This window comes from Quercus lobata, chromosome 5, assembly GCF_001633185.2.
Source record: "Quercus lobata isolate SW786 chromosome 5, ValleyOak3.0 Primary Assembly, whole genome shotgun sequence".
In the NCBI taxonomy this organism is placed as follows: domain Eukaryota; kingdom Viridiplantae; phylum Streptophyta; class Magnoliopsida; order Fagales; family Fagaceae; genus Quercus; species Quercus lobata.
In genome coordinates, this window is record NC_044908.1 from 35628556 (window position 1) to 35700644 (window position 72089).

A 72089-nucleotide genomic window follows, 5' to 3' on the forward strand; every position below is an offset into this window, starting at 1 on the left:
GAGATAATATGAAGAGGTGAGGAAGACAAAGAAAAAAAAAAAGAAACGATTGGTAACCGTTAGGGAAAAATGAAGAGGCGGGAACACTTGGTGTCTAAATTACATGTAGTTTATGCCACCATTAAACTACGTGTAGTTTAGCAAAAAAAAAAAAAATTATATATCCCCATGGAGTCTCTAGAAGGCTAGAAGTGCAAAGGAAAATTCAAGAATACACCCAGAAGTGACAGGAATGCCCCTAGTTTAGCAAAAAATAAAAATCCTCAAAATCTCTAGCGGATTCCCAAAAGGTAGGATGTGCAAAAGAGAAATCCAAGAACACGTTGAAATGACCAAAATACCCTTAGTCAGGTAAGAGACATAACGACCGTACAAGCATCCACAACAGATTGAAAGCATCAAGAGCATCCTTCAATGGACCGTAAGCCACCAATAGAACTCCCTCATGAGTTCAAATTTTCAAACAAATCTCTAGTAAGATACAATATCATGAAAGGACTCCCATATGGGTCCAAGGCATAATGGCAACCCCCTCATGAGTTGTGAAGAAGATAATTCCCATGAAGTTGATGAAACTCCCTCATGGGTAGAGTTAACACTAGTTCCCTAGTGAGCCGTGAAGAAAGAAAGAATATCTTCCCAAGTGGATCACACATCTTCAAAGACTTCCTCGTAGGTTAGAATCACCAAACTTCTCAGCAAGTTCCTCTTCCCCAGTTAGGAGACTCCCCCGAGGATCACCAAAAGTTCAAGAAGATCATACTCCCCAGTGAGATCCCCCTATGGGTCAAAATTGACAGAACTTGTGTACATATCTTGGGGACATTAAACATGTAGGCACAGTGACTCTAGGATAGTGAGCCACTTGCCTTTTGCTTGCAATTGGCAAAACAGGTTTTGGGATAGTGAACATGTCGTTACTCGTTTCACGAGCAACAAAGGTGAGAATTTAGACATAGAAATTCCACGCGACTCTACAGAGTCACACCTACCCCATGCATGTGTGTTGTGTGCTATGTGCATGGGTTGGGCCCGAGTCGTACATCGAAACAAAATGTTTTTTCTCTTATTCTTTTGATTATGTGAAAGAAACTCACAAATTAAAAGAGGGGCATCTGTAGACACCGTATTTTGTACCCCTTATGACTTGGGCCCCCATTCCCCAATGATGTTGAAATTCTAAAACCCAAGGTTGGTTTAGGGTCCAATCAGATTACAAATTAACTTAAGAGACATTAAAATGGAAAATATAAATTTTTAATGAGCTAAAAATCTATTTTTAAAAATAAAGGCCAAAAGAAACCTAAGCTTGCATATGTAGGCATGAACCTGCATACACAGCCTAGAAGGTAGCGTACTGTGCATGCAAGTAGGGTTTCAAGAGCACTAGAAAGGCAAATTTTATGCATTAAAGACTGAGATTTGGAACGAATCCCACATCATCTGGGAGCTGTTTCAAAACCCCATTTTCACAATATAAATAGCCATACATCTGTAGACATCGCATTTTGTACCCCTTATGACTTGGGCCCCCATTCCCCAATGATGTTGAAATTCTAAGACCCAAGGTTGGTTTAGGGTCCAATCAAATTACAAATTAACTTAAGAGACGTTAAAATGGAAAATATAAATTTTTAATGAGCTAAAAATATATTTTTAAAAATAAAGGCCAAAAGAAACCTAAGGTTGCATATGTAGGCATGAACCTGCGTACACAGCCTAGACGGCAGCGTACTGTGCATGCAAGTAGGGTTTTAAGAGCACTAGAAAGGCAAATTTTATGCATTAAAGACTGAGATTTGGAACGAATCCCACATCATCTCGGAGCTGTTTCAAAACCTCATTTTCACAATATAAATAGCCATACATGGTACATTTAAAAAAGACACAGAAATCCCACAGGAAAACACTAAGATTTACAAGAAATTGTGAATCAAAGAGGGAGTTTTTCACAAAACATCCACCAGTCAATTTTATTCGATTAAGGCCTTTTTTGGCCTTGATCCTTGAATTTTAAGATTACTGATCGCATTCTTATTGGTTTGTGATAGATTTGACTTAGGGGGACAATAAAAAATCAAGCCTAGGAGCTTTTTCTTTGAGGTATTCATTTTTAAACTTTTCTTTTATTTCTATCTTTTAGTTTATGTTTTAATCTATTTCTTTGCCTTGTTTATATTTATAATATGCTTGTTTAGACTAGGTTTGCATTTTCCTTATGTTTTAAGCATGTTAGGTTGCTAGAAATTCTGTTTTGAACCTTGCTTTGTTTGTTGTGTTTTTAGGGTTTTTGGGCAGAAACACACGTGTGCATGATTAAGGCTGCGTATGCAGGCTTGATTATGCTTATACAGGGTTGTTCATGCGTACGCATGAACTAGCCCTGAAACCCTAATTTTGTTTTCTTCTGTTTTTACTTTTGCTTTCACATGTATACTTTTGTTTTAGATCATTTTTCTTGTTTTCGTGGTTTTAAGTCTCTGTTTCACATGTTGTTTATGTGTTTTCTTTCACATGCTTATATTAGGGTTTGTTCTCATTTCTTTGTTAAATACTGTGCCATCCATTCACATGTTCATGCATAATGCCATAGGTGCTGAGTTGCTGCAAGGTAAGTAAAGGTAAGTCATGCATTCACAATGTTCATGCATGGTTTGGTTTAGGTTTGATAATACACTTGTGTTATTAAACATTGTGGGTGATAACATGATTTGTTTTTCTTGTTTCTACCTTGATTTAATGTTCACATGCTTTTGCCTTGGACGGGATATGATGATAGTAACATGCTAGGATGATGTTATACCATGTTATGAATGCTAGGTTGGTTTGGCATGTATGCTAGATGTATGTTAGGGTTTGTAATGATATGCCATGATAGACGTATGGTTAGGGATGATTGATACAATATTGAGTATGCCTGTAATAGTTTTAAGACATAAGATACAATGAAGGGAAGCCAACCTTGGGGTTCGGCGGTTTTGGGTGCCTAACACCTACTCATGACCATTCCTTAACTCCGAAACCATATCTTTGGTAGTAAGATTAGAAGGTCCTTCCTCAATAGGACGCTATATATATGGTTCCTAAACCATTGCAAAAACTAGGCTGCGACTCCTCATTGTGTCCATAGCATCATTAAACCTAAACAAGACCATGCATGTACATTATGAATATATGACTTACCTTGTAGCAACTCAACACCAATGGCATCATGCATGAACATGTGGATGAATGGCATAGCATCAAAGCAAGAACTTTTAAGAGAAAACCCTAATCTAGCATACAATGACAAACAAACGTGTGCACAAAGAGATAGAAAACTCAAAAGCATACAAGAAGGTTAAAGCAGAGGTATATGATGTAAAGTAAATGAAAGAATAGAAACAGAAAACTTAAAATTAGGGTTTATAGCCATAAGTATGCATACACAAACATAGGCCTACATATGCAGGCCAGCTGTATGCGTATACGTACTTCAAGCCTACGTACACATGCAAGAAACACGTGCACACAAACAAACCCTAAACCCTAACCTAGAAACAGAAATGTAGAAAAGCACTTGAAAGCTTAAATCTAACAACCTAACATGCTTTTATGACATACAAACATATAAAACAAGTAAAGAAACAAAAAAAAAAAGAAGAGAGAGAGAGAGAGAGAGAGAGAGAATTAAATGAAAGAAAATAAAAGAAATAGTTTGAAATGAATACCTTAATGCAAAAGCTCCTAGGTTTGATTTTTGACCATTCCCCTCAGTCAAATCTATTCACAAATCAGTAAAAATGTGATTAATAATCTTAAACTCAAAGATCTAGGCTAAAAAAGGACTTAATCAAATAAAATGGACCTAAGGATGTTTTGTGAAAAATTCCCCCTTTGATTCACTATTTCTAGTGAATCTTAGTGTTTTCCTGTGGGATTTCTATATGTTTTGAAAAGGTGCCATGTATGGCTATATATATTGTGAAAATGGGGTTCTGGAACTACAGATGCCCCTCTTTTGATTCGTGATCTTCACTAATGGAATCAAAAGAATAAGAGGGAAAACATTTTATTTCGAGGCACAACTCGAGCCCAACCCACGCACACGAAAAATAACTCACAAACATAGGGCGGGATGCAACTCCGTAGAGTCACGTGGGATTCATATGTCTAAATTCCCACCTTTGTTGCTCGAGAAAGGAGCAATGACAGGTTTACTATCCTAGAACCTGTTTTGCCAATTGCAAGCAAAAGGTGAGTGACTCACTATCCTAGAGTAACTCAAAAAAGAAAACTAATAAAGATGCTTTTACGAGCTCAAACAAACAAGGGTTCTCTTATGAGATTAAAAGGATATGAATCTGTGGTATCCATCTGAGGTTCTTGCCTTAAACTTCCCCAGGTGGCTTGCATCTCTTATCTTCTCCATCTCTATCTCTACCTATTCTGGTGAGGCTCTTGCCTCGGGGTGACCTTGGTCTTTATCTTTATCTCTAGCTCTTCTACCGTGCCTACATATTCAATTCCCTCGGGATATATGTATAAGTTTGTATGATGTGCCTACATGTTCAATTCTCGCGGGATATGTGCACAAGTTCGGTTTATCTTGACCCACAAAGGAGTCTTGGGTGAATGATCCACTGGGATGATAATGGGGAACTCACTGGGGAGTGTGATCTTCTTGAAGCTTTAGTGACTTTCGAGGGAGGCATTGGAAAAAAAATTGTTGAGAAGTTCAGTGGTGATTCTAACTGACGGGGAAGTCTTTTAAGATATGTAATCAATTGGGGAAGATTTTCTTTTTCTTCATGGCTCATTGGGGAACTTGTGTTAACTCTACCCATTAGGGGGTTTCATCAACTCCATGGGGATTACCTTCTTCACAACTCACGAAGGGGTTGTCATTATGCCTTGGACCCATGGGGGAATCCCTTCATGACATTGTACTTTACCGAGGATTTGTTTGAAAATTTGAACTCACGAGGGAGTTTTTTTGGTGAGCTATGGTCCACTGAAGGATGCTCTTGATGCTTTTAATCCACTATGGATGCTTGTGTGGTCTTTGTGTCTTTTACCTAACTAGGGGCACTTTGTTCATTTTGACATGCTCTTGAATTTTTTCTTTAGCACTTCCTACCTTCTAGGACCCCTCTGGGGATGTTGAGGGATTTTTTTTTGCTAAACTACACGTAGTTTAGTGGTGTCCTAAACTACTTGTAGTTTAGTCACCAGGTGTGTTCTCGCCCCTTCATTTTCCCTCAATGGTTACCAACCGTTTTGTTTCCTTCTCTTCATCTTCCTCACCTCTTCATATTCTCTCTAACTATTCAACTTATTTTTTTCTCTCTACAAAAGCTTCTGTCCTTTCTCTTTACCTTGCACAATTTGACTTTTCTTCTCTCATTCTCTCTGAAACTCTCTCCCTCCCTAAACTTCCTTATCTCTTCCATGGCACTCGAGTCCAAGAAAACCTCATATGTGCTTTCAAGCGATGCTTTCAACCTCACTAGTTGGAGTGGAGCAGTAAGGCTGATGGAACCGCCTCCACTGACATACTAGTTGGAAGATCTTCGGCAAATGGACAAGCTAGATAAGTGAGTTTTTTTTTTTTTTTTTCTCATTTTTGTGTTTTCCTTTGATCTTTTGTTTTAATCTATTTTTGGACCTGTAAATGCTTAGGTTTTGTTGTGGGATGGGTTTAGATGAAAATCTAACACCTTAGGAAGGGTAAGAACATGTTTAGGATGAGTTTTGGTTGAGATATGCTTCAAAATGTTGAAGAACACTTCTCTATGTGGGTTCATGTGAACAAGGACCCAAGCTTGCGTACACAGCTTTTGTTCATGCATATGGAACCTCTCTTCATGTGTATGCGGGCATGTTCTTGAGAATATGCGTATGTGGGCTTCAACCTGTGTACACGTGCTTTGCGTCTGCATACACAGACTTTGGCTCACGTATGCACACTGCCAGGCAAAAACCCTATCTTGACCGTTTTGGACTTTGTCTTAATCTATTTCTCATTCAATTTCAAATTTAACACTTCCCTTCATTATTTATGCATCTAAATGTGATTCTAACACTACTTGCATCTCATTAGTAATCTAAAACTCTCTTTTCGTTGTTTCTCGATCCAAATTGTGAGTCTACCATCACCATACTCCTTTTTGCAAGCTATGTCCCTGTACTCCAGCAAGGGTAGCACTAACCACGTGGCTGAGTGCTATGGGGACCTCACCGAGGTGACAAAGGCTCATATTCGTGCTGTAGGCTTCAAGCCCATTATTCATCTCTTGCCAGAGAGGTTGGCGAGCACCATCTTGGAACAATATCTTGTCGAGAGATGGTGGGACACTATCCACACCTTCTATATTGTTGAGAGGGAGATGACTGTGACTCCCCATGATTTTCACCACATGACCAGCCTTAGGTGTGACGATGCTGTTATAAACTTGAAGGGTGAGTCAGGCACTCAGTTAGCGATTGACTTGCTCGGGAGGAGGTACTCCACAGACACGATCCGCTACTACAACATTGAGGTGGATTACCGGCCTCTTCCATAGGAGACGATTAAGGTCTATGCCTGGATGGCCAGGGCATTCTTGCCATACATTCTGGGGGTAAATGTCTTTGCCAATGGAGGGAAGACAGTATCCTTAAGGTGGTTGGCCCTCTCCTATGACTTTAAGGATGCTGGGGGAGCTAACTGGGGGTAGGCATGTCTTGTGTATCTGTACTCGTTCCAAGATACACTCAACTGGGAACCCTGCACTAGCTGGTGGGGCCTTAGAAGCTTCCGGAGGTTAGTTTCTTTCTCTTTTCTTTTGTAACTCTTGTACATGCGAAAGAAAAATGTAACTTATGTTCCTGCAAACTGTCTTCATACATTCTTGTCTTGCAAACTATCATCTTGCAAACTGTATTAATTTCATCTTGAAAACTACCATTCTTGTAAATTATGTTTATCTTATACATTGAACTCTTGCAAACTGTATTCACTTGTACACTGTATACTTGCAAACTATATTCATGTCTCCCTTTTCTTTTTAGCGTTGGGTTGTTCGATATAGTCTTATTGTTCAAGGGATGAACCTATGTCTTAGAGACTCTATTGTAGTGAAGGCCCACCTCAAGGGGCTATCTTCTGATGATGTGAGTTTGAAATTCAATGCCTTTTATTTTATTCTCCACATGCTTCTTATGCTTTCCTTCTAACCTCATTCATTTTTACAAATCAACTAGAACCCATAGGCCAACGTTCCTCCTGCTACGACTCTCAACTTTGAGGCATCTGTTGTTGTCGTCTCGGGATCACCCAGCCTTTCGAGGGTGCGGGTTTGAGGGTGCTTTATTTGGCAGAGCAGGTGCACTGCCAATTGGTGGGTGTGGATTCCCCACAGGTATCTATGGATTCGCCAGAGTTCATGCTTGCCCTGCTTTCCTTGACTGATGCCGAGTATGCCTTGTGGAGTCACGGCATGGCCTATGTCAACCAGCTTTGTGAGGAGTTGGACTACGAGGAGTTCAACCGTATAGGTAGAGAGATGGTTCCCTTCCCTTTTATTTTTGATTTTCTCCCATCACTGAAAGTGACATTTCCACCTTTCTTAGACTCAAAAACCTTAAAGAGAGAATAGTCTTTAGTCATGTGTCTCGAGCATCCACTGTCAAGGTACCACAAACATGTGTCCATTACTTTAAATGTTGACATCATCATAAAGCACACTTCACGCTTGCTTGACAAATTAGTAGGAATGGTTTTCTCTCTTAGCTGCCATTTATGGGCAAAACCTTTAATTTTCACCCTTCTTAGATAAACTCCTTTTCACATTTTCATTTTGAGACAATCTAGTCTCTTCTTTGTCACACTAAGACCTTTTTCAACAATCATCAAGATAGCTTTCAAATAACTTTTAGACTTACATTTTCTAAAACACTCAATCAAATAGAGATTAGAAAAGCAAGATGTATTTGAAATAAAAGATCTTTCCATGCCGCTTGTAGCCATGACAACAGGGGTTAATGGATCACACAATAAAAATTAAACCTAATCAGAGTGTGCCTGCTCTAATACCACTTGTTGGGTCAAGATGAATTGACCCCTTGTAGATTAATTAATTACCAAAGTTAATTAATTAGATCAAATTACATGCAATAGTGTGGCAGCACAAACAAATCACCAAATTATCTAAATGCAGCGGAAAATAAATTTGGCACAGCTGATTTGATTACGAATGGGGAAAATCATCGAGGCAAAACCCCACTTGGTGATTCTAAGGTTACCACTACCAAGAATCAACTATTATCAATCACAGGCGGTTACAAGTATAATGAATCTTACCAAACCCTTTGACCTGTCCCGAAATACCAACCTACAGTTGAACCCTCACCCTAATACCCAATTGGACTTGTATTGTAGCAGCAATCTTTCCGTTTAATGCATGAATCCTAGCACGTGACTAACCAATGATGCACGGATCCCAATACGTGACTAACTCACCAACTTGAAAAAGATTGTTAGCTGCAAAGTTCTTCAATTCATCAACAATGAAGATCAGGAAGCTCCTTGGTCACAAAACCCTTAGTGTAAAGATGCAGTACCTTCTTTAGAAAGAATGATGAACTAGGGAACTTTCTGCATGTATTATTTTTGCATCATCTTATAACAGCCCTTAAAATAATCATTATATATATAGGGTTGTAAGAAAATAAACCCTACACAAATACATAGAAATATACATGTAATTAGATTTGAGAAGTCTGATTTCATAATTCTCGACAGATACAGCTTGTGTCGAGCTTCAACATTAAATCTCGATAGAAAGGATTCTGTCAAGACTCCTGTCGAGCTTTAATGAACAACACTTCCTTCACTTGTTTCTTGGTTAGATTTGCATGGTTTCAATACTTAACTTGAACACTTGTTTCTTGAAGTACTAAACATATCCTAGATCTATCCAATTACAAGTAAAGTGCATTTTGTCAAATGATTAGCCAATTTACATAAAATATGTCCCTAACACAGTAGGGTCTTTTCACCTTAACTTTTTCCTAGGCCGCCCTTTCAGGTTTTCAACCTAGCAGGCTTTTTTTCTTTTCTTTTTAAACATTGTATTTCTAGAGTCTATCCATGTTGATTGGGCAAAGCATCTCTTCCCCATCCAAATCTGTAATCCTTGTAGCACCCCTTGACATGATGTTCTTGATAATTAAATGCCTAGACCATCTTGGCTTCATCATTCCTCTTGGATCTAAAGTTTCATCTCTAAGTACTTTTAGGACCAAGTCCCCTTCCTTAAGGCTTCTAGGTTTCACTTTTTTATTGAACACTCTAGCAATCCTCTTTTCGTATCCTTGTGCATGGTATTGTACCCTAACTCTCTTCTTATCTATCAAGACCAATTGTTCATGTCTTGCCTTCACCCAATCTTCTTTTAAAACCTTGGTTTCTATTAGCACTCTCAAAGATTGTATGTCCACCTTAATTGGAAGCACCGCTTCACTACCATACACCAAAGAGTAAGGTGTTGCCATATTTGATGCACAAATAGAAGTTCTGTAACCCCATAAAGAAAATGGAAGTTTCTCAGCCCAATTTTTATATGTCACTACCATTTGGCTTCTTGATGTTTTTATTGGCTATTTCTATGGCCCTATTAGTCTGCAATCAGTATGGTGAAGACTTGTGATGCTCAATGTTGTACGACTCCATAATCCTTCAACCCTCCCCCACAAAGTGGGATCCATTATCTGAGATGATCTCTTGGGGTACACCATATTGATAGATGATGTTATTCTCTATGAACCAAGCCATGTGATTGGCTTTCAACACGAAGTAGGAGGCCGCCTCCACCCTTTGGTGAAGTAGTCAATTGCCACTAGGATGTACTCGTGTCCACTTGAAGTTTAAGAGCTATTCTTCCAATCACATTTATGCCCTAAACTAAGAAAGGTCAAGGATAGGTCATGCTATACAATTCACTAGGTGGCACGTGGTTCAAGTTTGCATGCATTTGGCAGTCATGGCAACTCTTCACAAAGTCCACACAATCGGTTTCCATTGTGCTCCAATAGTACCCTATCCTTAGAATCTTCTTGGCTAACATTCTTCCATTCATATGAGGACCATAAATTCCTTGATGAACTTCCTCCATAATTCTTTCCGCTTCTTCTTTCTTTAGGCAACAGAGGTGTATACCATCATAAAACCTCCTATAGAGCTGTCCTTCACACAGGATGTATTACATTGCCATCATCCTAATCGAACGATGCTCTCTCTTGTCGGCACCATCCGGATATAGCCTCAACTCAAAGAATTTCATGATGTCATAATTCCAAGGAACCCCTTCCTCTTCTATGACTAAGACTAAAGCTTCGGCCTTCTCTTTGTGAACCATCCCGTAACTTTGGTCAATCTCTAAAGGTCATGTCCAAACTACTTTGGGTATTTCAACCAAGGATAACAAAGTAGCTAAGGAGTCTGCAAACTGATTATGAGCTCTAGGGATGATCTTGTATTCAATTTTGTCAAAAGTTTTGGTCAAATCCTCCAGATATTGCTGATAAGGTTTCAAATGTTCTTCCTTTACCTTCCACAACTTCTGGGCTTGAGCTATTACCAAGGTCGAATCTCCAAACACCTTTGCCTCTTTTACCCCTAACTTTCGGAAAGTCTTCATTCTTGTGATACAAGCCTTATATTCTGCCATGTTATTGGTTACCTCAAAGTTCAATTTGACAGCCAAAGGCACATAGGATCCATCAGGGGTGATCAAAAGTACTCCTATCCCATTCCCATATTGGTTTACAGCTCCATAGAAATACATCTTCCATGCCCTTAGCTCGATGTCCAAAATATCTTCATTTGGAAAATCTTCTCTACCATCCCCCGCTTCACAGGGTTCTCAGCACAGAAATCTAATACAATGCTCCCTTTAATGGTTTTCCTTGCCACATACTTCAAATCGAATTCTGTTAGTAGGATCAACCACTTCAATAGTCTTCCACTCAAAGTGGGTTTCTCAAATAGATACTTTAAGGGATCCATCCTTGCTACTACCCATATTTGGAACGGTAGGATGACGTGTCTCAATTTATGCATGGCCCACATAAGTGCGAAGCATGACTTCTCTATAGGGGTGTACCTAGTCTCATCATCATGGAATCTTTTGCTCAAATATTAAACTGCCCTCTCATTCTTATCGTCGTCTTTTTGTGCAAGCATGGTCCTAACCGCATCTCCTATGATGGAGAGGTATAGTAGTAAAGGCTTTCCTCATTATGGAGGTACCGAGGTAGGTGGATGGAGGAGGTATTCCTTGATAAGTTCAAAGGCATTTGGACATTCATCATTCCATGTGTGGAGTTCATTCTTCCTTAGGAGTTTGAAGATGGGCTCACATGTGGAGGCGAGCTTGGCAATGAATTGACTGATATATTATAGTCGACCTAGGAATCCTTTTTTTCCTTGTCATTCTTGGTTGAAGGCATCTCCAATATGGCTTTAATCTTGGATGGATCTACTTCTATCCCTCTATCACTTACTAGGAAGCCTAGCAACTTCCTAGTTGTTACTCCAAAGGAACACTTTAGGGGATTCAACCTCAATCTATACTCCTTGAACCTTTCAAAAAACTTTCTTAAGTTAATGATGTGACCTCCTCTAACATTGGATTTTACAATCATGTCATCGACATACACCTCGACCTCATTATGCATCATGTCATGTAACAAAGCTGTGGCCATCCTTTGATAAGTTGCACCTACATTCTTGAGCTCGAATGGCATTACTATGTAGCAATATATCCCCCATTCCATGGTGAAATTGGTTTTAGTCATGTCCTTAGAAGCCATCTTGATTTGGTTATATCTTGAGAAACCATCCATAAAAGACAACAAGGCATTACCAGCAAGGCACTACCAGCCAAATTATCCACTAGGACATCTATGTAGGGAAGAAGGAAATCATATTTAAGGTAAGCCTTATTCAAATCCCTAAAATCCACACACATCCTTACCTTTCCATCCTTCTTTGGTACGGGTGCAACATTGGCTATCCACTTGGCTTGGTGCACTGGTTTAATGAACCCTACTTTCAACTATTTTGTGACCTCTTCCTTGATATTTAAGAGACATTCGGTTTTCATGTGCCTTAATTTTTGCTTAACGAGTACCGTGTGGGCATGGGTATCAATGTGATGTTGGGCTATCTCGGGATTAATTCTGGGCATATCTTTATAGGACCATGCAAAAACTTCCTAAAATTATGTGAGAAGCTCCTTAAGCTTTTCTTCTTTATTTAGGGTAAAACCAATTTTAATTAAGCGTGGATTCTCATTATTGCCCAAATTAAGAGTTTCAAAAGTTGGTTCCATAGGTTCAATTTTCTTTTCCAATTGCTTATTAATTTCTTTTTCAAGTTCACTTGAATCATTTAAGTGTAGAATTTCAATATTATGGGACACATCTTAATAAGCCAAATCAGAATTTATCTTATTGAAAATGTTGAAAAGTACATCGGGACTTGCATTACAAAATTTCTTTTCCCCACTCTTAGAAAACCCAACCCAAGTCCAATTATTAAGTTGTCCCACAGCAGGCATGATGAAGGTAAAAGGGTCACTTGGCTCCTTGATGGCGATGGTGAGCATGTCCCCCTCCATCTTTAGCATAGTTTCCATTAATTCAGCATCTATGTAGTCCACCCAGTCAACTTCTTCTTAAACCTCCTTAATCACTACAATAGGTTTCTCCTTGAAAGTGAGCTTCTCATTGAAGAACATCTCCCATCCTGGATACACTTTTCCATCCTTGCCTTCCCAAAGCTTGGGAAAGCCATAAAAAGGAAAATCTCCTCCTTCCTTCACAAAGTTTCCATTGAGGGTTCCAAGGTTCTTCTTGATTCCGTCGTAGCCTTCAAAGAATCCTAAACCTTCTTTAGTTAGTTGAGTCTTGAAATCGAGAAATTTAGCCACCCGTTTTCCTTCCTTTCCAAGACCCATACCAAGCATGTACCCCACGTTCTTCATCATTGCAATCACCTTGTGGATGCAATATGGGAGCAAATCCGTAATGTACTTCTAATCCTTCAAACCATAATCAGCCATGTTTACAAACTCGAAACCACTCATTTGAAGCTCGCTTCCTCCCTCCTCTAGTCCACAAATGGGTGCTAAGATTTCACCATCACCAAGTACTGTGGCAATCCCTCATTTCCATGGAATCTTCATTTTTTTGGTGTAAAGAAGAGGGAATAGCCCCAATAGGATGAAGCCATGCTCTTCCTAAGAGAAGGTTGTAGTTAAGAGTGATATCCATGACATGGAACTCCACAATTATTTCCAATGGGCCAATCTTGCAAGGAGCTTTGAAAGTTCCCATAACTTTCCTTAAAGTGTAATCATATGCCCTAACAGTTAAAGGAGAGGGGATGATTGTCTCCAATCTAGGCCAATAGTGACCGCAGTCCTAAGATGGCATACATTCAATGCAAATCCATTATCAATAAGCACCACTAGAACTTTGGCACCCATGCATTCAATGGTTATTTGCAAAGGTCTTGTGTGAGTGGCTTCTTTAGGAGAAAGGTCCTTGTTAGAAAAGGCAAGTAAAGGGTGAGATAGAGCCTCAACTCCCATGAGGGATAGCACTTCTTGTGGTGTAGTTTCGATAGGCACCTCTCTTCCATTCAAAGCATCCAAGAGAGCACTAAGATGCTTGTGAGAAGACATAAGCAAACCCCATACCAATACATGAGATTGAGTCTTTTCCAATTGAGTTAAAACCCTATCTTCTTCCACCTTTTCTTCTTTCCCTTTAGGTTCCATGGGTTTAGACCTTTCTCCAATATCCCTACCAGGATGGCCTTTTTCTAAGAAGGATGGTTTGTAGTGTTTCCCACTCCTCGTAATATTTGCCACATTGTCCTCTATAACCCTTTTCTTTAGCTCGGTTATTCCCTTGGGAAGTATCCTCCAAACAGCCACCGCATTCTTTAAAACCTCATCTTCTTCATCCCATATTCCTTGGACCTCCATAGCATTAACTTCTATAGTCTCTATCAACTTTGAAAAATCCCACTTAATCTCATTAATTTGCACCCAATTCTGATATGGAGGAGGAGCTTAGAGATAATCAGGCAAAGGGTTCTTCCTAATACTAGGTTTAGTGATGATTTGGGGATTTGGGAGAGTTCCATTGTCTATGAGGTCTTGTATTTTGTGTTTGAGTTGGAAATAATTGTTGGTTTTATGGCCTTGTTTTTGGTGGAAGTGGCAATATTCATTGAGGTTCCAAGTAAGAGGTACGGGCTTAGGCATGGGTGTGGGATCTAAAGGCCTGATGAATCCTTTGGAAGACAAACTTTCATATGCTTAGGCGAGGGTCATTCTTAGGTCGGAGAATTCTCAGTGGGCCTTCTTCATGGTGTTGAAGATGAATTGGTCCACAAACAACTCCACTAGCTCATTCTACACCTTAGTCTTGCTTGGGTAGTTACTCCTCCTCCATATGTCTTCTTGATTAGAAGTTTGCTCTCACCCTTCTTGAATTGTCCAATGTTGATGGCATCCTCTATCCTAATTCTGCAATCACATAACTCTCCAAAGGAACTAATGGGCAATGACAAGAGCCTACTATTATATGCTAGAAGTAAGTTCTTGATAATCATGTTGATATGGTTATTCTCATTTGGCCTATTAACCATCCTTGATGCCTTCCCCTTCCATCTAATCATGTACTTGGAAAATGTCTCCCCCACCCCGTGTTTGGTGGTTTCTAAGTTTCTTAGGGTTACGTCAATCATGGTGTTGAAGATGAATTGGTCCACAAACAACTCCACTAGTTCATTCCACACCTTAGTCTAGCTTGGATCTAGACTATAGTACCATCTTGATGCTCCTCCCATGAGTGAGAGGGGAAATGCATGCAAGGTTTTCTTTTCATCCAACCCCTTCATTTCAACGATGCTTAGGTACCTCCTAACATGTTGCTTTGCTTTGGGTCTCCAATTCCATCAAACTTTTTTGCATTGGAAATCTTGAATTTTGGAGGTAGTGCAATGGGAGTTTTAGAGCTTATGCGTCCCATGTTATAGAGGCAATCATCCATCCCTTGGGCCTTGCAAAAGGCTAGTTGTATTTTCTCCATCTTCTCTCTCATGGCTATGGTTTTTGCTGTGAATTTTTCAAATCGCTTGTTTCTTTCATAATCATCTTTGTCCCTTTCATCCCAATTTTCCAATTTTTCATCATCAAGAACCTCTATACGTGGGGTCGTCTTCTTCAATTTGGCTTCTTCTAGCCTAGTGAGGCGACTCCTTATTTTTTTGAGGATGTCACTTTTTTTTGAGAATGTCACTTTGTTCTTCCATCGCCTTGAATATCTTTTGTGCAACCTCATTGCTAATTGGAATGGCCATTGTTGCTTGAGATGATTCTCCTAATTGGAACACTTCTTCTTGATGTGTGTCCTCAATCTTGACCAAACGCCTTCCATGCTTTTCTCGAACCCAAATTGGAGTGGAGACGTGTTTTCTTGACTTTGGTGGTGCAATGGTGCCTGAAAAGAAGTCCCCTTTTCATTAAGTCCATATCCCAATTAAAAGGTTCCTTTTATTTTTAGATGTTCTTAGAATGTCTTTAAGTCCATTTTAATAAAGGCCCAATTACAAAGTCACTCCTTTTCTTTTCATGCACCTTGGCCCTTGTTTCATTAGGCTTTGGTCAATTTACAATAATGCTTTCATCTTACTCTCATGGGCTTTCATTAGAGTGTGCTTTAGAGATTTTCAACCCTTTGTCTCAAACATGGGTTTACAATGCATTCATCACTTTTGGGCTTTTCCTTTTCATTTCATTATCATCATTTTTTTTTAAGTAGCCCTTTAGCTAGAATATATTGTAGCCTTCCTCATAAGGTCCAAGAAATTCTCATCATTTTGGGCCTAGGCATACAACAAAGAGGCCTAAGATTAGGGAAATTTACATTGACTTTGTAGGATTTTGGATGCTAAGTCCATAGCATACTTGTTATGGACTTTGTATGATTTTGGATGCTAAGTCCATAGCATACTTGTTATGCACTTTGTATGATTTTGGATGCTATGGTCTTATGAACCTTTCAAGTTAAGATTTACCTTTGGATTTAGGGATAAGCCTCTTACATGTGAGAACTTCTTTTCTTTTATCCTAATTGTCTTAGAGTATGCCATAACTTTAGGGTCATCCTTCCAATTTTATATCTTTTAGGTGATCACAAGATATATGGTTGAACAAACAAGAGATATATAATGGGTACCCTCTTTTAATAGGATCTAGGATCTCTCTAAGTGCGGGTAAGCTTCCCTAAGGTTAAAAGGATAGATAAGTAGGTCACTCACAACTAGGTGGGCCATGACTCCAACTGAGGGCCTAAGTGTACCTTTACAGATTGGTGGCAAATCTTTAACATACTTAAAGCCCATTATAGGTGATGACACCAATTATGAGTTGGTTGGATGAACTTCGAAAGACTTGGGCCCAAATGGAGCCTTCAATCTTTTCACTCATTACCAACTGAGGTAGAGGGACGATAGAACCAAGTGAATATGTGTGCAAACAAGTATTGAATAAGCCTTTGTTAAGGTTAAGATATAGGACACATAAGAATTAAACTCACAATTCTCGATGGAGTTCCCACTGTGGGCGCAATAGTAATATGGGAGTTACCACCTAGTTTTTGCAATGGTCTAAGAACCATATGTATAGTGTCCTCTCTAGGACGGACCTTTTGATCTTACTACTAGAGATATGGGTTCGAAGTTAAGGTACGGTTTTGGAAAGGAGTTAGGTGCCTAAAACCGCCCCAACCCTAGGGTTGGCTTCCCCTCATTGTGTCTTATGTCTTAACCCTATTAAAAGCACACTCAATATTGTATTTATACTCACACACACACTAGCATACATCTAGCAATCAACATGGCATCAATCATTCTACAAGTCCTAATCATACATCTATCATGGCATTCAACCAAAGCCTAACATTCATCTAATCATGCATATCATCACATCACACCCCTAGCATACATCTAGCATACATGTCAAACCAACCTAGCATTCATTTAGCATGGCATAAACATAAACCCTAGCATTCGTCAAGTATCATATCATCATATCCAAGGCAGAAGCATATGATCATCATAATCAAGGTAGAAATGAAGCAAACAAATCATGTGATCATCCAAAACATTAAGAACATAATTGCATCATCAAACCTAAACAAGACCATGTAATTACATTGTAAATGCATGACTTACCTTTATTTACCTTACAGCAACTTAGCACCTATGGCATCATGTATGAACATAAGGATGAATGGCATAGCATTAAAGCAAGAACTTTTAAGATAAAACCATAATCTAGCATACAATGACAAAAAAATGTGTGCACAGAGAAATAGAAAACTCAAAAGCATACAAGAAGGTTAAAACTAAGGTATATGATGTAGAGCAAAAGAAAGAATAGAAATAGAAAAACTCAAAATTAGGGTTTCTGGGCACGAGTATACATACGCATATGTAGGCCTGCGTTTGCGTATGCATACTTCGAGCCTGCATACACATGCAAGGAGCACATGCACGCAAACACACCCTAAACCCTAACCCAAAAACAGAAATGCACAAAAACACTTGAAAGCTTAAATCTAGCAACCTAACATGCTTTTAAGACATAGAGACACTTAAACCTAGACTAAATAAATGTATTAAAGCATAAAACAAGTAAAGAAACAAAACAAAGTAGAATTAAATGAAAGAAAAAGTTTGAAATGAATACCTTAAAGCAAAAGCTCCTAGGCTTGATTTTTTACCGTTTCCTTTATCAAATCTATTCACAAATCAATAAAAATGTGATTAGTAATCTTAATCTCAAAGATCAAGGCTAGAAAAGACCCTAATAAAATAAAATTAACTTGAAGATGTTTTATGAAAAACTCCATCTTTGATTCACTATTTCTAATGCATCTTAGTGGTTTCCCGTGTGATTTCTGTATGTTTTGAAAATGTGTCATATATGGCTATTTATATTATGAAAATAGGGGTTTGGAACGGCTCCCTGACAATGTGGGATTCGTTCCAAACCTTAATCTTTAATGTAGAAAACTTGCCTTTCATAGGTTTCTAAAACCCTACCTGTGTGCGGAGGCTCATGCCTATGTACATAGGCTTTAACGTTGCGTATGTAAGGTCATGCCTGCGTATGCAGGGTAAGAGTTTCTTTTGGCCTTTTTTTTCCAAAAATAGATTTTTTGCTTATTAAAAAGTTATATTTTCCATTTTAACACCTTTCAAGTCAATTTGGAATTTGATTGGGCTCTAAACTAACCCTAGGTCTTTGAATTTCGGCATCAATGGGGAACGAGAGCCCGAGTTGTATGTGAGAGTGAAAATGAAAAGGAACTAAAGTAAAAGGTGGTGGCTATTTGGCCATTGTGTGACAAAAACACAGAGAGAGATTTAGTGAGGTGCAGTTTAAAGAGATAGAGAGAAAATACATTAAGTATGTGAGAGTGAAAATGAAAAATGAGACAGTTTTCTTTGCTCAAGATACACACGAGAAAAATAAATTGGTGAAGTTCTCTTGGATGTTTTTTGAGTCCAATAATTATAGAGAGTTGATGTGTTCAAAGAGAAGATCTTTGCTACTGGCTTTGTGGTGAGATTATATTTACTCCTTGAAATTTATTTGTTGTATATCCAATTTATTGTGAACTCAAGTTTGACATAAACATAAGAGTTGTAATCTTTATTATCATAGAGGAATTTGTCAGAGTTGCCCTATGTTTTTTCCCTCTACACCGGAAGATTTTCCATGTAAGCTTGGTGTTCCTATGTGGTTGTGTTTCTGTGGTACTTGCTGAAATTCTTGTTTCCATAATATTGGTATTGTTTGGTAGTTACTTATTTTAATTCACACATAGACATTGAGGGGATTTGGGTTTTTCCTCCAACATCAATAACACCTAGAACAAAACCAATGTTTGGTGGCATGCACGCTCAACATGTTGCCAAACTCCTAATATGGAAAAACTCGGAGGAATCCCATCCACCCAAGGGTGAGTCCAAATTTTCAGTCCCATTTTTCCTACTCCACTATATACTCCACCAATAAAAATTTGCTACATGAACACCTATTAAATTCAAAATATAATTTTCAGCATTTTCTTACCTTAGTTTCCTAAAATAATTAAAAAAAATTTAAAAAAAAAAAAAAAAAAAAAAAAAAAAAATCCCAGACACCACCACTAGTCCTCCAACTCTACCCCCGCCAGCCCCTGCCAGTAACCTTCGTCGTTGCCACTAGGAATGGATCATTGATGACATCAATGGCCACCCATGATAGAGGAGACCAAAGGCTCAAATCAAAAAGTTCTTTTCAATCTTTACGTTTCTTCTTGCTTCCTCTTCAATCTTTATGGCACTGACTCTTTTTCTTTTTTCATTCTTTTCTTTTAAATCACAACAGCAAGCATGGTTTCCGACTTTTAATCCAAATCAGCGAATTATTTTTGACTTGGTATGGCTCATAAAGATGTAGATCTGGAGGAAACAGTGCGGCATAGAAGAAAGGAGTTAACGAAGAGATAAGATAAATGTTTGGGTTTGTTGAATGAGGTGGTGTGGTTCGTGTGGGCCTGGTGGTGGTGGACAGCGGTGATTGGCGGTGTAGTTGATGCCAGCAAAAGTTGTTGGTGGTGGTGGTGGTGGAGGATCGGTGGTAATAGGGTACGTTTTGGGTTTTATTTTTATTTTTATTTTTTTATGGGTATATGAAAATAATAATAATAAAGTTAAAACTTAATTAAATTGTTGGACACATGGCAATTTTTTATTTGTGGAGTATAGAATGGAGTCGAAAAGATGAGACAGAAGATGTGAACTCACCGAGGGCCTCCACAATTCACTGAAACATATAATAGGTTTATTGCTGCTTATTTGTTGAAGAGTTTGGTAGTCAAACCCTAAACTATTGTAGCTTATTTGATGAAGAGCTTGATAGCTAAACCATATTACATTAATTTGTAGAGCCTTTATTCTCCAACTACATTTCACTAGTAACAAGACATGATTTGATTTGAATCTTCTACTTGCGCAGAGATTGGAAGGTGACCCTTCTCCTGTAAGCTCTTGACTGTCTAATATAGGCATTGCTTCATTGGCATGAACATTAGGCCCAAGTCCTTTAGCTTTTGGTTAGAGAATTTGTATGGTTTTACTCTCGGGTTCTTCTCCTCTGAACGCCTGCATAGAATTTTAGATGCTAGCTTTAGATAGAAAGAAAGAGAAAAATATCGTACCCTCAAAATATTAGCCAATCTTTTTAGTTAAGGAATTTGATCAGCATGACAAGAAAGGTTAAAAAAAAGAGTAGCATACTTGCTGGATTATGTGCCAATGTACACCCTTTTTTTTTTCCTTCAACTTTTAGAATGGAAAATAGTATCATTCTGTTAGAATTATGTGCCCTCAAAAACAATACTATGCATTTTTATTTGATAATAAAATTTTATTTTCACATTCAAAATTTTTATAGGTATATTTCATTGTTTAAATGTGGCATGTGATGTTACCTCTATAGAAAAATCATGTTAATGGTTAAGGAACCAAAGACAGGTAGTAATGATTTTTCATATATTATTAAAGCCGTGGATATTGTTGAGGTAAAAATTTTTGGGCCTTAATTTCATTAGCCCACTCACAAAAATACCCATACAAGCCCATAAATTATTTTGAGCTCACATAAATATTCCTCATATATATTACCCAAATATTCTCCACATTATTACCCAACTTGAGCTCCCACAAATACTCTCTATACAAGCCCTATAAATTACCTTGGGTCCTCTCACAAATGTTACTCATTATAGCCCACATATTATCCAACCTGGGCTTTCACAAAAATACTCACCATATTGCCACCATTTTGAGCCATAAAATTATACCATCTCTATAAAAAGCCCAAAAGCACTTACCTTGTGAGAAAATCCAAAAAGCCCAACAAAACCCTCTCCTACACAGCACCTCTAAAGCCCGCTACGATGCGACATCTCTAAAACCCGCTATGATGCGGCACTTCTAAAGCCCGTTGCTACACGGCATCTTTACAAAACTCGTTGCTACACAGCAACTTTACAAAGCCTGTTGCTACACGACACTTCTAAAGCCCAATACGATGTGGCATCTTCAAAGCCCGCTACAATGTGGCATCTCTAAAACCCGCTACGATGCAGCACCTCTAAAGCTCGTTACAATACGACACTTCTACTAAGTCCATTGCTACATGGCAATATTTTTACAAAATCCTACAAAGCCCAAATACTAATTTGGCACTATCCTACAAAGCCCAAATGCTAATTTGGCACTATTTTTACAAAGTCCAAATACTAATTTGGCATTATTTTACAAAGCCCAAATGTTAAATTGGCACTATTTTTACAAAGCAGCCCAAATGTTAAATTGACACTTATTTTACAAAGTCCAAATACTAATTTAGCAACTATCTCTAAAAGCCCAAATAATAATTTGGCAACTATTCCTACAAAAGCCCAAGTTTATTTTGGCAACTATTTTACAAAGACCAAAACACTATTTTGGCAAAAACAATGACTTTATGCTCAAAGCCTAAATACTATTTTGGCACTACTTTACAAAGCCCAAATGCTATTTTGGCACATACTTACAAAACTCAAATACTATTTTTGACATTTGTTTTACATATACTAAATCCCTCACTCATGGGAAATATAATAACTCATCCCTCAAAAAATACTTCTCTTACAAGATTTATGAAAGCCCATGTATATCACCCATGGCAAAACTATTTATTTTGTAGGAATGACTAAGCCCAAAGAAGCTTAACTACAAAGCCCAGTTGGGCCATCCCAACTCACATACAAATTCCAACAGCTGAAGCTCACATGAGGTGACCAGCCAAATCTCAACACAACTAAACAGCTGAAGCCTGGAGCCTATTCCCATCAAGTCCCAACTTGTCTAATCAGATTAGAAGAGGACACGTGTCCATCAGGGGTTAAACCCTTCCTTCAGAAGCTGAAATCCCATCATTTCTCAAATGACATAAAGCTGAAAGTGATGTGACAGAAAGCTGAGAAGTTTCAGCCAGTTGTCACTTCTTTCTTCTCCACCCATTCAGTCAAGAACCAGGAGCCGCCATGCCCAAGCCATTAAAGCTCCTAAAACCACTTGAAATCAGTCTATTTTCATACTAAAAACGTGTATTCTCTGGTTCATTGGCCAAGCACATGAACCCTAAATGGGGAAACTTAGGGAAATGTGATTTGGAGGGCACCAAGGGGATCTCAGCAAAGTTCCCAACAAGGGCTCCAAGGTTGACACCTGGCTTAGGGTGATCCAATCTGCCCTAGGGAGCTCTGATTCTAGCTACAGCATAACCAAGATCATTAGCTTAAAGCTTGCTCTAATCCCATTAGCCAAGGCCAATCAGCATTTAATGCTAAGTCAGAATCCCAATTGTTATTACCCAAAACAGCAAGAACCTTCTAATAGTTGAGCTTACTACTATTGGCTAAAATCTCAAGAACAATTCTCTAAGGATTTTCTGAGGATTGGGAAAGATTTAGCAGAGATTATTTGCTAATCACTCCCTAAAAACCTAGATATAAATGGAACTCTCCATTAATGTTTCAACAACACATGAAGATTCATTAATACATACACCAGGAAAGACTTTTCCTTAACCTCTCTGTTTAAGCCTCCTCTAAGCTCTGAAAAAGTTGTTGAGTTCTTAGTTTCAAGCCTAGAAACTAAGTCCATAATTCCTAGCTCAAAAACATTTCTCATAGCTCCACTCATAAACACTTATCTACCCCCTAGTAGAAAGCTCCAGTAGCCTTACTATACTCTCTCACTCATTACTCATACTACTCACAAATGACTCTCTCTACTCATTACTCACTATATATTCACGAGCATATCTTGGCACCATAATAATCTTGCTGTGCTAGCTGGAATCTCTCTCTCTCCCTTCATCTCACACTAAGTTTTCCTCATTATTTGTCATAATGGAACCCATGATATTTACTTATTCATTTACTTTTAATGGTTATGATGTAACTATTACTATAGAATTTTTCCCTCATATTATTGTATTAGAAGACTCTTCTCCAGAGCTAACGAATGATGAGTCTGAAAGTATAGATATTTTCCTTAATCTATAAAGTAGCTAACAACTGGAGGTTTATCCTATTTTATCTTACTTTACCGCTGGGCTATTTTCTGCAGAAACACCTTACTGCTGGGTCATTTTTTGTAGAAAAATTTTACTGCTGGGTTATTTCTTACAGTATACTTTTTAACTATGCTGACGTGTCCATTGTAGGGATTGTTTATAGGCTAATCTTGTCAGTCCCAATCTAGGCCCAAGGCATAAAATATAGTGGATTCCTTGGATCTTCATCGATAGTCTTTGGGCCGTGCATCAAGCCCATCATCGAGTTTCAGTTTAGACCCCCCAACCAACATAAATCTCATTTGTTGGAAATGAAACTTTTTCGCCCCCAGCAAATATTAGTTGAATATTACCACTGAAGTCTACGTTTGTTGTGCTGCTATATGATAGGATGATTTACTCCATCATTGATGTAAAGTTGTGATTTATAACTATGTTTTATGTTGGCTTTATTCCATGACAAAAAGTGTTGTAATTGCTCAAATTTTGTTTCTTATATTTTGTGGGATTTTATTGTAATGGGTTTAGTATTAAGTTGGTGAAGACTCAAGCTTAAATGAAGAATCAGTAGATTTCGCGAGAAGCTCGCAAGAAGCTAAGCCACAAAAGAGTATGTGAGGAGCTCATGACTAGAAGCTGAAGAGTCGTACCAGGCTGTCGTTTTTTGCGAGTGTCTCGCGGGTAAGACCTTCCCGTGAGACAATCGCGAAACATTCTGCCTGGAGGATTTTTATGTGGGAATTCCTTACCCTTCACCCATACTATATATACCCTCATTACCCACAAATGTAAGAGAGGTCATTCAAAGAGAAAAACCCTAGATAGGTTTTCTACAACACACACACCCATTTTTTTTTAGAGAGAGCTACTCATCCTTAGTGAGAATTAATTATAGCCTCTTCTCCTTCCCTCTCCCATTATCATACCTTGAGAGGAGATTTGTACCAAAACACAATCCACACATTTTCAGAGTGTAGTGAATTTTTTTGGTGTTGCTAGGAAGCATTGGAAGATGCCAAGGTTGGCGGATGCAACATGGAGCTTATTACGGGATCCGGAGAGCTAGACAAGACACGGTTCCAAGAAGCCTTGTTGGAATAGGAGTTTGGAGGGCTTAGGTACATTGGGTAGATTAGGCTTGGAGGGTCTCTTGCTAATCCATGTATCCCAACTGATTGTCTAGTTGATCGATTACTGCTTGGAAGGCGGCGGAGAGATTTTTCGTCGAGTTCTTCGGTTTCCTCTTCGATAACACATTGGCATGTTATCTGTGTTTGCATCTCTCTTCGCTACTCTTGTTTATTTCATTTTACTGCTGTGTTGCTTTAATTATGAAGTAGAGTAGCTTTCTTGCTTATATGCTTATGTTTACATTATTCCGCACTTAGTATTAAGTTAGTGTAAAATCAGCCAAGCCATAATTAAAATTGGGGGTCTAAACAAGCTCTTGTGTTTTCAACACATTTTCGAGCTTTCAATTGGTATCAGAGCGGGTACACTTGATTTGGTTTCATTACCTAAGTGTGATCCTTGACCCCTTGTATTTATTTGCCATGGATAGTGCTTTGTATGCTTCTATGGATGTTGTTAATTGTAACATGCCATATGTTTGTGAAAATGCCTCTATGAGTGTTTATCCTTATGATTGTGATGCCATGTTACATGATTCTATGGGTGTTGTTGATATTCCTAATATCAAAATCTTGAAGAAAGATGCTAAGAAGTTTCAAAAGAATTTGAGCAAGTTATTTTGTGAAAATGATGATTTGATTGCTAAGCTCAATGAATCCAATAAATTGGTTGAAAAATATAAGAAGCTTGCTGAAAATTCTCTTGAAAAGCTAAAAGACTTTGAATGTTTGAATATGGACTTGGATGCAAAACTTGTTTTGTCTAACAAACTAGTTGATGATCTTAAATGTGAAAATGAATCTCTTAAGATGCATGCTAAGTGTTTGATTGTTGAACCTGTTGATAAAAATGATGATAATATCTATTGCAATCATGTTGTGGTACCCAATTTTGTTCCTATTGTGTGTTCTACCTCAAAGGACAAATCGATGTACATTCCTCCATATAAAAGAAATCAAAAGGTGGAAAGTAAGGTTGTTAAGTCAAAGCCTCTGTTTAGGTCTCAACCTAAGGCTTTGGATGGATCTAAGTTTGTTCTAACTTGCCACCATTGCGGTGTGATCGTTCATATAAGACATCAATGCTCCAAGTTGAAGAGAGAATAAAACCATGTTGTTAGATCCCTTCCCAAAAAGTCTAGTGGACCTAAACACATTGTTTGTCACCATTGTGGTGCCTTTAGTCATCTAAGACCTCATTGCTCTAAGTTTCAAGCTCTTAAAAGAATTAAAAGAAAAGAGAAACTTGAGCTTCTTGGAAGTTGTGCTAAAAAGGATAAATCAGATTTGAGTGATAATAGCATGTTATTAAAGAAAGTGTTTAATGCTCTTAACTCCTTGTCTATGTGCATCTTCGGTTCTCATTCTTCCAACCCTCGTCTCACTTCTCATGAGACACTCATTCCAAACAATTGTTCTGTTTGGATGAGGAAGGGTTCCTATGGTTGAGTTTTTGCTCCTTTGGTCCTTGATTTAATTCTTTTGATCTTTGTAGGACCCTTTATGCATTAGATGCTTCATTGTCATGTATTTGTGCATCATGCATCTCTTTATATGCATTGTTTTGTTTTTGTTTTGTGTGTGTAAAAATCCAAAACCACATAAAAAGTGAAAAATTCAAAAAGTTTAATCGTATATGTTTGAGCACTTTTCACATGTGAGTTTGACCTAGTACTTTCATACTAATGGCATAGTACATTTACGAGCTTAGCTTGTTATGTATGCACATATATCTTTGTGGGAGAAATCTTGAAATCTATGTGTGATTGTTGTAAATAGATCTTCAAGCTTGTCATGAATGATTGGTTAATAGTCTTGTTTGTCTTGATACTTGCATAGACTTGTGCCTATATATCTTCCCACTTTTATTTTTATGTTTTTGCAAATAGAGCTCACCAAATGTAAATCTCAAAATGAAAAGGAGATTGTGAGCTGCAAAGCCTGTCGCACATACTAGTATTTGACTAGGAAAAAGGGAAAGCGACCTTTTAAATTGAAATGTATGGTACTCAAAAAGCCAAAGGCTAAACCACAATGTTGAAATATCAAAAATTTCAAACACCGATCTCAAAAGGAGATGTATTATCCAAAAAGGATCAAATGTCATGAATTATGCAGAAGCCAAATGAAAAGCTTCTAAATTTTCTAATCATTCTCTTGTGAGAGGTCATATATGCTCATTTCTATAATTGAGATAGACTACTTGATTTCGTATCAGTTGTGTATGACTTGATTGAATTAATCATTGAAACTTCACTCTAGTCTAAGGACTATTCCACACTTGATCTACACACATAACACACAAGTTTAATGTTCAATGAATGCCTATTTCATTTGTGTGGTTGTCCATGTTCAAATGTGATGTGTGTGTGCTCAACCATATGTGGATCAAACCAAAAAGATTTTTTTTTTTTGTTCTTTTTGTTTGCTTTTGGAAGTGATTTGTATCACCTATATTTTTCAAAGTTTTTCAAGTTGTTTTTGTGCGAAAAACATGTTCTCTGGGTGTTTTCGTGACCCATTTCATATGTAAGCTCAAATGGGAGTTAAATGGTCCAAATCTCATGTTTTTCAACTTTGTACAGAGAGTTTCGCGACTATTTCGCAAGTAGATCGCGAGTAAGGCTTACCCACGAAAACTTTCGCGAGTCAACTTCCCGCAAAAATTCCCAGATCAACTTTTTAAAGGGCATTTCGTGGGACATTTGTTTTAAATTCTCCCATCTTCTCCCAAACCCCTATTTTAATGCTTTAACATCAAAACCCAACTAATTTCAAGTGTTTTACATTTCACAAACATATCTAAGGTAATCTTTAACTCTTTTCATCTATTTTGATCCTTAGATTATACTTTTTGGGGTTTTATGTTCATAGTTGAGATTTTCTCAAATGGGAGTTGGAAAATTTAATTTTTGTCAATCTTTTTTATTGGGCTTTGTTTTAAATGATGATTTGTTTTGGATGTTGGCCCCTTGTGGCAAAAATAACATGTATTTAGGCAAGATTTTCATATGTTCTTGCATTGTTTAACATACATGTGTAGTGTGTGCACTCTAAGTGTTTGATAAAATGCTCAAATGGCATTTTCTCATTATTTTGGACCCCGTTGAGTACCAAACTTTAGGGATCACCATAATTATTCATGTTTATCATGTTTTGATCATTGGTGGTGTGTTTTATGCACTTTGCCCCGTGAGTGCTTACTCATGCATTGGTCATGCATCTCACATGCACACTAGATGTATCTTTGCTGCACATACTCTAACACTTGACATGTTTTGCACTTCTCTCATGCTAGTCAAGTCTTTTTAGACTTTTTAGCACCAAACTTTGGGGATCACCATAATTATTCATGTTTATCATGTTTTGATCATTGGTGGTGTGTTTTATGTACTTTGCCCCATGAGTGCTTATTCATGCATTGGTCATGCATCTGACATGCACACTAGATGCACCTTTGGTAAACACACTCTAACACTTGACATGTTTTGCATTTCTCTCATGCTAGTTAAGTCTTTTTAGACCTTTTAGCACTTAACATGTTCTTGTGTCTTTGTCATGCCTAGGTTTACAGCATGTTCCATCATCCTTAGCATGTCATGTTCTTTATGCTTTGTAGCATTTTTTTTTTTATGTTTTTGTCTTATGTTTGAGTTTCATTTTCTCATTCATCTTGCACCCCTCATGCATCATACCCTTGCTCATATCTTCTTTTCTTTCCCTCATTCCTCTTGATTGTTTTGTCTATTCGTGACAAAAAGGGGGAAAGTATACTGGAGAGTATACAGGTTTGTATCATCATTTCTATATGACTCATGTGCACACTCTTAGGGGGAGTAATTCTACCTCATGCACATTCGTAGGGGGAGAAAACTATAGGAGAGATGCATATACTAGGGGGGAGAAGACATTTTCCTTGTTTTGTTTTGGTTTATATTACACTTGTGCCCTAGTAGATCTTATTCCTAGATGCATATACTTCATATATTTTGCATTGGTCGAGTGTTGGACATGCATTTATCCTTATGCTATTGTGCTTTATTGATTGCATGTTCGGATGATCATTTGCTTTGCTATATGATCATTGTGGTCATTTCCATATGACCATCATGTGTTTGATCAAGTTGTTCATATGTTTCACAACATGTTTACTTGATCGCATTTTACTTGTTACATTATACTTGTCCTTTTATCACTTGATTTACCTTGAGGGTCTAATGTGTTTTGTGCAAGTGTTTCAAGTTACATGTATATATATTCCAAGTGCTACACAGCTTCTAGATTTAGGTGTGAGTGAGTTTTGCCATTGTTCCCAAACTCACGTTTAAGTCTGGAGTATGTTATAGGGTGTTTTGTCACGAAATATCCAAAGGGAGAGATTGTAAAGTTGTGATTTACAACTATGTTTTATGTTGACTTTATTCCATGACAAAAAATGTTGTAATTGCTTTAATTTTGTTCCTTGTATTTTGTGGGATTTTATTGTATTGAGTTTAGTATTAAGTTGGTGAAGACTCAAGCTTACATGAAGAATCAGTGGATTTTGTGAGAAGCTCGCGAGAAGCTAAGCCGCGAAAGAACATGTGAGGAGCACATGACTGGAAGCTGAAGAGTCGTGCCAAGCTGTCGTTTTCGCGAGTGTCTCGTGGGTAAGGCCTTCCCGCAAGACAGTCGCGAAACATTCTGCTTGGAGGATTTTTTTGTGTGAATTCCCTACCCTTCACCCCTACTATATATACCCTCATTATCCACAAATGTAAGAGAGGTCATTCAGAGAGAAAAATCCTCGATAGGTTTTCTATAATACACACACCAATTTTTTTTTAGAGAGAGCTACTCATCCTTAGTGAGAATTAATTGTAGCCACTTCTCTTTCCCTCTCCTATTATCATACCTTGAGAGGAGATTTGTGCCAAAACACAATCCATACCTTTTCAGAGTGTAGTGAGTGTTTTTGGTGTTGCTGGGAAGCATTGGAATATGCCAAGGTTGGCGGATGCAATATGGAGCTTGTTGCGGGATCCGGAGAGCTAGACAAGACACGATTCCGAGAAACCTTGTTTGAGTAGGAGCTTTGAGGGTTTAGGTACATCGGGTAGATTAGGCTTGGAGGGTCTCTTGCTAACCTATGTATCCCAGCTGATTGTCTAGTGGATTGATTACCGCTTGGAGGGTGGCGGAGAGGTTTTTCGCCGAGTTCTTCGGTTTCCTCTTTGATAACACATTGGCGTGTAATCTGTGTTTGCATCTCTCTTCCCTACTCTTGTTTATTTCATTTTACTGCTGTGTTGCTTTAATTATGATGTAGAGTAGCTCTCTTGCTTGTATACTTGTGTTTACACTATTCCGCACTTAGTATTAAGTTAGTGTAAAATCAACCAAGCCGTAATTAAAATTGGGAGTCTAAACAAGTTCTTGTGTTTTCAACACATTTTTGAGCTTTCAATTGAGGTAGTGACTTTAAACAGACAAGTGGGTGTAATGTAATAAGTAGATACAGTGAATTGGGTCCGATCAAGAAAACCTTATGGAGTGATCACTGTTAATTAAAAGGTTGTTCTATCACAATTTTTCTATTGTCCTCAAACATGAGAGATTTTTGTATTTTTATTTATTATGCACATAATTTTGACAATGTCAACTGGTAATGCTAATTTTAAAGGCTATATACAGATATGTTGGGTTATAAACCTTGAATGTTTTGGACGTATTAGGATGTGTCAACTAATTATGATATGACACTCATGGTTAATTAAGGGATTATGAATCATGTGATAGTTTTGGATGGCTATTTTTTTCTTTAATGGAGGGATTGCTAATTTTATTATAACTTGTAAAGTGATGGATTGTGATTAGCATGACATCAGTTTTATTGAAACTATTATTGACATTATTTTTATTGTATATTAGTCACAATCTGCCATATTATGAAAGTATTGCAATTTTTTTTTCTTGATAAATACTATTGTTAATTTTTTTTGTTTTTTTTTGTAAAATTAAATAATTTGTTGTGATATCGTACCTATCGGTTATTGCGTGTAAATTTGCTACTCGCTCTTGCCTGCTAATGCTAAGGATGTTGTGGGATCGAGTGTTTATATATATAGTACAGGGTTCAAATTTTCAGTCCAAAAAACGAGATTTCTGCAAATCTGTAATGGCAAATCTTATTCTTCCCTTCCTTGCGAGGAGACTGCAACGAACACCTGCGCATCTCCTCCTACTCTCCCACATTATTCCTTCACTCTCTTCCTCACCTTCTCCTTCTTCAAAACTCCCATTCCATTTTCTCTTTCACGCATTACATCAAACAAGTCTCATACCCACTCTTCAGACCCACCATTTCTCAACCTTCCAACCCTTCTCAGCTCATAACCTCGACGACCCATTTGACTTCAACCACCCCAGATTCCGAACCTATGATCCTCACGACCGGTTTCTTCTTCGATTCCTCGAATTGCTCAGAGAATTCCCCCACTATCCCTCAGAAGCAGAGGCCATGACCTCTCTTGACGACTCGGGCATTGAGGTGAATTCAGAAATGATCTATTCGGCAGTTTGGGAACTGAGGGAAGAGTGGAGGCTGGCACTTTTGGCTTTCAGATGGAGTGAGAAATGGGGCTGCGCTGATGAAAAATCTAGTAATCTGATGATTTGGGTTTTGGGGAATCATAGAAAGTTTAATACGGCTTGGTGTTTGATTCGGGACATGCACCAATCCAAAGTGGATACTCGAAGGGCAATGCTTATTATGATTGATAGGTGAAGGTTTTCTGCTTTGTTTTTTGCTTTCATCGTTTGCTTGTATTGTTTATCACCAGTTTACAGTATATGTAGTTATAGAACTGACAAGTTCGAGATACTTACTGTAATTTTAACTCATAAAAAGAAAGTTTCAACTTAAAAAAATTATTATTTTTATGATTGTCTAAATTCTCTCTGGGTGCACTCACACAAGGTTGTTTGAGCTTTTGAAGTTCTAAGATTGTGACACTAATTTTTCTTATTCATTTTTTTTATAAATTAATTTGACTTTATGGTTCCAATCATTCTTGATTTATTTCTTTTAAGCTGAATTTCCTGTTCGATTCTTGAATAGTTCGAAGAATTCAAGGTCATTTCTGATGGTTAATACGTACATCTCCTTCCCTCTGCCCCGGGCCCTATGAAGATGCAATTACTTGAAGTCGTTCTTGCCTTCTCAACTCTTTTCAATAAATTTAACTTGAATCACACCATATTTTGAATTGTTTCTGCTTCCACTTGATTAGACGGTAGCTGAATTCATATATAGGTTGGGTTTTCAGCTGGTTCTTAGAAGTTGAGACAACATGGGTATGGAATCTTTGTGTTTTAGTTTCTCTAGCATATCATACCATAGACAGAATGGCTTGGAACTGGATTATGTTTATCAAAATCCTGTCTTGGTTTATCAAAATCCTGTCTTAGTCTTATGTTAGTTTCTTATGTATATATGAAAAAAAAAAAAAAAAAAAGGTTTATCTTATGTAAGTGGAGAAGAAATCAATATAGACTTACATTGCTGGAGACAAAATTATAAGAGAGAGAGAGATTGAATTTTCATGTGATATCAAATACTTATCAAAGTTCTTTTGAATTGATTTTTTATTTATTTATTTTTTTCTCTCCTTTTAAGAGTTAAATCTTTTAAAAAAAATTATTGAACTTTCTGAAGCTCTCTCTTTTAATCTTTGAGTAAGAATGAGCAACAATTACATTATGTACAAGAGTACTACTTAAATAGTTTTGATTTTTATGTATTTTAAGTACTGGTTACATATTGTGCTTTCTCTACCTTACTCAAAATCTTAATTCAAGTTGTTGTTCTTTCTTTTGCTCCATTGGGGCAATAATCAGATATGCATCTGCAAATGATCCATGCAAGGCTATTGGGACATTCCACATAATGGAGAAGTTCAGATTGAGCCCTGATCAGCAAGCATTCCACACCGTCCTTAATGCTCTCTGTAAATATGGAAACGTTGAAGAGGCTGAAGAATTTATGTTTGTAAATAAGAAGTTATTTCCCCTGGAGACTGAGGGCTTTAACATAATTCTTAATGGATGGTGTAATATATCTCTAGATATATTTGAAGCAAAGAGAGTTTGGAGAGAAATGTCGAAATGCTGTATTACACCAGATGCAACTTCATATACCAACATGATTTCATGCTTTGCAAAGGTTGGGAATCTCTTTGACTCTCTTAGACTTTATGAGGAAATGAAGAAACGGAGTTGGGTTCCAGGCCTTAAAGTGTACAATTCTTTAATATATGTACTAACTTGTCAGAATTGCTTGGAACAAGCTCTAAAAATCCTGGCCAAAATGAAAGGATCAGGTTTGCAACCAGATTCTGCCACTTACAACTCAATGATACATCCCTTGTGTGAAGCGAAAATGTTTGAGGAGGCAAGAAATATATTGACTGTTATGATGGAGGAGAATCTTGGCCCAACCATGGAGACCTACCATTCATTTCTTGAGGGTGCAGGCTTTGAGGGAACTTTGGAAATCCTTAACCAAATGAGGAAAGCTGGTTTAGGTCCTACTGGGGACTCCTTTCTTATAATTCTAAGTAGGTTCTTCAAATTAGGGCAACCTGAGAATGCATTGAAGATTTGGGTGGAAATGAAGCAGTACGAAGTAGAGCCCAGTCACACACATCAATCAGTTTTGGTACAAGGGCTAGCAACATGTGGGTGGTTGACCAAGGCCAGGGAATTCTATGCTGATATGAGATCAAAAGGATTTGCAGAAGATCCAAAGCTTAAGAAGCTCTTGAAGGAACCGGCACGAGACAGTATGCATAAAGGCAAACGGCGGGTCCAACAGCTTAATAGAGAGGGGTGGGTGAATCATGGAAAAGGTAGTAGAGTGAGATGGAAAATTCATCGAAACAAATCAAGAAGGAAGAAGAAAGAAATTAAAAAATCTAACTTGGAACTTTGACTGGTCATGAAAGTCATGGAAAATTGACTATGCCAGTTCTCAAGATGATGAACTACTGCTGGTTGTACATACTGAAAGAGTGACACAAGCTGCTTCAATAGGTTTGCTCTGAGGAACCTCATAGCTTAGGCCCTTGGGTTCTCACTTCTCAATTACTTATACAAATAGAATCGATTTGGCATGTCATGAGAGAAGCAGCTTTGCCATCTCCACTCGGTGAGAACATTTTCTTTCCTAGTTTTCAAATAACTGGGAGTTATGCTTTCAAATTGTTGCCATATGCTCCTGGTACACTTTTTTCTTTTTCTTTTTTTAATTATTGTGGTTCATGGTGCCCCATTGGCAAGGGACTGCAACTTTTAGTTGGTTCAATAACATTTAGCAATTGGTTCATGATACACCCTTGCCTCACCACATGTTTGGAATAGCATGCTTTCTATGTTTAAAATCTGGTTTTATAGCACAAAATGATTTAGAACTCTTGAAAGTTCCTAAAAAATTCTGTAACCAAAATCTTCAACCCACTTATGGTGAAAACGTCCTGAAATTGTCCTTGTTCTTTTGTAATTTTTGAAATATTTGCAAATGTCAATTGATTGAGGACCATGCCTTATGAAGGAAAGGTCACTAGTTTGAATATTTCATCCCCTCTCCCATTGCACCCACAACTCACTCATAAAAAAATAAAAAATAAAAAAAGAAAAGGAAAAAAAAGAAAGAAAACAAGTGTAACAAATCTTGTATATCCATGATTTTGTGGCACTTTGTCATTTTCCATAATTCCTAACAACAAAGGCATGTGTCCTTCCACACAGCATAGAGGATTCATGGTTTTGTTTTTGGAAAGAAATGGGATGACTAATAACTCCCCCAATGGGCTGACATGCTCATTTGTTATCTATAAGCTTTATCCTTAAAGGTGTCATGGTTTTGCCATACGCCTCTCTCTCTCCGTTTCTCTTCACTGGATAGTGGATATAGCAAATATAAAAAGCAATTTTATTTTTTTTTTTTTTTTTTTTTTTGGTAATCTCTTCCAGTAAAATTGGGTGGTAAAATACATCCTTGCAGGAGTTAATAGTTAATACTTAATACAACCGGGATTTGTCAAATGCATCAAATTATTATATAAGCAGTAGGAGAAAATATATGTATATGATGTTTCAGGAACACTAACTCTGCATCCATTTGATATTTCAAAGCCCAATAGAAAAAGCTCTCACGAGCTGGGTTCATGCCCCACTCGCTATCAATGATGCTGAATGGAGATACCCTTCTAGGCATTAGCGTGCTTGCAAGAAAAAGCAATGCCTTGTAGACATTAGCAAAAGAATTGGCCTTGTAGACATTACTAGCATGCTTGCAAGAAAAGGCAATGCCTTTTTTATGGATAAATAATAAAAAGATCAGATCCTTTAAAAAAAAAATAAATAATAATAATAATAATAATAAATTTTCAAAAAAAAAAAAATAATAATAATAATAAAAAGACCAAGCGATTTCTATTTGTGGGTCTCAACATATGACAACATTGAATTGCTTTAATTCAAATCTATAACCTACTCAGCAAAAATAATTCAAATCCATCATGCTTTTGTTGATAGAAACCCATGTGATGGTATCTGCAGAAGGACCACTAAATTTAAAATTCCTTCAACCTCTCCCTGCGCATATTTACTCTGCCAGGTGTCAGTTTGTCTCCTGCTAGTAGTGCCACTATTACCACTGTCTAGTCTAGTCACAAAAAGTATCCAACTCTCTCTCTCTCTCTCTCTCTCACTCAAAAATCTCATCTCATCAATCAAGAGAGGAGTGGGGCATGAACAAGGCATGACCATGTCCAGTTCAGCCCACCTGTTCATCTTCTTCATCTTCCTCATCTCCACCGCTTCAACAATCCTTGCTACCGACCACATTGTTGGTGCCAACCGCGGCTGGAACCCCGGCATCAACTACACCCTTTGGGCCAACAACCACACCTTCTATGTTGGAGACCTTATCTGTATGTAATCCTTCTTTCTCTCTCTCTCTCTCTCTCTCTCTCTCTCTGTGTATATGTTTTACATGCTGGATCTGTTTCAACGTTTAAATCGGCAGATTATGCTCAAAGATTCTATTTCAAATAAGTAGATATTGGGTTAAAACATTCACAACCCCCCACTTTCTGTTTTTGTGACCACTTTTTTTTCCCCCTAGGGCCAAAGTTCATATTTGTTTAAGAAAGGAAAACCAATAAACCTATGTTTAAACTGTTGGGAACTGAGTAAAGAACACATATCAAAGTAACATAACATAACTTGCCCTTTAGGGGATTTTAATTTAATTTATTTTGAAGAATGAATTTCAAACATATGCATATTTACTTTTCTCCGCTATGTTTATATATTTATCTAATATAATGTAATAATGACCATGTTTCTTTCCTAGTATTAATGTTGAGTTTGTTACAACAGCATTTAGGTACCAAAAGAATCAGTACAATGTGTTTGAAGTAAACCAAAGTGGGTATGACAACTGCACCACCGAAGGGGCGTTTGGGAACTGGAGCAGTGGCAAAGATTTCGTACCCCTGAATGATGCCAAGAGATATTACTTCATTTGTGGCAATGGTCAATGCTATAGCGGAATGAAGGTCTCTGTTGTTGTCCATCCTCTGCCCACTGCGCCCACTCCTCATATCTCACTGCCACTGAGCTCTCACTCTGCTGCCCCAATGCCAGTGGTTTTGCACAGGGGTTGGGGTTTCCGCCTTCTGCCTCTGCTGCTGTTTTTTTGCTTTGATTTGGTTTGGATCTGATTGGATGTTGTGCTGATTTTTTTTTTTTTTTTGGTTTGCCTGGTCTTTTCTAAGATTGAACATGGTCTAGACTTCAGCTTAAGCTTCTAAGGGAAATGTATTATTTGTTGGAAAATTCTATTGGGCCTCTAAAATTTGTGGAGTGGTAACTACTTTTTGTTTTGTTTCCTTTTTAATTATTAATTAATAATATTTATTATGTTGTTAAAATTCATTACTCACATTTATTGATAATTTTATGAAGTAATTTTAACAATTTTCTAGACTTTGCCAAATTTCTCCAAAATTGGATCCAGGCTTGTTAACCTGCCCAAATCCAAAGGAAAAGTATGGTTGTCCTTCGGGATTTTTTGGACACTGAAAAAACGAGTCGTTCCAATCCTATGAAAGTTTGGGTCAGTTTTCTCTTTTCTTTTTTTTCTTCTCACTTTTTAGAGCAACTCAGTTCTCTACACTTCTATTTTTATAATTTTGTTTATAGAATGGTCATAATTATAAAATTTTAGTTTTTTATTGGCTATACTAAGTTATATTACAATTTTAAATTGTAGTTGAAAATATTGACGAAATTACTTACCAAGTTGAGGTGCAATTCTCAATTATGAATATTTTCATTAATGGATCTATAATTAACATTGAGTGGATTGAGATACAATTTATATTAATTAATTAATTAATTATCTTTACAATAATGTTAGTTTCTATTCTTAAACATTATATAATTAGTAATTTTTGTAGGTAATCTAACTTTACTTATATTTTACATGCAATAGGCGCACGTGATGAGGTTGATAATGTGATATGGTCCACTTTTTCTTTTTTTTTCTTTTTCTTTTGTTTGTGATGATAAAATTAATAAACAACTTAGAGCACTAGCATTAACTGTGCTAAAAAAATATTATTACAATTTATAACAAAAAGTTATATTATCTATTTTAACATATCATTTTTTTTTCTGACTTTTTAGCATATCACTTAGCAGTACACTTTACATCTTATCTTCTATTATTAGTTGTAACACATTAAAATAACTTTAGAACTCCTTTAGTATTAAAAAAAAAAAAAAAAAAAAATACTAAACCAACACCACCCTTGTAACCCACCCCCACCACCACTACCACAAACCCACCATAACCAATCACCACACAAAATCAACCTAACCAACATCAACCACTATGACTATTGGGTTAAAATAGATTGATCCTAGTTAATTAATTCAATTACCCAAGTTGATTAATTAAGTCAAATTACATGCAAATCATAGAGGCACCAACAAATCACCAAATAAACTAAATGCAATAGAAATTAAGTTGACACAATGATTTGTTGACAAATGGGGAAAACCTCTCGCAAGGTATCATCGGGTGAATTTAAGGTCACCACTCCCAAAAATCTACTAATCAATAATCAAGCGGTTATAAGTATGAGGAATCTTATCACTATCCTGACTTATCCTAATATACCAACCTATAGTTGAACTTTCGCTTCAATACCCAGTTGAACTTTCGCTTCAATACCCAATTGAACTTGATCTTGTTGCAAACTTTTTCCTTTGTTGCACAAATCTATAATCTATGGCTAACTCTTTTGCTTGAATCCTAGTACGTGACTAACTCTAACAACTTGATTGATTGTTATTGGTTGCAAAGTTCTTTACTTCATAAAAGATGAAGACCAAGAAGTAATTGGTTACAAAACCCTAAGGCACGCAAACGCAGTAACTTCTCACAGAGTGTATGAGTTCTAGGTCTTTGTTTCCATGTATGATGACTTTTAAAATAAGTCTTATATATGACTAGGGTTGTAAGAAGAAAAGCCCTAATCATTCAAGTCATTATGGGTTGAATTTCAGATTTGAGATTTCTGAAATTATAGATCTCGATAGATCGAGTTTGTGTCAAGCTTCTCCATTAATCTTCGATAGCAGCATCCGTCGAGCTTGTGTTAAGATTTAATGAAACAATCTTTCTTCACTTGTTTCTTGGATCAACCTTCATGTCTTTAATGATATCACTTGTTATATTTGAACAACATACTCCTTGATACATTAAACCCAACTTAAATCTCCCCAATTACAAGTAAAATGCGTTTTGTCAAAGGATTAGCCAATTACATAGAAATATGACCCTAACAATCTCCTTTTTTGGCAATTCGTAACAAAACCACAGGCATAATTATGAGAGAAGTATAAAACAACAATCTCCATAACTATTACACACAAAAGGTACATAAGTCTAACTAATACAACGAGCTCTTGAAAAACTTTGGAAGAAGAGAGATCACGGCATGAAAGACTTGCAACCTGTCTTAGCTGAAACACTCAAACAAGATCCATCAAGGCATAAAGTGTGAAATATAGAAAAGTTATATAAGCAAAGAAACATATGCATAAAGAGAGAGAAAAAAAACAACACATGTGTGATAAAGGTGAGAAACATACATCATCATATATATCAAAAGAATACAATGTATGCAAAGTGGTCATAAGACCAAGGTACATGTAATGAGAACTATACATCAAAAACCTCACTACATATCTGAAAAGTACTCTCCCCCTATCACTAGTATAGCTTTCCTCCTAACAACAAAACTATTCTTTCATAACCAAAACTATTCCTCCTTTTTGTCACGAGTGACAAAGGGTGAATCATTGAGAAAAAGTCATCTCATTATCATGTGCAGAGCCAGAAGCATCATCACTGTCATCATCTCCACTATCAGAGGCCTCTACAAAAGGATCAGACAGGGAATGAGCAAAACCACCAAGATGGGACTGTCGGCAAGATACGACCAATCCTAGTGTTAATTTGACACATCTCATCAGAACGATGGTCAAGATGACTACCAAAATCAGTACACATGAGCTGAATCTGATCCACGATGGCAGCTACAAATGCCACTACTTCGGAAGAAGAAGATGGAGTAGATGTAGAAGAGGGTTGAGAGGCATAAGTAACATCTTTGGTAGCTCAAATATCAGCCTCCTTCTGCTGAGTGGGAGTAGACTCTTCTTGAGGTCGTTTGGCCTTAGAAGCCAATTGAGTAGCACTCCTTCGCATAGATTCCTGACTAATAGCACCCACGATTGAGAAAAGAGGGGTAGAAGGAATAGGAACGTACATACGTGTGAGAATGCGTGTGATAATTGAAGGGAAGATAAGCTTATCACAGGTAGTAGTGTCTTGATAGATATTTATCGTAGATACTATCATGTGTGAAGGAAATTCTATAGAGAGACCTTCCAAGAGAGAGAAAAGAAAATGAGCACGAGGCTCAATGATAGTATTATAGTGAGACCATCGAGTGAGAATAAAGGTCATCACCATATTAAGGATCCTTAAACCTTAGCAAAGTCATGTATGGTGAAGTTAAGAAGATCACCCCACACCATGGTTTTCTCATAGAATTGTGAGGCCAACTTGTCTTAAGAGATGGAACAGAGATGAGGATGACTAAGATAGTCTGGATGAGCTACCCTAGGGACATGTAGTATCTTAGGAATGAGCTGTTGAGTAAGTACGATATGTGTTCCTTAGAACACTGTAGTAAACTGGAGAATAAAGGTATTGATAGCGTGTATCTTGGAGTAGAACTTTTGTATAAACACATTGGGACACCTAAAGGGTTTTTCACAGAGAGATTGCCAACCCCGAGAGCTAAACGCATCGGAAGAGGTGTGTCTAGAAAATTAGACAGAATGACTTGGCATTCCGAATGAATAGTCTAGTCACAAAAGTTCTCTTCAAAATCCTTTTGGGATTTTGAATCATGAAACCTATCTCTAGAAGGAAGAGAAGAAGAAGATGAAGAACCACGATGAGATATCGAGTTCTTTGAAGGAATGGATTTCTTGTGTGCCATAGCCGAAAACTAAGGGAAAGAGAAAATAGAAGACTTAGCAAGAAACGACGCTCAAGAAAGAAAAAAAAATGCATGGTAATGCATGAGCATGTAACGTGTAAAAATAAAAGCATCATAGGCCAAACCCAATCCAAGCTATAGCACTCAGAATTTATAAACAGTCACACAATCCTAGAATGCATGAACATGTGAATAATGCTAGAAAATGCAATGCATGCTCATATGATTACATCACAACAAAACCCAACCCAAAAATTTTCACAAAAACACAAAAACCCCCAATTTTCCTAAAGAAAGTAGAAAACTTAGGTCTAAATGCATGAAAGAAGAGGAAAAGAAGGGATAGATACCACTTACTGAAGGATTTAAGCTTGTAAGAGGCTGAAAATGAAGAAGAAGGATTTTAGTGAATAACACGGGTTTGGATCTAGAGAGAAAAGAAAGCGATCGAAATATTTGAGTGATAAATCAACTGGGTCAAACCTCAAGTATATATAGATCTAGGCATCTTGATAGATCGAGGAGGTATCGAGAGGTGTCGAGAACAAAATTTCAATAGATTGAGAGGTATCGAGGAGGTGTCGACGGCTAAAATCATTGTTGTATCGAGGAAGGTATCGAGCTTCTATAGAGCAAATAGAGAGTTTAGAAATATGGCTCGATGGATCAGGCTATGTATCGAGAGGTATCAAGGAAAACCCAGAAAACTTTGATAGAAGAAGCAAGTGTTAGAAAGGTATCGAGCTTCTATCAAGCTAGTATCGAGTAAACAGAAACATGGTTTTTCAAGAAGGAAAAACACATGAGATGAATGCAAACAAGATAGACTCTGTACATGCAACTTAGATTTGTAAAACTCATGTAGAAAGTGTGTGAACTATCTAATAGTACATTTCGGTGAAAAAGATTGAAAAAAAATAAAAATGGAAGCTTTGACACCATGATGTCGAGAGAAAAAGAAAGTAATGCAAGGAGAGATAAGATGACAATGGGATGTACGTGAAAAACCCTTTGAAAGGGAGAAAAAACCACGAGTGAGCGGGGATCAAGCTTTGTATTATGTAACAATGGAGGTTTCCCTCAAATAGTGGTAATATTCTCACTAAAAGAAAGACCTTTTCCCTATCTTACTTCCTTACAAACTTTCTCCTCTTTTCTCTATTTTTCTCTCTTGGTTCTGAACCTAATAGTCTAGCAACATGTTCCTCTTATAGTTTAAGGAACTGAGGAATGTTGTTAGGTACAGGATGGATGTCACATTATGATTCCCTCATTTGAACCCTAATACAGCTACTATACTATGTAGTGGCTAGAGGAGAGAGAAAGGATACGCTAAGGTCAGTATATCGGCGTGAAAGGTTACCTTACCACTATGTGGGGAGCAAACCTTGGACAAGGAAAGGGACATCAGGAGGTTTGAGAGCAATGCATGTGTCCCCAATAGTGGTCCAACACATGCACAGCCAACGTGATAGAAGGATTTCATACCTCTGACCAAAAGGGGTCACTATCTCCCTTTTGTGAGTGCTGAGTGTCCATGTTAGGTGCAAATCCCACTTTCTCCAAGGTGATCATGTCATTGGCATGGACCAAAGACCCCTTAAAGCATTCACAATGGGAATGGCATATGCCATATGTAGGGAAAATTTAGCATAAAAGCCCGAAACCCCCCACACATCCGGACTTGTAAAAGCCAACTATTGCAAAAAAAAATTGCAATTGTGCTACAGTGCAATTCTAAATGTAGAATTGCACTGTAGCTCAATTGTAAAAAAAAAAAAAAAAAAAAATACTAATATTTTATTCACTTTCATTGTTTACTTTATCAATTCTTCTCTCTTTCTCTCTCTCTCTCTCTCTCTCTCACTAGTCACACTCTCTTAATTGTAAAAAAAATACTATTTTTTTTTTCTTTTTCTTCTTTTTTAGTTCACTCATTCAATCCCTCCCCCTCTCTCGTCCCTTTCAATTTTTTTCTCTCTCTATTTTCCCTTGAATCAAGGGTTTGATGTGGTGGAGCTCATGGGTTTGATGTGGTGGAGGGTTTTCGTGGTGGTGGGGATGGGTGATTGATGGTGGTGGTGGTGGTGGCTGATGTGGGTTTGTGGTGCCATGGTGGTGGTGGGCAGAGGGCAATGGGCATGGCGGTGGCTGATGTGGGTTTGTTTGATTATTTTTTAATGGGTTTGTAGTTGGGTTTGTGGGTCATGGCAGAGGTGGATGAGGCAAGCAAAGGTGGATGAGGCGAGCAAAGGATGGTTGTGGCAAAGGTGATACAAAACAAGCGATTCCAAGTAGATCATTGTGAAGTTTCAGCAAAGCGATTCCAAGTAGCCCTCAGTGAAGAAAACAAATTTTTTGTAAAGGCGGGAGCTGATGTATTAACTATTTTAATAAGATATTTTTATATAAAAAAAAAATTTAGTGGGAATATTTATATATATATATATATATATAAGAAAATTATATATATAAAAATATTTTTAGTGTGGATTCTACAAATTTTTGGCATTTATCTAAATAATTTATCTTCTGTTAAAAAAATAAAAATTGTGTGTTTTGACGGTCAAAGCTTTTCAACTTTTTCTTTTATAGTTTTTTGTCAAATGAGGCTTTAGTTTTATGTACTAAAACACGTCAAATAATGATACTTACAAATTTCAGTATCATGTGCTTAAAAGAACTTAAGGAAAACCAAATCATTTTCTCTTATTTAATTACCAATGAAATAGAATTATATCAACTAAACAATTAATTACTTACTTATTTCTATATATATATATATATATATTGGTTTTTTCTTCTTCTTCTTTTTGTTGGAAAAAGCTGTACCTTTTTATGTAACCTATTAAAAAAAAATCACACTTCTAATAAATTCAGAAATTTTTCCCTAAAAAAAAGGAAATAAAAATTTAGAATTCTAACGATAAAAGGGCCGACGAGGAAAGGAGTCTAGAAGATAGATTTTTTTTTTTTTTTAATAAAATTTTTTTTAAAAAGCTGTACTAATTAATGGATAAAGAACGCCGTCGTTTGCTCTGTTGTAAAAAAAGAAAAAGAAAAAAAAAAACCCTTCCTTTTGAGATAAAACCAGAAACAGAGAGAAACAACAAAAGGTTACATTGTTCACCGCCTAAGAATTTGAATTCGGAATTCCTAATCACACTCGGATTTTGTTCACCGCCTCATCTTTCTTACGTTTTACTCTAAAAAGTAGCCGTTGAGGCAGTGATCATTAACCGAGTTTGTTTAGGATTTCCGAATTCCCAATATCAAAAGGAAACAATTGTTGGGTATTTATAAGATTGCAATGCTTTGCATAGAGACTACATTTTTTATTATGATACAAAACAAGTGATCAAACTTTTTGAAGATTTTTCAATTTTATGGTTTTTGAATTTTTGACCACACTAAAAAACAGGACAAGTAAAGTAAGATCAATAAAATCAAGTACAAAACATAACTTTAAAAGGAAACATGCTTAAAACAGGAAAACAAGGCATGAAACGATGCATGAACCTATGATCCTAAACATTGGAAGTATTGATGCATGGACATAGGAGATAATCATGCATGAGTACCCTTCTTCACCCACATGTCACATGCGTTTGGGGTGATATCCCTATAGGATTGGGTACGAGTGTTGTGACTTTCAAACCTTCTGTTGAAGTTTGCTAAACATGTGGTGAATGCATCAATCATTTTCATCACATCCATCACTCTGGAATCACCATCTCGACCTCTTGGTTGCCCAACAGCCCAATTCTTCTTGCCATCTCTTAGTCCTCTTGACCTTTGATCCCTAGCATTATTCAATGCTCTCAGCTTATGACAATTAGGTCTAGTGTGCCCTTGAAGTCCATAATGATGACAGACATGGTTCGTTCTCAGACCTCTTTGTGATCTTGGAAGAGATTTCCCTTTGGCTTCAGGTTTGACCACTGATTGGTAGCGGGGCTTATTCAACACCCGTTGGTCAGCCACATTCTTTTTCTTCTCCTCCTTCACTTTCTCAACAGTAGGGGTAACCACTAATGGCTCCTTGGCTTTCACAAACTTCACTTCCTTGGAGACATCGACAACTGAACTGCTTTCTCCAGTATATCCCAGTCTGGTTTTATCGGAGAAAGGTTTTTGATGAGAAAGAACTTCATCAAGCTTTTTTGAGGAAACTCGCTCTACTTTTGGCATTGGCTTGAACCACCTCAAGCTCAAGAAATTTTATCTTTGAGTAGGCTTCGGTAAGCTCTCCATTCATCGTCTCCATTTCACATTTGGTCTCCTTGTATCGCACTAGGAGACTTCTATAGTCCTCCTCTGCTTTCTTCATCATTTTCACGACTGCCTTGGCCACCCTTGCATACTCTCCCGACTTCTCAAGAAGTGAGTTGTAATTCTCTTGAAGACCGGCTGTACTTTCATTTTCTTCAGCATCTGATTCTTTTGCAACTCGCATTGATTCTTCATCACTATGCTCTCCAAGCTCTTCAACAAGCTTAGTCAAATCATTCGTCGATTCAACATGAGCAATAGTCATAAAAGTGGAGTAATTCCCTTCTCCATCACAGCTTTCCACCGAATCAGAGTTAGAAGAATTTGAGTCACTAAGAGTGGTGGCATATGCCTTGCCCTTCGTTCTTAAATAATTAGGACATTCCGTTTTGAAATGGCCATGTCCATTACATTCAAAACAAGTGATTCCTTGAGTAGAATGGGACTCCTTCCCTTCTCTCTTTTTGAAGTCCTTTTTATCCTTTCCAAAACTTAGGAACTTCCCTTTTTCAACAAATTTTCCACTGTTCTTGAACTTTAGGAATTTTCAGAAATTCTTTGCTAGATAAGCAACTTCTTTCTCAACACCATCCTTATTCGAAGCATCGTGAGCTTCTGCCCTTTCATTAATAGTCTTAAGTGCAAGGGATTTGCTCTTCCTTTGTGAGGGCAATGATAACTCATAAGTTTGAAGGGAGCCAATCTGTTCTTGGACTTTGATATCATCAAGGTCCTTGCTTTCCTCAATTGCTGTGACCTTTGCATGAAAGCTCTCCAGCAATGAACGAAGAATTTTCCTAACTATTTTCAAGTCCTACGTTTTCTCTCCCAAGTTGAACTTGCCAATGACCACTTCATTCAGCTTGCTATAGAAAGAGTCTCAAGACTTGCCTTCACTCATTTTCAGCTCCTTAAACCGAGTGGTCAGCATCTGCAACTTGGTGTCTTTCACCTTCTTTGTTCCTTTATAAGTGGTCTCCAATATCTCCCATGCCTCCTTGGCAACAGTGATGCGAGATATTCTATGGAACTCATTTGGAGATACACCGCAAAAAATAGCGTTTAGTGCTTTAATATTCGCATTAGACGCCGCGAGAGCTGCCTTATCCCATGTGGATTTGGCAGTCTCCGGCCTAGTTCATCCAATATTAATGGCATCCCAAAAAGTTTTATCTATTGAACATAAAAATGCCCTCATTTGGACTTTCCAAAAGGCATAATTGCTACCATCAAAATATGGTAGCGCATTTAAAGATTGAGACTGGTCCATCTCAAAGAGGGGTCAAGGATCGCACTAAGGTATTTAAACCACAATGAGTGCACCCGCTCTGATACCAATTGAATGCTCTAAATTGTGTGCAAACACAAGAGCTGTTCAAACCCCAAGATAAAAATTACAGCTCGATAGATTTTACTCTAACTTATACTAAGTGCGGAAAAGAGTAAAAGTGAGTGGATGAACAAATAAACTACTCTAAGTCATAAACAATATAACACAGCAGTAATATGAAAGCTAAAAGAGTAGGGAAGAAGGATGCAAATACAAGATAACACGCTGATGTGTTATCGAAGAGGAAACCAAAGAACTCGGCGAAAAACCTCTCCGCTGCCCTCCAAGTAGTAATCAATCCACTAGATAATCAGTTGGGATACATGGGTTAGCAAGAGACCCTCCAAGCCTAATCTACCCGATGTATCTAAGCCCTTCAAGCTCCTACTCCAATAAAGCTACTTGGAACCGTGTCTTGTCTAGCTCTCCGATCCCGCAACAAGCACCATGTTGCATTTGCCATCCTTGGCTTCTTCCAATGCTTCCTAACAGCACCAAATTCTCACTTGACACTCTGACAGGGTGTGGTAAGTGTTTGGGCTATCAACCACTCAATGATATGGAAATGGACAGGTAAGAGTTGAGGAAATCCACAAGCAAATGTGTAGAGATATGTGGGTATAGCAATCTCTAACTCTCAAGGTTTTTGGCTAGGGTTTTCTCTCAGAAGCACCTTCAACAATTGTGGGTAATGTGGGTATATATAGTGTGGGTACAGAAAGTGTGTATTAGATAGTACAGACTGGCTGAACAGAATGTTTCGTGGGTGTCTCGCGGGAAGGCCTTACCCGCGAGATACTCGCGAAACACAGCTGTCTTCAACTGTCCTGACTCTTCGCATTCCAATCATGTGTAGGGCACATGCATCATTTCGTGGGATGTTTAGTCGCGAGATACCCGCGAAAACCCTTTTGTCTTCAATAGCTTGAGTCTTCACACTCTCTCTCTATTACACAACCCTTACAATTAAATCCCACAATAAATACAAGGTAAAACAAATTGAATGAAATTACAATCAAATTTGGCACGAAATAAATCCAACAAAACACATAGTTGTAAATTACAACTTTACAATTACATTTCATTGTCTCTATGTAAAACTCCTTGAATTTAGGTTTCTTTCTTGCAATTTTTTTTTTTTTTTTTTTTTTGTATTATCTAATTATGAGATTTTTAAATTTTCACCTATGGTTTGTCTTTTGTAAAAAACAAAAGTTTCCCACACATTGTGTGGGTTATAAGCTAGTATATATAAAAGCAGAGACCTTATACGGGAAAACATGAGGTTCTGCCATGTAGCGCCTTCTTTGATAGCCATCTAATTTTTTTATTTTTTTGTTCAAGTTACACCTCATCTATTACTTATCACTCCTCATCACTCCTCTCTCTCAAGTCTTAGTTGACTAAAATAACTTTTAAACTTTCAAGTATACCATTAATTGTTTAATAAAGAAAGAAAGAAAGAAAAAAAAAACCATTAATTCAGCTCTTCTACGTCTAACCCTTCAATTGCCTTTCTCTTGCAATTATCTAAGTTATATAGCTCTTCTACATCTAACCCTTCAGTTGCCCACCTCTTTCAATTATCTAAGTTATATGTTAATTAGTACACTTCCTTCTAGCCATGAGTCTCCTTTTACAATCACTTCTCTTTTTTTCTTTTTCTTTTTTTTTTTCTTTTTTTTTTTCCTTTTTTTTTTCCTAAAATCTTTAGCTACAAGTTTTTCAGCAATCACATTTTTATAACTCAAACTCTTGATGTATTGTTGGATAGATTCGGCTTGAAATGAGTAAATCCTATGGCAAAATTGCGGTTTTGCATTCTAGAATCTGTAAAGTTCAAACGTGGCGAGTAAGGGTTTGAAATTTTATTCTTTTTCTCCTTTTTATTCTAGAAAAGTGATTGTGTTCTTGGCTAAGAGGAAACACAAATAGTGTGCTTTAACTAATATAAACTAAATTAATTTTTGTTGTTGTTATGAATCTAATATTAGAGTTTGCAATAGAGGGTTAGGTTTTAATTGTGTTGTTATCAATTCAATATTAGAGTTTGCAATTTTGATGTGTTGGGTGTTTTGTTGGAATTATTATAGACAAATAAAAAGAAATGGTTTATGAAATCCTATGACAAGGGCAATGGCAAGGAATCCAATCATATCCAATTGCTCTCTCTCCACACCTTTGCAAATACCACAAATATATCATCATAATTGGAATGTCCCTTTGAGGTCAATTTTATTTTTCCCCGTTGTTTTCTTTGGGATGTTATTTTTAATTTTAGTAATCAACTGGGGTTTATTTTTATTTTTCGGGGACAATAATCACCATATGCAAAGGTTAAAATCTAGAGCATCTTATCATAACTATTAGTATACATCCTTTTCTTACTTTCCAACTTCCATTCACGTAACTAAAACTTATGGGGTTGAATAATGACTATCCTCGATTAAAATCTCATTTCAACTACTGCTAGGCATTAGCCACCTATTGGTACTATAGTGCTCAAAGGCCCTATAGGGAATTTTTGGTTTAACTATTTATTATTGCTAGATATCAACACAGCACAAATTTCATCTTTCGTGTGCATTTTAATTTAGTCTTCTTTCTCTTTTGAATTTAACTTGCTCTTTGTCAATGTTCATTCTTTGTTGTTAATTAATTATATGCTTTTGATTCCATAAAACATTTTGATATTAATGTTTTCATTCTTAATCAATTTTGAGTGTTATTTGGATGTAGTTAAGCATCAATGTAGTAGACCTCATGTTAGTTTATGTGTTTCTTAATGTACTTTGTGCAAGAAGGTGAATTAAAAGGTCTGAGTTTACATGAGTAGGAGATGAACTTTATGCAATCTTCTGTAGAAAGTGGATCATTTAGACAATGAGACAATAACACATTAAAGAATGTAAATTCCATCCATGTTTTCCAGCTATGAGAAATTGAGGAATTTCATATTTGAAAGCTTTAAAGGGGCAACCGAATATAAATGTTCTTGGAATTACTTTTTAACCATTGTTGTTTGTGACTTTCAAATGACTGCATATTGCAAATTGTCATGTTGATACTAGTTTGGGATACTTACAAAAAATAGCAAAGAATGTTGCCAAATCTAAATTTCGCAGATTTGGCATTGACTACACTCAATAGAATATTTAATTTTAATATTAAGCTTTAATAAGATTTTATTATGGTTAGGAACTAGGGTTTGGTTTGAATTTAGTTCTACTATTAAAACTTTGTTAATTAAACATGACTAACAATAATTGTATTAATGAATGCAAGGGGTTAAAAAGTATTTTTTTTACAAAATATTTCAAAATGCACCACATATCAATTAAACATGACTAACAATAATTGTATTAATGAATGCAAGGGGTTAAAAAATATTTTTTTTACAAAATATTTTGAAATGCACCACGTCTCGTGTGAGATATCGGCTAGTGTTTGGTAAAAGGGTAAGAGGGTGAGAGTTCCCAAATGTGTCTGGCTGTTACGCTGCACCCATCATAAATATCATTCCATTTATTGTGATCCTTTTGGGTTATAATTTCTCGTGAAATGGGTGGTATTGGACAAACTTGACACGAGTAGCTTCATTTACCAAAAGGAAACATACCATTTTATTTCTTTCAAAGAAAAGAAAGAAACAACAGTAATGAACTGGCCAAATGGTGAATTTTCGAACACAATTTATGAGATATCATGCAACAATTCTTAATTCCCTCATGGCCTGATGATTGATGATATTGATGCATACAATGGTGGTCAGTAGCTTTGGCCCATGATTTTGACTTACGTGATTGCTATTCAGTCAAGGAAACATTAAAGGAGAAAAAGAACGGGAGGCAATCATGTTCTGCATTTAAATATGGAATAAATTGTCTGATGAAATAGAAATCGCCTTAATTACTATGGTTATGGTGGACCTACCTGCTCTACCGGTACAAGCAGGGAAAGTATCCCTTAAATGAAAATTTACTAAGTTGAAGACAAATATATATCCGTTGTCTTCCTTCCTATCAAATTTGCTTTACCAATTCATATCAATTTTGTAAGGCACTTCGACTACAAATAATAGAACCAAGAAACATGCACCTCAAATTATCCACTTTGTTGCATACCCTCGAAGACTTTATATTTCATGAATTGACTGCCAAATTTTGATGCAATTTCTCAAAGATGGCAGCTTGCTTTTCTCAAATATCTGCTTTCAATGATCCAAGAGTGCAGCTGAGAGTAGTACAAAATACATTGAAGTTAATATTTTAAAAGTATTGCAGAACAAGATCATCAAGCTGCTTTATCAAGAGCTTAAAACCAAGGCAACTTAACATTGAAAGATGACCAGAAATAACTTCTGAATGATAACACCCATAGTGACACGTGCCGTTTTGTTCACACCAAGCAAAAGCACCAGACAACTTCCAAACTTTTGAAAGCACCTTTCTCAAATCTTAACATGGAGAATCATTTCTTCCGAAACAAGGAGAAAAGAAAAATAATTTCTAGTAGCTTTTTGACAAAGAAGAGAAAACTTGGAAGCAACTTGCAGCAGCTACCATGTAAACGTAGCTTGTATAGTGAACCAGATAAAAGATGAGTAGGCTACAATTTCAAATAAAAAAGCCTAAATTTTTTTCCAATTTAAATAAGTCCTCATCAGAACTTGGAAAACTTAACACAAGAAACAAGCAGACCATGAACTTGAGCCAACAATATTTGCATTTACCAAGTGGCAAAAAAAAAAAGAAATCAGTAATCTAATGTACATACAACAATGTAATTGTCACAGGGTCACAGTAGACACACACCTGAATCTGTTCACTGATAACAGCTACCAATCATCACTCCTGTATATTACACTCAGCATGAACCCAATAAGACATGGTAAGGAAAAAGTAAATCAACATTAGGATCCAGAGTTTACTCTGCATTTGACTTCTGTTTTCTCCTTGACCTACTGAACAATTTGGAAGAGGGGGGAGGAGAAAACTCAAGTGGGAGTGGTGGGTGATCCATCTCCCCTTTCAATATCTTAACTATTTCACCAATATCTGGCCGCAACTCTGGCAATTTCTGTAAGCAAGTGAGAGCCAGGTTTATACACAAGCCTGCCTGGTCCTTATTATAATCATCTTTCAACCTCTCATCCACAAGTTCTAAAACATTTCCCACTTGAGCTAACTGACGACACCAGCTTATTAAGTTTGCTTTCTCAAGCTTCATTGGGGAGGCAAGAACATGTAATGGCCTTCGACCAGATACAATCACAAGAATCAAAACTCCTAGACTGTAAATATCAGCCTTCTCCATTAAGTACCCGCACCCACCATATTCTGGTGCCACATAGCACAAAGTCCCTCTCATACTTGTGGTACTGCTAAGTTCACGACTAAAGAGATCTCCACTCCACATGTCACTGCCAATAGAACGGCTGCTCTTTTTCTTCCATCCCCTTCTAAAACTGAACTCCCCATTTGGATCACATTCATTTTGACATTGCTCCCCAAAGTTCTTTCGTCTATGGAAGTAAAACTGTCTACCAAGACCAAAATGTGGTATTTTGAAGCCTTTCCTCCACTTGGTTTCAAGATTTTTAAGCTTACTACTCTTCTTGCTAATCTCATCAAGGTGCTCTTCTTTCCACCACTCTTGTATCTTTCTCTGCTTCTTCTTACGACTTCTCTTGCCCCTTGACTCTTTTTTATCCAACCCTTTATCAAGATCTTCAAATCCAATTTCTTGTAATTGGGGATCATTCACATCTTCTAATTTATCTAACGGAGTCGAATCATCCAAGTTGTTTTGCTCAGGAACACTCTTCTTTTCTTCATCCCAATCAGGATTTGTTGTTGGGCAAATCTGACTCCCTATCCACTCCATAACATAATCCTTACTACACAATTCACCACTCCCATCCTGCCTCCACCACCAATCCTTCCCCCATTGTTTTGTATCAGCCTCCTCATCAACACCCGAAAATGCATTACAATTCAACTCCTTACTATGATAAATGCTAGAAAAGTCATCATCATAAGGCACAAATCTATTATTCCAATCATCCCCACCAATGTCTACTACTGAGACCTCCTTCCCTTTTGCACTACAAGGCTTAATATCACTCTCATTTGCCATGTTAGCATTATAATTCGAAGAATTCAAGTTTAAAGCTCTAACATTATAAGACATCTTACTATTTTTGGATGAAGAGGAAGCTTGTAAAGCAAGAGCAAAATCTACCTCATGAGCACTCTCCACAGGAGTAGCAGTAGCTGGTGTCTCTGCAGCCAAATTCCCTGAAAGCTCTTGGCTCTTCCCCAAGTCCTGGCTGAACAAATCCACACCAAACTCACCCTCCACCTTAATCCTTGACAAACCAAAATCCGAAATCCTTGCCCGACACTCAGAATCAAGCAAAACATTGCTGGGCTTAATATCACCATGAATCACTGGTGGATCACATCCAAGGTGCAAGAATTCTAGAGCTCTAGCAACGTCCAATATTATGTCAAACCTCCTTTCCCAACTCAAACCCAAACACCCATCTCCAAAAAGTGATTCTTGCAGGCTCTTATTGGGCATATACTCATAAACCAACACTCTTTTGTTCTTTTCCACACAGTATCCCAATAGTGTGACTAAAAATGGTGACCTTAGGCCACCAAGAATCTGCAGCTCATTCTGGAACTCTCTCTCTGACTGCAAAGAAAGAGTGTCCAAACGCTTTATAGCGATGAGTTTACCATCTCTGAGTATTCCTCTAAACACAGTACCTGACCCACCTTTGCCTATGACATTGGCAGTGTCAAAGGCATTGGTGGCTTGCTTTAGCTCTCTGTATGAGAATCTTTGGAGCTTGAGAGGAGCACTGGAGTCAAAGGGGATGGTTTTAGCTCTGTGTACAAGGGAGTGCCAGATGTGATAAAGAAAGTAAAGGATTGAGAGGAATATAACAATGGAAGCTGAGATGGTCAGGGTCAAGAACAAGACCCTGGTTCTGGTGAAGAAACTTGGAGCTGGAGAAGTGAAGCTAGGAGTTGGAGCTAAGGGTCTTGAAGGCATGGTGGGGTGGTTTGGGTTTTTGGAGGTTAGTGGGTTTGGTTTGGTAACAAGAAATGAAGAAGAACAAATGGGCATGGAATTGACAGGGATCTTCATTTGTGTATCAGTAGGTATCCAATGTGGGTTTGCTTTACAGTTGGATAATCATATGGGTATTGTTAATTCATGTTTACTACTATAATTCTTTCTTTTGGTTTCTTCTGACTTGTGAGGCGTTTACTGATGACTGATAGAGAAAGGTATACACTAACATTATTAATAAGGGAGTGTTACATTATAAGTTTACTTTGCATATAATTTTTCTTCTAAAACCAAAAAAATGTATATATTATACTATAGTAAGTTTCCTTTACTGAGGGACAGTTTAGGAAGAATTTATTTAACTGAAACTAAAAATTTTTTTGTTGAAAGTATTATAAATAAAACTAAGATGTAGTTGAAATAATATAATGAAACTCATAAATAGTACTAAAAAGTACAATAAGATTTATAAATAATAGTAAAAAAAAATTAAATAATAAAAAAAATAACTTTTTAGTATGTGCCAAACGCACACAGACTAGGAAAAGGTGCTGTTTATTTCTTCTTAAATTTTTAATTTTGGGTCTGGGTTTTGATTAGGAAAGAGATAGCTTTGGTTTGTATAATTGATTGATTTAGGTTTTGGTGTATTTTTATAATGAATTTAGTGATTGGGAAATGAGGATTAGAAAAATGTGGGGGAGGAAGGGAGGGTCCCAAGACGCTTTTGACTAAAGACAGTTTTTGCGGATAAAAAGTCTTATGTATGGGAGGAAAAAAAAAAAAAAAAAAAGTTAAAGGGAAAATGGAGGGAAGATTGGGTTACAGTTGTAATGGTGGTGATGTTAGTGAGTGTTTTTTTTTTTTTTTTTTGGGACAAGAGGGATTTTGTTTTATGTGCCATGATGTGTGAATTAGACACGTGCACTGGATTAGACTTTGGACTAAATGGTGTCGCATTTTTTTTTCTTTTATTTATTTATTATTATTATTATTTTTTTTTTTTGAGAAAAGACTATAGGTGTTGTATTACTATATTGTATATTTTATATTATTTTTTCACTAGAGGTTCACATGTCAATTGAATCCATTGTTTCTTTCGTTTGTTTTTTTCAGTAGGTTTTGATGGTGGGTCACGGTGACAGTAATTTGTGGGTTTGATTTGGAGGCACTGTGGTGAAATTGGTGAGTGCGTGGGTTGAATCTTTGGATTACAATTTTGTTTTGATAACAGTTGTTTTTGCTAGATGGCTTTTTCTTTTTTTCTACAGTGGGTTAGATCAGCCATCGATGAGTGCTTGGCTGAGATTTTATTTTTGCAGTGGCTAGTTGTTTTTGTGGTGGTTGGGTGGTGGTTGGCTGTGATTATACTTTGGGTTTTTTCTTTTTCTTTTCTTCCTGCAGGTGGTTGTGGTTGCCACGGTGGTGCGGTGACTTGTGGTGGTGGTGGCTATGGTGGGTTGTGGATGCTACAATGGTGGTTATGGCAAGTGGAGCAGTGGTAGGGGTGGTGGAGGAGGTAGTTGCTATAGTTTTTTTTGTAGTTGTTTTATTATTATTTTAATGAATAGTTTATATTATTTAAATGAAATGGTAAGAAATATAGAAGTTTTGATGTTTGATATATCTTAAAATAGGATAATATAATAGATAAAGTAGGTTTTTGAAGTGTTAAATACTAAAATTTTTAGAATCCTTGATGAGAATGCTCTTAGTGTTTCTCCACCTTGAAACAAATTCAACAGCTTGATGTAACAATTGCTTTCTAGATTTATTTGGGGTTATTTAACTTTTCAATTTATAGATTAAAGGGTTTTTGGTTTTCTCTTTTTAAAAATAATATATTTTAAATAACGAAATTTCGAATTATATTAAAAAGAAAAATCACATATGATGATGCCAAAAAATCAACAATAAGTCATACGGTCCTCACGTGCTCGAAACAATACATGCACAATACAAAAAGAGAAGACCTAACAGAGTGCACCGGTGTGGTATTGGCCAAATACCCTCCGAAGGTCAAGTTAGAACTTCTCACAACTCTAAAGTGCCAGAGTTGGGGGTGAATTATGTGTACCTTGATTAGTGAGGGTTTTGGGGCTTTTATAGTAGTAGAGGGTTGACATCTCTTCCTTGGTTTAGAAGTCTTTTCCTTATAGGAGTCCTCATGAGCGTATTTTGCGGAATCCTTTCCTTGATTAACACTAAGTGTGGGGCACAAGATATTTCCTTATACACGCATGCGTGAAGGCCAAGTTAAGGTCATGTTAGAACCATTAGTCTCGTGCATCCCCTTTAGCTTAGTGGCGTCAGCTTTCCATCTTCGCTTCAAGCTGACCCCGTCAACTTAGAGTTGTAGACTCCCTACTGTTGTCACTTGTCAATGGACACAAGTGAGGACGATGGGTTTGTTTGGAACGTTGCTCTATGCCTTTCCATCAGTGAGCGTTCATATTTACAATTTTATCCTTATCATTTGCCTCCTACTCCATAGCTTCATCAGCTTAAGCTGACGGGTTATGGAGTTAAATTTATTATTAAATTTCTTTTGCTTAGGAGATAGGGAAAATCATTTATGGGCGATTCCTCGAGCAGCCTTTATTTAATGCTTGGACATGTGGTGCAACTTAATTGGCTCCGCTTCTGGACGAGGGCATCGTTTCGTCTTCTATGCATATCCTCCCTTATATACCTCGCCTCCTTCCCCATTTTCCTCTATTTTACTGCCATTGATTATTAGAGCGAACCTGTCACTTTGAGAAATTTGCCCACGTCATCTTACTTTAGCTAAGACTATCATCTTTCAAGAGTCCGTTAGTTTTACTTGGTAAGTCACCCTTGCTCTTATTACCTCCTTTTTATTTTTTTATTTTTTTTATTATCCTTTTCTTTTGATTGTGAAAATATATATTTTTTAGAAAGGCTATCAACTTAAGTTCTTAGAATACCTCCGTCGCTTGTAGGTAGTTAGATGCCTGGAGAAGCGATGAGTGAACAGCCGTTAGTCTGCGAGGGAGTGGGCTACGACGAGGTCTTCCCATTAGGTCATGAGCCCAAGGAGGGCTTCTCCTGGTCATCAAAGAGGGAAATGTCAGCCCAATCTTCTGACGAGGAAGTGGAAAGTCGTGGAGGAGAAGATGAGGTAGTAAGTGAGGGTGAAGATGAGGATGACAATGGAGAAGGGGGGAGAGAGTGATGAGGATGAAAATATTGGTGAGGAAGAGGTCTTAGAGAGTACTTCAGGTAGCCCAGGAGACGACCGTCCTTTCATCCTTCCTAAAAAATGGACAGTTAATGACTTTCTACTGATAATGTCGGACAAGGTTTTCAAGACTTTACGTGGTCGTTACCAAATTCCAGACAACATCCCAATCCGTCTCCTTGGGAAGTTTGAGAGATGCTACTTAGGGAAGACCACGAACGTCGGCATGTATGATTCCATGTTCACGACAGGATTGAGACTGCCTCTGACGACCCTTCACCGTCAGTTGGCCAATTTTCTGGGGTTGCCTGTTAGTCAAATTGCCCCCAACACTTGGAGGATATTCATTGGGGTCGAGATTCAGTGGGGCCGTCTAAGTGGAGGGAATCGTCAGCTAACTATTGACGAGTTCTTTTGGTGCTACCATCCTTAACACATTGTCTCGTCCTAGGGGACATACCATTTCACTACAAGGAAGAAGGGGCTGAGGTTGGTATTTGATATGCCTGATTCCAATAGGAATTGGAGGGACAAGTATTTCTTTGTCAAAGGGACGAATTGGGTGTGTCGTGAGGAAAAGTGGGAGACAATGCCTCATGGCTTTGACAACACTTAGGCTTATGTCAAGGATTTAGGTTGATCCTGTCTGCTTCTTTCAGTTTATTTGTTTCAAATTTCTAACATTGTTTTTTTTTTTTTTTTTTTTTTTTTTTTTTTTTTTTTTTTTTTTTTTTTTCTAGCTAGCGTTCGTCCACGTATCATAGGCAAGCAAGAAGACTTTATTTGTCAGGTAACAGAAATCCCATTGGACGAGCGGAAGTGTCGGGATCTTATTACACTCGACACTTTATACGCGTATTGTGGGGGTCTTGAGCCAACACTAGAGGCCTGTCGTCTTAATGCTTATTCCTGTCGTCATAAGTTTATATGCTTTAGCCATTCTATTTTCTTTTCCCGTTGGCTTGTTCAAGGTCGTCACTTATTCCAATATTTGTCATTTCTCTTTGCAGAAATGGAGGCAGCCAAGCAGAGGGTGAAGGAAGCTGCCGCTCGTAAGAAAGAGGAAGAAAGGAAAGCTAAGGAGGGGGAGTCCTCGTTAGCCCCTAAGGCCGTCAAAAAGGGGGTGACTAAAAAGAAGGGTGACGGGAAGGACGACTGTCCGTCCAAAAAGGCGTTCGTCACTCCTGGAGAGAAGCTTCCTAAGAAGCCATCACCTCCAACGCATGGGGCTGGCAAGGGGCTGATGACAACGCCTAGCTCCGTCACTTAAGATTCTGAGCGTTGTCTCCTTACCCATAAGGATTATGTTGTCAAGATGCTTGAGTCCATCATCAAAGATAAGGACGTGAATCCTTGTGTTGGCCAAGTGACAGGGGAGTTGGGGGATTCAGGCCTCTTTGACCTTGCTCGGGTATGTTTTTTCCATTCATTCTTTTATTCATTCATTTTCATGTTAACCAGCTGACGGTTGTTCTATCTTATAGGCACTGGTTCGTATGAAAGCTTTGCAGGTTAAGGGTGTTGCCAACGAAGGGTTGATTACCCGTCTGTAAAAGCGTGTTAAGAACCTGACTGATGGGCAAGAACAGTACAAGAGTGCCCTTTGTACCCTCAACCAGGAGGGGAAGGAGTTGAAAGAAAAGCTAGAGGAGGAGGCTCATCAGTGGAAAAAAGATCTAGAAGCCAAGGAAACGGTAGAGAAGGAGTTGACGACTATGTTGGGCCAAGTGGAGACGGCCAAGGCCGATGCTATGAAAGAGTTCAAGGAGTCACAGGCATACATTGATTCTTGCACCGAATATTATGGTGTGTGGTTTGAGGATTGCCTTAAACAGGTCAAATCCAATTACCCTCACCTAGATTTGGCGAAGGTCTCAATGGATGACCCCTTGCCAACAACACCTGTAGGCGACGCTATTCTTGAAGAGACTGACGACTCCACCGAGTCAGAGCAGGATACTCAAGATGACAGCGTCATCCTTGCTTAGCTAGCCATGAATCCTCCTGTCGTTCCTCTGACTCCATCAACCAATCCTCCAGTTGCTGACAACCCTTCAACTTAGGATGCCCCAGACCAGACCAAGGGTGATGGGGTCCCATGAGACCTCCCGGCTTCATGAACTTAGCATCTTTCTTTCTTTCTTTCTTTTTTCTTGTTTTTTTTCATTGTAAATGTAATCTAATTTCAGGACAATACTCTTTTTGTATTTTCTTGGGCTTTGTTTGTAAAAACTTCATCTTATTTATGGTATTCCATATCCGTCGCTTTCAACATGTTTATTTTATCCTTGGCCCTTGTGGATCCATCTGCTTTATAACTTGATAATCCTGATTCGGCTGTCTTGAACTAATTTATTTGATGGCTAATAAACCTCGTAATGGATTCGTCCACTTTGTGGGCTTAACCAGATCTGTCTACTCTATTGAACTTGTCAACTTAATGGGATGAACTGGTCAACTTTATGGGATGAATTTGTCAAGTTTGACTAAGTTACGAATCCTTTTTCTTGTGGACCTGTTCTCCTTAATTATGGATTGTATCAAGTCATCCTTGTGGAATGAATTGGTCCTCTCTTTGGATTTTATAAGTCCGTTTACATTAATTATGGGTTTATTCACTTCTGGTCCAAGTTATGAAGTCGTTTGCTTCAATAACCTCGTCCACTTTATTAATGAACTTGTCCACTTTATGGACTTGTTATTAAACTTTTCCACTTTGTAGGCCAATGAACTCGTCCATTTTATGGACGTATTATTAAACTTGTCCACTTTATGGACTTACTATTGAACTCGTCCACTTTGTGGACTAATGAACTCGTCCACTCTATGGACTAATAAACTCGTCCATTCTATGGACGTATTATTAAACCCGTCCACTTTATGGACGTATTATTAAACCTGTCCACTTTATGGACTTATTATATTGAACTCGTCCACTTTGTGGACTAATGAACTCGTCCACTCTATGGACTAATAAACTCGTCCATTCTATGGACGTATTATTAAACCCATCCACTTTATGAACTTATTATATTGAACTCGTCCACTTTATGGACTAATGAACTCGTCCACTCTATGGACTAATGAACTCATCCATTTTATGGATGTATTATTAAACTCGTCCACTTTATGGACTTGTTAATGTTTTGTAGAAAAAACAGACTAGTCATATCTGAATAAATTCCTTTTATTATGATAAACCATGCATCTGTAGAAAAAATTGCTTAAAGAAAAAGACTTGCCCTTTGGGCTTAGAAAGTATTGTAGCAAAAATGAACAAAGTTAAACTAAAAAACTAAGGAGTGTTGCTAAAGTTAAAAGTAAACTGGAGAATGAATAGTGTTGCTTTACACGCTATCAACTTTACTGGTAGTACTTTTGAAGGTGCTTGGCATTCCAAGAATGGTGCAACTTCCATCCGTCTAGTGTCTCTAGGTGGTAGGTGCCTTTCCTTTGCCATGACGTAATCCTGTAAGGTCCCTCCCAGTTGGGGCCGAGCTTCCCTTGGGTAGGGTCTTTAGCAACGCCCATTACCTTCCTTAAAATGAGATCTCTAGCCTGGAAGTCTTTGTGTTTGACCTGAGAGTTGTAGTGCTTGCCCATGAGGTCCTGGTATCGTGCGAGTCTTTGTTCGGCTGTCACCCTGACTTCGTCCGATAGATCGAGCTGTAGACGTATAGCCTCATCTTTTTTTCTTTCATCATGGTTGTCCAACCTGTAGCTCGTGAGTCCGACCTCGGTTGGAATGACCACCTCGTTCCCATATGTCAGCTAAAATGGCATCTCTTTGAATGGTGTCCTCGCTATTGTCCTATACGCCCACAGTATGCTTGGCAGCTCTTCGGACCTTATACCCTTTACCCCTTCGAGCCGAGTCTTGATGATTTTAAGTAAGGATTGATTTGTGACTTCAACTTGTTTGTTAGCTTGAGGGTGGGTGGGAGAGGAGTAGTGGTTTTTAATCCCTAACTACGAGCAAAAATCACGAAAGGAGTTGTTGTCGAATTGTTTCTCGTTGTCTGAGATCAGTACCCTAGGGATCCCATATCTGTAGATGATGTATCTCCAAACGAAACTCCGCACGTTCTTCTTTGTAATGGTTGTCATGGCTTCAGCTTCCACCCACTTTGTGAAGTAGTCTATGCCTACTAGAGAAACTTCAACTGTCGCGCTGCTACCGAGAATGGTCCCATGATGTCTAATCCCTACTGAACAAAAGGCCATGGAGCTGTCATCGGGGTCAATTCTTCAGATGGATGTTTGATGACGTTGCTGAACTTTTGACACTTGTCACAGGTTTTGACATAAGTTTGGGCATCTTTCTACATGGTGGGCCAGTAGTACTCGGCTCAGATCAGCTTGTGTACTAATGATCGTGACCTTGAGTGGTTCCCGTAAATTCCTTTATGGACTTCTCTTATGATGTGTCTGCTTCCTTAGTGCCCAAACACCTTAGGTATGGGCAGGAGAAACCTCTTTTGTACAAGATGTCCTTTATTAGAATGAATCGCGTTGCTTGAACTTTCAGCTTTCTTGCAGCTTCCTTCTCGTTTGGTAGTATGCCATTTTTCAAGTAGGAGACTAATGGTGTGGTCCAGTTATTTTCAGAATCTATCTCCTGCATATCGGCGAAATCTATTAGTGGAGAAAGCAGAACAAAGGAGAGTACATTGCCAGGGACGGTCATATGTTCTGTTGAAGTGGCTTTGGCGAGGCAGTCTGCTTACTCGTTTTCTCCTCTAGGGATTTGAACCACCTTGGCCTATAGGTCGTCCACCCTTCTCTTTACTTACTCTAGGTATCTCTACATCCTTTCACCCTTACATTCGTTTACCTAGTTGGTGACGACCTAGGAGTTGCAATGAATGACTACACTGGTGGCCCCTGCTGCTTTGGCGAGGTCAAGCTTTGCGACTAAAGTTTCATACTCCACTTCATTATTGGTGGCAGGGAAGTTGAAGCAAACCATACATTCAATTTCATCTCCTTCTGGAGAAAGAAGCACAACACCTGCTCCTCCAGCTTGTTTGTTAGACGATTCCTTTATATATATGCTCCACCGAGGACACTCATCTACCCCCTTGCCTTCGTTGTTGGTGAATTTTGCTATGAAATCAGCGACGACCTATCCCTTGATGGCAGTATGTGGATGGTACTAAATGTCAAACTCACTTAATTCTATTGCCCACAGTGCCAATCGCTCGGCCGTTTCAGGGCTGCTCATTTCCCGTCGTAACGGTTTGTCAGTTAGGACGATCACCGTATGGGCTTGGAAGTATGGCTTGAGCTTGCGGGTTGCCATTACTAAAGCAAAAGCGAGCTTCTCCATTGTCGGGTACCTTTCTTCTACACCATGAAGTGCCCTGCTGGCGTAGTACACAGGCGTCTGGACCTTGGCTTCTTCCCAGACTAAGGCTGCGTTAACGGCTGCAAGGGAGGTGACAAAATAGAGGAAGAGCTCTTCCCCCGATTGTGAAGGACTTAGTAGCGGTAGGGGAGAGAGGTAGACCTTTAGATCCTCGAATGCCTGCTAACACTTGGCCGTCCACTCAAAAGACTTTTTCAGCATGCGGAAGAAGGGTAGACACTTATTCGTTGCCCTTGACACGAACCTGTTCAGGGTGGTGATTTTGCCATTTAAACTTTGTACTTCTTTTACGTTCTTTGGGGGGGCCATCTCTATTATGGCCTTAATTTTGTCTAGGTTGGCCTTGATACCTCTCTGAGACACCATAAACCCTAAGAACTTTCCCGCCGTCACTCCGAAGGCACACTTGCCTGGATTAAGCTTCATGTTGTAGGAGCGAAGGGTGTTAAATGTTTCTCTGAGATCCTCTAAGTGGTCTTCCTCCCTTCAGCTTTTTACCAACATGTCGTCAACATAGACCTGTACATTTCTCCCTATCCGTTACGCGAACATCTTGATTATGAGCCTTTGATATGTTGCGCCCGTGTTCTTGAGGCCAAATGGCATTACTTTATAGCAGAAGAGGCCCTGGTTGGTGATGAATGAAGTCTTCTCCTGATCTACCTCGTCCATTTTGATTTGGTTGTAGCCTAAAAAGGAGTCCATGATGCTTAGTAACTGATGCTGGGTTGTAGAGTCAACTAGGACGTCGACCCGCAGGAGGAGGTAGCTATCTTTAGGGCATGCCTTGTTTAGGTCGGTGAAGTCTATGCACATCCTCCATTTCTCGCTAGCTTTCTTGACCACTACCACGTTTGCCAACCAATCGGGGTAATAAACTTCTCTGATGAAGTTTGCCTCTTGTAGCTTGTGGACTTCTTTTGCTATAGCCTGGTCCTGTTCGGGGGCAAATACTTGCTTCTTCTGACGGATGGGTGGAAAGAAGGGTGATATGTTCAGTCTATGTACCATGACTGCGGGGTCGGTTTCTGGCATGTCTTCATGACTCCAAGCGTATACATCCCGATTATCTTTGAGAAAAGTTGTGAGTGCTTGGCGGATCGCTGGACTGGCTAGAGTACCAATTTTGGTCGTTCAATCGGGCTTGGAGTCGTCGAGAAGTATTTCTTCAAGCTTTTCGATGGGCTCTGTCACTGTTCGGTGTTCCTCTATGTTCATGGCCTGGAGGTGGTCATCCATCTCCATCATAGCTATGTAGCATTCATGGGCGGCTACCTGATTTCCGTGCAGCTCCCCTACTCCATAATCGGTAGGGCATTTGATCATCAAATGGTAGGTTGAACTTACGGCCTTCAATGAGTTGAGGGTAGACCGTCCTAGGATGGCATTGTAGGCGGAAGAGCAGTCAACCACAATGAATGTTACGTCCTTAGTGATCTGTTGGGGGTAGTCACCCATCGTTACTGATAATGTGACTGCACCAAGGGGGTGTACCTTTGTTCCTCCAAAACCATCGAGTGGTGCGTTCGTCGGAACTAGTCGCTCTCTGTTAATCATCATCTGTTGAAATGTTAGGTAGTAAAGGATGTCAGCTGAACTACCATTGTTAACCAGAACCCGGTGTGTATTATAATCCCCCACTCGTATGCTGACGACCAGTGCATTGTCATGCGGGTGGTGGAGACATCGAGCATCTCCTTCCAAGAATTCGATGATGGGGTTGTCGATCCGCGGCATCTTCGGCATGAAACCTGTCAGCTAGACGTTGTGGACCATCCTCAGGTAGGTCTTACGGGCCTTTTTAGACGACTCGGCAGTCACTGTGCCCCCTACAATCATTCTTATGTCACCTAAGGGCAATCTAGGATGCTCATTTTCTCGTCAGGGAGCTTGTTCTTGTGGTGGGTCCACTCTCTCCTTGTTGACGAACCTTTGCAGCTTCCCTTGCCTAATGAGGGCTTCGATTTGCTGTTTCAAGTCATAGCAATCAGCTATATCATGGTCATGATCGCGGTGGAAGTGGCAGTACATGTCCCTAGACCTCTTGTTAGGATCTCCCTTCAACTTGCCGGGAAAGGTCAAAGCTCCTTCATCCTTAATTTGCATCAAAACTTGGTCATCGGGGCAGTTAACAGGGTGAAGCTTGTGAACTTCCCTGCAAGGGGTTTGGAGCATCTGTCCTTTCACCGATCTCCGGTTCTAGCCATCTTCCGCCTCCTGTCCTATCGCGGGTCTTCCTACCTTTCCCTCTTCTTGGTCTTCTCTTCTTGAGCCAGTAACGCATCTTTTGCGTTTATGTACTTGGTCGCCCTGTATAGCACATCCGACATAGTTTTCAGGTCATTCTTGTATAGGGAAAGACAGGAACTTACCCTTCCGTAGTCTGTTTGTGAAGGCAACCACGAGTATCTTGTCGTATACTTCATCAATTGAGAGGGCCTCTTTGTTAAAGTGGGTGATGTAGGACCTCAGCGTCTCGTCCTCCCGCTGCTTAATATTCATTAGGCATGTAGTGGACTTCTTGTACCTGTGCCCTCCGATAAAGTGTGAAGCGAACTGAGCGCTTAACTCCTTGAAGGTTCCAATGGAGTTGGGCATCAGCCTGCAGAACCAGATCCTTGCGGATCCCTTCAACGTGGTGGGGAAGGCTTTGCACATGGTCTCATCTTGCACCTCTTGAAGGTGCATCAAGGTCTTGAAAGACTCTAAGTGATCTAAGGGGTCCTTGGATCCGTCGTAGTTTTACACCTGTGGCATGTGAAACTTCGGTGGAAGGGGGAATGAAGTGACGGACGTTGTGAATGCCGAATCAGTTCGATGGACCAAATCATTGAGGTCAGTAGACACCCGTCCTCTAAGGGCATTCATCATAAAGTCCATTTGTTCCTTCATCATCTGCATCTCGGCTACTATATAAGGTGAAACCGTATCTGTGACGGATGGGCGACTAGTGTCTTGTCGTTCTAGCCTGCTCGGAACATTGCTACCTTCTGGCCCTTCTTGGTTCCTTCTCTTAATGCTAGTGCCTTCTTGGTCTTCCTTTTAGGTATCCATCACTGCGTTTTTCTGGTGCAGCTATTCCTCCAGATCATGATTCTGCTTAGTGAGACGTTCTACTGCTGTTGTAAGGGTTTGGACTTGCCTCTCTAGGGCAGTAGGTCGCGGTTCATCACCTTGATTGTTGGTGGTGGTTGCCATCGAACGAGTAAGTACCATGCAACTTTTTGTCCGGGAAGTAGTGACTATGGCTTATCTCCTGATCGCATTTCCCACAAACGGCGCCAACTGATGATGCAAAAAAATCAACAGTAAGTCACACGGTCCTCACGTGCTTGAAACAATACCTGCACAATACAAAAAGAAAATACCTAACAGAGAGCACTGGTGTGGTACCGACCAAATACCCTCCAAAGGTCAAGTTAGAACTTCTCACAACTCTAAAGTGCCAAAGCTGGGGGTGAATTATGTGTACCTTGGTTAGTAAGGGTTTTAGGGTTTTAGGGTTTTTATAGTAGTAGAAGGTTGACATCTCTTCCTTGGTTTAGAAGTCTTTTCCTTATAGGAGTCCTCATGAGTGTATTTAGCGGAATCTTTTCCTTGTAGGAGTCTTTTTGATTAACACTGAGCGTGTGGCACAAGATATTTCCTTATACACACATGTGTGGATGCCAAGTTAAGGTCATGTCAGAACCATTAGTCTCGTGCATCCCCTTCAGCTTAGTGACGTTAGCTTTCCATCTTCGCTCCAAGCTGACCCCATTAGCTTTGAGCTGTAGACTCCCTACTGTTGCCACTTGTCAATGGACACAAGGGAGACCGACGGGTTTGTTTGGAACGTTGCTCTATGCCTTTCCATTAGTGAGCATTCATATTTACAATTTTATCCTTATCAACATACACCATCCTTTGGTAGTTGGTATAACCTTAAAACATAGTTACCAAATTTTGAATTTTAATTAGCCGAAATACCTTATAAAGTAAATTGCAATAAAAGTAAATATCTCATAAAACAAACTAAAAGGGGAGGCAATTTTTTTTTTTTTTTTTGGGTATCTGTAATTTCCCCTATTTAAAAACCAAAAAGTTACAAGGACGACGACTTTCGTGATAAATCAAATTCTCATATTTTCAAACAATAACCAATGAAGCAAACCATAAGAAAGAAAATGAGGAAAATAAAGAAGAAGAAAAAAACCATAACTAAACAGAAAAAACAAATAAATCAAAGTTCAGTTTATTCAAAATGTGATATTTTTAATTCTATTGTATTTTCTATTTTTTTTTTCTAGTAACTGTTACATCGATGATGTAATAGACTGGTAAAGAAATTAAAACATGAAATGTAGAATAAGAAGAAGCCACGACGGCAAAAAGTATAACTTAAAATTATTAATCATGACCTGAGTAACAAATGTGAAGGAAATTGTATTGGGTCACAAGTTAGTTCGAATTACCAAGTTTACCAACATCATTTTATGTCCTTACTCATGGTGGTGCTTGTTATTAGGCACACAAAATCCACAATCTAAAAACCATGGCATAGAATCAAAGAAACTAAAAGAGAGGAAAATATAACTTTTGTTTTTGTTTTTGTTTTTTTGCTTTTGTTTTTTTGTAAAACCATGGCATAGAATCAAAGAAACTAAAAGAGAGGAAAATATAACTTTTGCTTTTGTTTTTGTTTTTGTTTTTTTTTTTTTTTTTGGTTTTTGTTTTTTTTTTTTTAAAATCCTTGCGTTATATACACAAAGGAGTTACACACTTTGTTGTAACCCACCCATATGTAATGTGTATAAATGTTACATGGGGAATAAAATTCATTGGATCATAACTCACATCTACGTATAACCCCTATTAACATGATGTGCCCCCAAGAAGATAAATTACTCTCCAATAGTGAATACAAACACAACATCAATGTGTTACAAAATAGTCATCCCTTCATCTTCATGCAACTTAGTTTTGGTTTAATCACTTTCTTAATAATTCCTCTTTAGATTGCTTTGTCGATGGTCATAGGCAACATGCCAAAGTAGCCAACACTGAAATAGCTACCTTGTGACATAGTAAAGTTATGCCCGTTACCGGTTGAATATACATGTACTATGAAATACATGCTACAATGGAGTTCTTTTAGGAAAGAAATATGCCTTCTATATTGATGTAGGACATAATATTCACTATGAAGTATAATCTTTGTTATTTATCGTTTTGATATTTTCATGTAATCTTTGAAATTTTGTGTTTTTAATGCTTTTTAGTCAAATTAAGATCCTATTAGGGTAGGGTATCTGATAGGACTGATGAACTCTCTTTCCTTGGACGACCTTATCAAATACAGTCGTCCACCTCTACATGGCATAGACGGAGGTAGCCAAGTCATTAATAAGAAGATTCAATGCCTCGGATAGTTACCAAATAGCTGTCAGACCATTGGAGGCTCATCAAAACTCACATTAATAAGCCCTAAGGTGTTACAAGAAGAGCACTAAAGCCACAATTAAGGCCCCAACGGCTAGAAACTATGAAGCTATATATACACACTCATCAAAGACAATCAAGGTATGTAATTTTTCATCCAAAGATACTCTTACACAGATATCTCTGATATTCAGAACTCTCTTATTTCTCTTATAAAGCTTCTATACACTAACTTTGGCATTGGAGACGTTGTGGCAGGCACCACATCGGTGACCACCTTAGAAGAGCCTTTGTTCCATGTTTGCAGGAGCAGTGACGAGGATTTGGTTCCATCTAGACGAACTTATAGGACTGACGATTTATACACCATCAGTATCCATTAGGATCTCTTTTAGAAGCTTTTTGTTTCTCAATTAAGTTTTATGGAGTCTTTAAATTGGACCCTAAGTTTATAAACAAATTTCCAATTCAAAATACTAAATTTGATTAATAAAGATTTCAGTGCTCTCTCTCTCTCTCTCTCTCTTGTAGATTTTAGAGTTCTTATTATGGATTCAAAGGTTACCATCTTGAAACTGACGTGTTATGTCTTGTGACTTTTCCTTTGTGTTATATATATACACACACACACATAAATTTTAGTCACGTTGCTCCTAATGTTTGACCCAAGTCCTTTATTAGCCTATTATCCTAAGCATATGAGTGATCTTGCATCCAGCTCTTCCATATTAGGTTACATGATCATGGAAGTAAACTCATATACAATCTCGTTTTCAAAATGAAAACATCTTATGATGAGTGTTTTTCCTTTTCTCACTCCAAAAATACCAAAAGCATTTTGCAGACTCTGTGAGTGAGATGGGGCGAGACAAGTCGGGGGGAAATGACCATCTCTATAACCAAATAACATAATAACTATTATTTAAAAATTATTATTCTATTACAATATCCATTTTTACATACTAAATGTGCTTGAGTTTTGGTATACAGTGATTCTAGAATCACACCCTTTTTCACAACTTATGAGTACCGAAATTATCATCGTCCAAGCAGTTTAAAGGATAATTAAAGGGCCTTAAAAGGGATTAAATGACCCTACGGTTACAAACGGAAGCAATTTATTAGAGGACCATTAAAGGCATAATGAACCGCTTTCAATGAGCCTGAAATGTTACTAATAACAATTAAAGAGAGCATTGAAGAGTTCCCTAACGGCTATCTAGAGAACGCCCCAAAGAGGAAGAGGTAAAATCATGTCAATGTGTCTAAAAATCTCTATTCACCTTGATATACTGCTTTTTCTAACTTTATCATCGAAGGGCCTTTGACTAACACCACACCAATGTTGGACTTAGATCACAATGGTCTTTCTTGTAGGTGACCTTTCCACTTTACTTAAATGAGGGAACTTTACTGACGATCTCAAGCATCATCAATTTGGCGACTTCTATGGGGAGGCACATAAGTTCACTTAACTTCTCAAATTCCCTCAACGCAAGATGGATCCTAACACCATACTAAACCCAGCACTACTAGCCTAACAAATTGTGGCACTTACTGCCAATGTAGAAGAGTTGAGCAAGCAGAACTAGGAGATGAGGCAACAATTGCACAATGACTGAACAAGGGATGAAGATGAAGTCTATAGCTCATCCAATAGCCGTAGAAGAGAAAATTCTGAATAGACTGGGTAGTCGAGGAGAGGTAATGACCGTGAGCGCAAGGGAAAGAGTGTCGGAGCCGCCACCTAGTTATATGGTTTAGGAACCATGAATATAGCATCCTTTCGAGGAAGGACCATTGATCTTACTACTAGAGTATGGGTTCAGAGTTTAGAAATGCTCTTGGGAAAGGTGTTAGGCACCCAAGATCGCCCAACCCTAAGGTTGGCCTTCCATCATTATGTCTTACGTCTTAACTTTATTAAAAATAATTTCAATACTTGTATTCTAAACTCAAACACATACTAGCATGCATCTAACATACAGCATGGCATCATCATCTCAAAACAACATATCAGGTCTATCCATAAAGCAATAAAGAGCCATACCACACACATATAGAAACCCTAGCATTCACCTAGCATGTGAAAACCCTATCATACATTTAAAGCTAGACAGCAACTTAATCATGGCAATCACAATATCATGTAAACATCTATACTCAAAACCAAACATCATACAAGCATATTCACCACAAAAGATGCATGTTCATATCAATGTATGACCTACCTTTACTTACCTTGCAACAACTCAGCCCCTATGGCATCAATGCATGGGCATGTGAATGAATGGCATGGTATTAAGATTAAGGAACAAAAAGATAAACCCTAATCTAGCATACAATGACAAACAAACATGTGAACAAAGAATAAAACAGAGGTGAAAGCTCGAAAATGTGTTACAACACAAGAGCTGTTTAGACCCCCAAATTAAAGATTATGGCTCGATTGATTTTACTCTAACTTATATGCGAGCGGATAAACAAAAAAACTACTCTAACCCATAATCATTATAACACAACAGTAAAATGAAAGGTAAAAGAGTAGGGAAGAAGAATGCAAACACAAGATAACATACCGATGTGTTATCAAAGAGGAAAACCAAAGTACTCGGCGTAAAACCTCTTCGTCGCCCTCCAAGCAGTAATCAATTCACTAGACAATTAGTTGGGATACACGAATAGCAAAAGACCCTCCAAGCCTAGTCTACCCAATGCACCTAAGCCCTTCAAGCTCCTACTCTAACAAGGCTACTCGGAACCGTGTCTTGTCTAACTCTCCAGATCCCGCAATACGCCCGATTGCATCTGTCAAAGCCTGGCTTCTTCCAATGCTTCCCAGCAGCACCAAAACTTCACTTGACACTCTAAAAGCGTGTGGTAAGTGTTTGGGCTATCAACCTCTCAATGGTATGGAAAAGGAGAGGTAGGAGTTGAGGAAAATCCATAAGTAATTGTGTAGAGAATTGTGGGTATTACAATCTCTAACTCTCAATGTTTGTGACTAGGGTTTTCTATCAGAAGCACTCCTCAACATATGTGGGTAATGGGGGTATATATAGTCTGGATAAGGATAGAGTGTATCAGATATGACAATCTGGCAAAACAAAATATTTCGCGAGTGTCTCGCGGGAAGACCTTACCCTTAAAACACTTGCGAAAATCAGCTGTCTCCATCTTGTCCTGACTCTTCGCATTCCAGTCATGTACAGAGCACATGCATCACTTTACGGGAAGCTTACTCGCGAGCTACCCACGAAAATAGCTTTAGTCTTCAATTAGCCTTGAGTCTTCACACTCTCTCTCTTTCACACATAATCCTTACAAATAAAACCCACATGAAATACAGGGTACATAAGATTGAACGTAATTACAATCAAATTTGGCATGTTATAAAAGCCAACAAATACATAGTTATAAATTACAACTTCACAAGAGGCATATTAGGTAAAACAAGCAACGCAGAAGAAACAAGAAAATCAAGATTAGGATTTTTGGGCATGAGTATGCGTGCGCATACATAGGCCAGTTGTATGCGTACACATACTTTGAGCCTATGTGCGCACATAAAAGTACGCGTATGCAGACATGCCTGAACCCTGAAACCTAACCTAGAAAACAGACAAGCAGAAAAACAGAGCAAGACCTTAAAGCTTAAATCTAATAGCCTAACATGCTTAAAAACACTAAACAAGCATAAAACTAAACTACACAAGCATATATAAGCATAAACAAAGCCAAGGAACAAAATTAAAACATAAAAGAAAGACTTAAAAAGAAAAAAGAAAGGTTGAAGCTTGATACCTCAAAAAGAGTTCCCAAGCTTTGATTTTGACCGTTCTCAGTCAAATCTATCACAAGTCATTAAATAAGTGATTAGCAACATTAAACTAAAAGGATTGGGGCCAGAAAAGGTCCTAACCAAATAAAATTAATTGTGTTTTGTGAAAAACTCCCTTTCGATTCACTATTTTCTAGTGAATCTTATGTTTTTCCTGTGGGATTTTTGTGTGTTTTGAAAATGTACCATGTAAGACTTTATATAGTGGAAAAAATAGGGTTTGGAACGGATCCCAGAAGATGTTGGATTCATTCCAAATCTTAGCCATTATTACAAAAAAACTTGTATTTTTCATGTTTCTGAAACCCTAGCTGCGTACGCAGGAGTATGCCTTTGGCCCACGTACGGAGGCCGCTACCCACGTACGCAGGCCGAGGGCTACTTTGGTCTTTTATTTCCAAAAATAGGTTTTTGCTCTTTTAAAAGTTTAAATTTTCCATTTTAACAATCCTTAAGTCAATTTGATATTTGATTAGGCTCTAAACTAGCCTTGGGCCTTAGAGTTTGCACATCATTGGGGAATGGGGGCCCCATTTGTAAGGGGTATAAAATGCAATGTCAACAGATGCCCATCTTTTGATTCATAAGCTTCACTAATAGAATCAAAAGAATAAGAGACAAAACATTTTGTTTCAACGTACAGCTCGGGCCCAACCCACGCACATGACACACATCATGCATACATAGGGCAGGGTGCAACTTCGGAGAGCTAATGGGATTTGTATGTTCGAAGTCCCAACTTTGTTGCTCAGGAAACGAGCAACGATAGGTTTACTATCCCAGAACCTATTTTGCCACTTGCATGCAAATGGCGAGTGACTTACTATCCTAGAGTCACTTAAAAAGAAAAAAAACAAACAAACAAACAAACAAACAAACAAACAAACAAACAAGGGTGCTCTTACAAGCTAACCCAACAAATAACAAATGGATATAGTCTTTATGGTGTCCATCCAAGGCTTTTGCCTCAAACTTCTTCGGATGACTTGTTCCTCTTGTCTTCTTCACTTCTTTCTCTACCTTTTCTGGTAAGACTCTTACCTCAAGTTGACCTTGGTCTCTTTCTCTATCTCTACCTCTACCTTTTTTCTACCATGCTTGCATGTTCAATTCCCAGAGGATAAGTGCACGAGTAGTCTTGATTATTGGATCCACTAGGGACGGTGAAAACTCGCAGAGGAGTAGGTGTGCATGGGGAGGAATATTTTGCCTCTTTCATGATTTACTTAGGGATGAGAAACTCATTAAGGAGTATTGGGAATGGACTTGCTAAGGAGTAGTGTAGATGTGTGATTCACTGGGGAAGAATCTTCTGCTTCCTTCATGGTATGCTGAGGACTTTTGAGGAAGAATCTTCTGCTTCCTTGCTAGGGATACTTTAGGTGTACTTGATCCACTGGGGATACTTTGGGGAAGAATCTTTTGCTTCCTCACTAGGGATTGTTTAAATATGCTTGGGCCCATTGGGGAAGAATCTTTTGCCTTCTCCATGGGGATGATGTTTGATGTATTTGATCCATTGGGGAAGAATCTTCTGCTTCCTTATTGGGGATGATATTTGATGTGTTTGATCCATTGGGGAAGA

The 72089-nt window shown here is 38.1% G+C and overlaps 3 protein-coding genes across 4 annotated transcripts; 2 read left to right on the forward strand and 1 right to left on the reverse strand.

Annotated features, from left to right (window-relative positions):
* The first annotated feature begins 30420 nt into the window (after window positions 1-30420).
* Window positions 30421-33724, forward strand: LOC115988633 (pentatricopeptide repeat-containing protein At1g80880, mitochondrial). Its single transcript, XM_031112213.1, has 2 exons — window positions 30421-31117; window positions 32234-33724. Exons 1-2 carry the CDS (start codon window positions 30423-30425, stop codon window positions 33324-33326), a joined length of 1788 nt encoding a protein of 595 aa, XP_030968073.1. The 5' UTR covers window positions 30421-30422; the 3' UTR covers window positions 33327-33724.
* A 1314-nt stretch (window positions 33725-35038) lies between these two features.
* On the forward strand, window positions 35039-36292 carry LOC115991901 (mavicyanin-like). Its single transcript, XM_031115880.1, has 2 exons — window positions 35039-35328; window positions 35780-36292. Exons 1-2 carry the CDS (start codon window positions 35157-35159, stop codon window positions 36121-36123), a joined length of 516 nt encoding a protein of 171 aa, XP_030971740.1. The 5' UTR covers window positions 35039-35156; the 3' UTR covers window positions 36124-36292.
* A 13151-nt stretch (window positions 36293-49443) lies between these two features.
* LOC115992360 (putative receptor-like protein kinase At1g80870) lies at window positions 49444-52819 on the reverse strand. Of its 2 annotated transcripts, XR_004092488.1 has the most exons (2): window positions 50401-52819; window positions 49444-49819 (listed from the first exon to the last, which is right to left on the reverse strand). XR_004092488.1 is itself a non-coding variant. In XM_031116540.1 (1 exon), the coding sequence occupies exon 1, from the start codon at window positions 52745-52747 to the stop codon at window positions 50513-50515; it is 2235 nt and encodes a 744-aa protein (XP_030972400.1). In that variant the 5' UTR covers window positions 52748-52819; the 3' UTR covers window positions 50330-50512. The 2 variants fall into 2 exon arrangements, 1 of the variants encoding a protein (XP_030972400.1); XM_031116540.1 differs by lacking the exon at window positions 49444-49819 and having other exon boundaries at window positions 50330-52819.
* Window positions 52820-72089: the final 19270 nt, after the last annotated feature.

Excerpts from the sequence above, each read along its gene's own strand:
- LOC115988633 (XM_031112213.1), top strand. The coding sequence starts at position 30,423 with ATGCTAAGGATGTTGTGGGATCGAGTGTTTATATATATAGTACAGGGT. Across the intron at positions 31,118-32,233 it reads ATGCTTATTATGATTGATAG|ATATGCATCTGCAAATGATC; the intron begins GTGAAGGTTTTC and ends GGCAATAATCAG.
- LOC115991901 (XM_031115880.1), top strand. The coding sequence starts at position 35,157 with ATGACCATGTCCAGTTCAGCCCACCTGTTCATCTTCTTCATCTTCCTC. Across the intron at positions 35,329-35,779 it reads CTATGTTGGAGACCTTATCT|CATTTAGGTACCAAAAGAAT; the intron begins GTATGTAATCCT and ends TTGTTACAACAG.
- LOC115992360 (XM_031116540.1), bottom strand. The coding sequence starts at position 52,747 with ATGAAGATCCCTGTCAATTCCATGCCCATTTGTTCTTCTTCATTTCTT.